The 70,766-nt window shown below is 42.6% G+C and overlaps 3 protein-coding genes and 1 non-coding gene across 4 annotated transcripts in view; 3 read left to right on the forward strand and 1 right to left on the reverse strand.

Annotated features, from left to right (window-relative positions):
- The first annotated feature begins 2,296 nt into the window (after positions 1-2,296).
- On the forward strand, positions 2,297-2,404 carry LOC121102978. Its single transcript, XR_005835133.1, has one exon. It is a non-coding gene; the product is annotated as a U6 spliceosomal RNA (small nuclear RNA).
- A 6,922-nt stretch (positions 2,405-9,326) lies between these two features.
- On the reverse strand, positions 9,327-10,242 carry CLDN25 (claudin 25). Its single transcript, XM_008690208.1, has one exon. The coding sequence runs from the start codon at positions 10,011-10,013 to the stop codon at positions 9,327-9,329; it is 687 nt and encodes a 228-aa protein (XP_008688430.1). The 5' UTR covers positions 10,014-10,242.
- Positions 10,243-14,189: 3,947 nt separating this feature from the next.
- On the forward strand, positions 14,190-45,379 carry ZW10 (zw10 kinetochore protein). The gene is made up of 16 exons (XM_008690059.2): positions 14,190-14,359; positions 16,184-16,318; positions 20,309-20,410; positions 20,600-20,677; positions 20,831-20,990; positions 22,250-22,402; positions 22,846-23,037; positions 31,881-32,044; positions 32,621-32,803; positions 36,490-36,728; positions 38,760-38,831; positions 39,472-39,641; positions 40,488-40,618; positions 41,313-41,444; positions 42,246-42,448; positions 44,778-45,379. The coding sequence occupies exons 1-16, from the start codon at positions 14,255-14,257 to the stop codon at positions 44,896-44,898; spliced, it is 2,340 nt and encodes a 779-aa protein (XP_008688281.1). The 5' UTR covers positions 14,190-14,254; the 3' UTR covers positions 44,899-45,379.
- Positions 45,380-63,597: 18,218 nt separating this feature from the next.
- TMPRSS5 (transmembrane serine protease 5) overlaps positions 63,598-70,766 on the forward strand; it is an 18,025-nt gene continuing 10,856 nt past the window's right edge. Inside the window, exons 1-8 of the mRNA XM_040631211.1 lie at positions 63,598-63,718; positions 65,785-65,908; positions 66,246-66,344; positions 66,847-66,969; positions 68,061-68,196; positions 68,554-68,667; positions 69,410-69,453; positions 70,174-70,336. Of these exons, the coding sequence (XP_040487145.1) occupies positions 63,716-63,718; positions 65,785-65,908; positions 66,246-66,344; positions 66,847-66,969; positions 68,061-68,196; positions 68,554-68,667; positions 69,410-69,453; positions 70,174-70,336 (806 nt within the window). The 5' untranslated portion in view covers positions 63,598-63,715. The remainder of the gene's footprint in view (positions 63,719-65,784; positions 65,909-66,245; positions 66,345-66,846; positions 66,970-68,060; positions 68,197-68,553; positions 68,668-69,409; positions 69,454-70,173; positions 70,337-70,766) is intronic.

A 70,766-nucleotide genomic window follows, 5' to 3' on the forward strand; every position in this document is an offset into this window, starting at 1 on the left:
CCGTTGATTTGCTTTACTGCGTAAGCTTCTGAGTACCACCCTTTGCTGTTTCCTTTTTAATCTCTGTCATTATTGAGTACTACGCACAGCTATATTATTTCACTTATTGTAACAGCCCAGGGATGATGGTGGGGACTGGTTTGTCCAAGGTCCTAGATGTTTTAAGTAGTGAAGCCAGGATGCTAACTCTTGGGGTAGTCTCCCTTCATAGCCTTTTAACAACTGCTCAACTGCCCTTGGTAGTCTTGCAAAATCTTTCGCTTCGTGCCTTTCCGCATTCGTTACTTCCTGGTCAGCTGTTGGGAATCTACAGTTGACCAAGAATGGAGCAGATGGACATTTGTATGTGTGGTGTTGGGTACTTTCTGTCCTTTGGATCCACTCAGACCACCAGGTGGAGTGCTGAGAAGTCATTTCTTTTTCCTCACGTTTGCTGGCTGTTTTAGATACAGCCTGGTTTCTTAAGGGGTCCACAAACTCAGGCTAAGCATGTTTTTTACGTGTTTCAAAGATTGTGAAAAAGAAGGATGAGGGCTGGGGTGAGGGAGCTGGGGGAAGAAACCTACGTGACTCTTAACCTAAAATGTTTCAAGGGTTTGCTCAGGGCACTTGACCTCAGCATAAATTCCCTTGACACTGGTTTGGACTTTCTGTGGTTCGCCTGAATCACAACCTGCTTCTGTTAGGGTTTGTTAGCTCCTTTAAGAACTCTAAGCCGTTTAAACTCTTTTTTACCCTACTTGCTTAAAGAAAGAAGTGTGAAGTAGACGCAACAGTTTAAATAATGAATGAACAGGAGGCAGGGCCCAACGAAGCAGAGGTTGGATAGAAGGGGCAATTCACTGTAGCATAGTTTAGCCATTTTCATTGCTTGGTTTACTGTTCTTTCTTTGTATAACTATACCTTACAATTTATTCTGCTAATTGTCATTTGAATTGTTTCCAGTTTTTGGCTACTACCCATAATGCTGCTGGGAGCATTCATGTGCATGTGTTTCAATGCCCATATGAATGCATTTCCGTTGGCGTGGAACTGTGAGCAGAACTCCTGGGTCATAGGGTATATGGGTCACAGGGACAGAGGGCCGTGTCTTTACTAGGTACTGCTTAAGTTTCCCAAAGCAGTTATACCAACTGAAAACCCCTCTCCCCGCAGTTTACGAGCTCCAGTTGCCCCATATCCTTGATAAAATTTAGTTTTGTCAGTATTTTTGATTTTAGCCATTATAGCTGGTGCGTGATATTGTTTTAATTTGGACTTGCACGCTAACAACGTTGAGCATCTCTTTATATGCTTATTGGCTTGGGCTATTCTCTTTCGTGAAATACCTAGTTAAGTCTTTTGCCAACTTTTTTTGTTGGATTTACTGTCTTGCTACATATTGATTTGTAGGAGTTTTAAAAAATAGCCAGTTATGAAAAATTTTTTGGTTATATGCATTGCATAGATCTTCTCACACTCTGGCTTTCTGCTCCTGATGGCTTGATGAAAACAGCTGTTTAATATTAATGTAGCCCAATTTACCCATTCTTCTCCTTCACGGGTAGTGCTTGTTGTGCCCTGTTGAGGAAATCATTATCCAAGGTCATAAAGACATTCTGTGTTATCTCCCGGAAGTTTTGCTTTTTGACCCTTCCTGTTTAGCTGATGGACCCAGCACCATTTACTGTCTTTTTCCCAGTGCTATGCCTTTGGCATAAATCAAGTGTCTATGTAGGGGTCTACTTCTGGGCTCTTTTGTTTGTTCCATTAGTATGTTTGCTCGTACCAAAATCACATTGTCTTAATTTGCGTAGCTTATCAGTCTTGATTTCCAGTACAATAAATCGTCCAGTTGTGAACGTCCTCAAGATCATCTTGTCTATTCTTAATTTTTTGTATTGCATATAAATTTTGGAATCAGTTTGTCAGTTTCCCACACAGATTTCCAGGGATTTTGATTAGGTTTCCAGTGACTATAGATAATTTGGAGGGACTTGACATCTTCTAATCTATGAATACAATATATCCTGTTTATGTAGGTTTTCTCTAATTCCTTCTTTTTTATTATGTTCAGTTAGCCTCTGTGCAGTATATTAGTTTTTGATGTAGTGTTCCATGATTCATCAGTCATGCGTAATACCCAGCGTTCATCCCAACACATGCCCCCCCCTTAATACCCATTAGTTCTTCCACATCTTTCATATATTGATTCCTAGATTTTTGAGGTTTTTCAAGCTATTGTAAATGTTGTCATTTTGGGAATTACATTTTTAATTGTTTGTTGCTGGTATCTAGATACAAAGTGATGTTTTTGTGCTCACTTCGGCAGCACATATACTAAAATTGGAACAATACAGAGAAGATTATCATGACCCCTTTGCAAGGATGAGCCCAAATTTGAGACAGAAATTGATGTTTGTATATCAACTCTGTATCCAATGACATTGATAAATTCACTTACTAATTCTAATAGTTGATCAGTAGTTTTTTTAAGATTTTCTCTGTGCATAATTATGTTACCTGTGAATGATGACTTTTATTTCTTTATTGCAAGCCCTTACAACATTTTTTTTTTCTTGCCTGATCACACCTACTCGAGGGCCTCTGGTACAATGCTGAATAGAAGTGGTGATAATGGGCATCTTTGTCCCCTAATATTGGGGGAAAGTTTTCAATATCTCACCAATAAGTATGCTGTAGGCTTTTTGTAAATTCCATTGATTATATAAATAAAGATTCCTTCTATTGCTATCCTGCCAAGAGTTTTTAAAAAATTATGAATGGATGTTGAAATTTATCAAATGATTTTTCTAAACCTATTAGAATGATTATATGGGTCTTCCCTTTTTTCTGTTCATGTGTGAATTACATTTATTAATTCTAAATGTTAAACCAACCATGTGTCGCCAATATACACTGTTCATGATATTTTTATGTGTACCTGGAATTTTTCATATTTTGTTTAGGATTTTTGCATGTATATTTATGATACATGTGGCCTTTTCTTATAATGTCCTTGTCAGGGTTTTGGTGTTAAGGTTATTCTGGCCTTAATGAATGAATTGGAAAATATTCTCTAATTTTCTGTGCTCTGAAAGAGTTTGGAGAAGATAGGATTATTTCTTCCTTAATGTCTGGAAGAATTCATTTTTGAAATTGCCTGAGCTTAGAATTGTGTGTTTTGCAGGCATGCTTTTCATTATGGATGCAGTTTCTTTCATACATACAGCATTTTCATATTTGGAGGGTTACTTATGTGAATTTTGGAAATTATTAGAAATTTGTCCATTTCATTAAAATTTAAATTTTACTAGCAGACAGTTCATAATACCTCGTGATTTTTCTTTCTTTTTTTAATGACCTTAGTATCTATGATGTCCTAGTGATGTCTCTTTTCATTACTGATACTGGGTGACATGTATCTTTTTTCTGGTTAGTATTATTAGGGGTTTATTAGTCTTTTCAAAGAACTATATTTTGCTTTTGTTTGTGTTTCTCTTTTGTAAGATTTTGTGGGTTTCTTTTCCTGCTTTTTTAACCCAAAGCTCTCAGGCAGTGTTTCTTAACCTCGACTGCCAATCCAGAGTCAGCTGTGTCACTTAAAGAAAGGGAAAAAAAAAAAAAAACCCAGCAGCTGGGCTTCAACCCTGCAGATACCGACTTGTTAGATTTGGGCTGGACCCCTGTTGTTCATGCGTAGAGGGCCTCCCAGGTGATTTTGATGTACAGTCACAGCTGAAGGCTAGTCCTGCAAAGACTACATCTGAAACGTGATGTACTGTATGTTGGCTAATTGAATTTAAATTTAAAAAAAAAAAGTGTTCCATGGAAAGAATATTGACATCAGAATCCAACACGTCTGAGTTCAAATGCTGGCTGAACCTGTTTTCCTGGTCTATAAAACAGGAAAACACGTACCTCGTAGTTATATTTTAAGAGTCAAGGAAAAAAGAGAAGTAGCAATGACTCAGTGTGAGTAGAGCTAGGGATGCGGTTCTTATGGGGAAATTTGTCACAGGGTGAGAATTTTAAGGGTTGGCCTGACCTGTGCAGGGCCCACAGGTGGGTTCTAAATACCTGATATCTAGAGGGTTATGGGCCTCTGGCAAATTGAAGTGTTTGTATTGGCCAGTCTGACTGGGAGAGAGAAACGTTGAAGGGATCAGAGCTTATGCTGGATAGAAGAACCATGGAATCTTCTATCTGCTTCTCCTGTTTTAGATACATTTTTTTCTTTATGTTATTGAAAGCTTGAACTCAAGAAGGTACAGCAAGTCAATAACTTTCTTTTTGTTTCCACTGCCACTTTCCAATATGATCCTGTGGGTCTTCTTCTTCCCTGCCCCTGACAGCATCTCAGGAAGACAGCATAGCTTTCTTGTCATGTGGGAGTATTAAAACAATGATTTTCCTGTATTGCAGAACCAGACCAATCTAGATCAAAAGTTTACTCATTCGTTTCGCCTCTCCTCTCACCTGAGTTCAGGCCGAGACCTGTAGGTCAGGGACTAGCGTTAAGGAAGGAGCGGTGGGATGTCCTCCCACTCGCCCAGCTCCATGCCCCTCCTCACCCCCAACTCCTGCCTCCTCTAGAGCCTGGGGGAGGAGGCTTTGTAAGAGAAGGCAAAGGATGTTGTCTAGTTTTTAAGTAAAAACAGTAATACCTTCTTGGTTCTCAAATGTCCTTTTTTATGTCAGGAATGCGGTTATTAGCTCTTGTGTGGGATATTTTATGGGTTCTCCAGAGAACCCCGTAGAAAACCTCTGCACTGTCCTTTGATGTGGCTTTTGGACTTCCTGGCTGACCTCTTCCAGACCTTCTAAGCTCCTAGTTAAGTCATTCACCCCTCCAGCAGTGCTCTGGGACAGTGTCACCCAGACTGCATCCACTCGGGCTGTGCAAAGCCCCACAAGGCCCAGGGCAGCTGCTGCCAGCATGCCCCCCCTCCGGCCAGCCTCCTGCCGCAGACCGCCTTGGTGGGCATCAGGCACCCTTCTCTCTGCCTCCACAGCTCAGATCAGGTTTTCTCAAAGACTTTCTTGGGCACCATCCTGCGGGCAGCAGCCACGGGCCCACACACAGAGTTTCTGGAGCTCAGCAGGTGTGCTATGGGTGTGTTTCAGATACCATCTTCCCTCTTAGAAAGAACTCCCATCTCTGCGTGGTTCTCTTGAGGTCCATCTGCACCCTATTCCTCACATGGAAGGGTAGGGAACATCACCATACCCACCAACTGCTATGAATTCCCTTCCAAGAATCCTCCCTAATGAATCTGGGTGCTTCTCGGATGTAGGCTGTTGGATATGGGGTTGGCCAGCTTGGCCCCTTCTTAGAAGCTGTGTGTTGAGCCTCTCTCTTTAGAATAGGGGGCACATTGCTCCCATGGGCCTTAGCTTTGAGATTTTATGGAAAATTCTGAGCAACAGAGAAGTCCATTCTATAAACTGGATGAAATAGCAAGAAGAATGGCTTAAAAAATAAATCCAATCGGAGTGGAAAGTGACCTCTGAGGTCTTCCGTTCTATGTTCGAGGCCAGTAACTACAAACATTTTTCTAACTCTGTCTTATTGTCTTACTCCTAGCTGCTAAGACACATCTCTTGTCCAGAAGCTCATGAAACTATTTCTGACTTCTCTCCCATCCCAAAATGTGTCTAACCCACATTGGCTTCCCTTAGGACCTTTTCTCTAGATCTAGTCTCAAAGGCTCACAAGGGTAACAGATGAGTATTTCAATATGGGCCTTCTGGAATGCCTTAGCTGCTACTGGTGAAGGTTTCAGACCCAAGGCAGGCTGTTGGAGAAGACGGCACTGAGGCACATCCAATTCCAACGACATCAAATTTGGTGAGTCCCTGAGTTATTTTCTCACAATGCTTTGCACATAATAAAAGCTTTTGACTTGGAATTCTGATTGACTGGTATCCTTTGCTGTTTCTAATACACATGACAACACACAGCTCTCCATGGGCAACCGCAATAAAGAAATGTTCCTAATGTTAGGATGATTTGCTGCAAGTCTTTAGGAGAAAAGGCTGAGTTGAAGCTAAGATTTAATTAGCTCTATTTTTATTTCTCATTATTTTCCCNNCAAAGCAGGTAGATGAAAACAGTGGTGGTTTTAAGTGAAACACATCTCCTTCCTCAGACTCTTTCTCTAAACGTGGATTCACATTCCCTTCTGGGAGTGACATGCTGTTGATTACTTGGGAATCAATCAACGATCCCCATCCCATCCCCATTTTTTAAAAAAGTGCTTTTGTGTCCTTTATAAAAAGAATTAGGAAGACAAAATATTTTCTTAACAAATCTTTAGTTTTGTAGTTTGTGTTCTTTTTCTTTTCTTTTCTTTTCTTTTCTTTTCTTTTCTTTCTTTTCTTTTCTTTTCTTTTTTTTTTTTTGGCAGTGGAAGCCACGATCACATGCTGATGATAAATATGCCATTAGCACCTGCAAACATGGGATTAGGATGAGCGCTGTGAGCCACCAGCAGGAACAGGTGAGCCACCTGGCAACAAAAACCCTATTGAAGCATCAACAAAAGCACAAAGGACAAGATTTTTCTTTGCAGGTCTTTGATTTTTTCTTCTGCTTCTGTGCCGGTTTTTCCTTTGGTCTGGTAGATTGGCTCAGCACCCTGTCTTCATGAAGCAACAGGATGGGGTGAAGGAAGATTGCCCTGGCATTGCAGGCCCAGATTCTAGTCCCAAGCAGCTAATGACTCACCGTGGGCATGTTGCCCAAAGCTTCTGAATCTCAAGTTCCTCATTAGCAAAACAAAGAATATCAGCTCTCCCAACCTCAAAAAAAAAACCCTCTCAAGATGTGTTAAGTAAAAGTACCAAAATTCGTGGAGGTGTTTTGTAAACTGAAACCCTGCACAACTGTGTCAGTGGGGATGAGGTGTGAGAGGAGGGGGAGCAGGTATGGCTGTGGTCACCTGGGGGCTGAGTTCCTACTCCTGGCCACATGCTCAGCCTCCTGTGGTCCTGAAGACAGAGCCAGTGCTCCATAAGGGGACAGAGAGTCTCTGCAAGATCCGGCTTCTTCCTGCCTCACTGGCCTTACCTTCTACACTTTTCTCTCTTCATCCAGAACAGCTCTCCAGCCTTCAGTTTTTAGCCAGTTATCACTTCCTTAGGGTATCTGTCCACGACTCCCTGACTGGGTTACAATTTCTCCTATCACGGGATCTTGTAGAAGCATATACTTTCTGAATCTGTCAAGTTTGTCATGGTTACAATTTCCCTTTATCTAAGGATTTCACATTACTATTTCTCTCCCCTATCTGCCTCTATGAGGGGCAGGGATAAATTGTGTCTTTTACCATGTCATTCCCGGTTCCCAGCGCAGTGCCGGGCGTATGGCAGGTGCTCAGTGCGTATTTGTTAAATGAATGAATAAATGACCAGATGGATGAATGATGAGATGGGTCCATCTGGGAGATCCTGTGGGATCCAGGGATAACTCTTGGATATCTGAGCCTCATTCCTGAGAAGGAGTTGACGAAATTGAACCATAGAAAGCCAGAATATGACCTTGGTGCAAACTGTTCTTTTATGCTCAGAACTTTACTTGCCTAAGGTCATTTGGTTTTGTGGACATACAGGGGACATACGCAAAGGACATACATAAATGGGAAAGGTGCTTTCTGGAGAAAGCATGGCTCCCAGAGAGAAGCCCACTCTGGGTAAGAAGGTAAACGTTGCTGGAGATGAAGTTGCCCCTGGGCAGACTCGTTTCCTCAGGAAAACAAACCCAAAACCCATGTTATTTCTCTAAGGAGGGAATTGGCCTGGGCTACGCTGGCAGACTTGTTTATACTCGTGTTGAAGTGTGCACTCCTGCTTGAGCAGCGGCTGTCTGCAGATGCCAGGGCCACTTGATGGAGGAGCTCAAGGCAAGGGAGCACGAGCAGGTGAGGCCTTGGAGCTCAGCAGGCGAAGCGCAGCACCAGCGGTGGTTTAGGGGGGTGTGCGGGGCGGGGGGGGGATGACTCCTCAGTTCTGCAAGCCATCGGGCCTGCCTCTGAGCTTGGCAAGTGACCCGCCTGGGGACATTGGGAGCCAGCACCTTTATTCTCCTGCAGGAATTGTCGACTCTGTCGACTGATTAAGGGAGTGGGGGACAGTTGGCAGTGAGAGGAACGGGGTGGGTAACGCGTAGTGATTTCAGCTGACACACGTCTGTGAGTAATGAGGCTCCTCGTTGAGGGCTCGCACAGATGCCTGAGGAAGACCTGGGGGCAGGGTAGTCAGGCCGCGGGCCCGCCAGGGCAGGTGGGACAAGCGAAGGAACCGGGGTCATTGTTGTGAAGGGGACCTTATTTATAGCCACAACCTGGGTAGATCTGCTGACACTGGGGTTCCATTTTAAAGGATTTATAACGTGATTCTGCCTGTGGCAGAAGACAGTTCTGAGAAGCTGCGAATTCTCCCTACATCCATGCCCACCCACACCGGGCAGTTCCTGGCACAGGCACTCTGTGGTGATCACTTTGTGCCAGTGTGCCTGGAACTCTCCTAGCATTAGCACCGAAAGTGCCCAGTACTGGGCAAACCAGGACGGCTGCTCACCCTACGACTCATTCACACTATTTCTTAACTTCACGCTGGAAAGACAGAGCCAACCACTTACAGCCTCACAATATAGCAGAAACAAGAACATGTCTTCCCTCTGGGCTATTACGAATCCACAGAACCACACAGGTCTTGTGAAGCTCCCCTTCGAATTGCGTACCTGAGAAGGAGAACGAACACGAGGAAGCTTCCTACGTTAAGGTTCTATACAGGGCCGATAATTCAGTTGCATTTGCAAGGCATATTCTCCAGCATTTTTTTTTAACATTTTATTTATTGAGAGAGAGAGAGCCCGCACACGAGCAGGGCGTGTGGGAGGGGCAGAAGGAGAGGGAGCCTGACACAGGCTCGATCCCAGGACCCTGAGATCATGACCTGAGCCGAAGGTAGATGCTTAACCCAGTGAGCCACCCAGGCACCCCCACAGCATTTCTATTTTTATCTACAGTGACTATTCACACTAGATTTTCTATGAAAGATGTACTTTTGCAATATATTTAGTAATGAATCAGGTATATAATTAATGAGTTTAAAAGCATTTTAAACAAGTAAAATCTAAATCAGAAAAACATGTTTGTTAGAAATTCTGCCTTGATTTTTCATTCTGAAATACTGGATCACCAAGATAGTCAAATCCTTAACAAATGGGACAGTGACTACCACCCCCATATAGGCAAATAAATATAGAGTATTGAAGGATAAGGAAGAGAAAGGATTCTACTGACATTTCTTTATTCCAGAGATTCCTTGGCAGTAGCAGTTCCTAGATGAATAGGTTCTTAGGTCTTGGTGTTAGATAGAAGGAGTCATTGGACTCGTCTGCTGGGGCATAGAATGGTGGGGCTGTAGGGCCAGCCATCTGGAGAGAGGGCACATCTTCTTTTCCCAAGCAAGCTGAGAAGATGAGGAATAACCCGCCGAGGGCCAAGAAAATCCCAGCAGCCCAGCCCAGGTAGAGGGCATCTCCAAATTCCCAGCGAGGCACGATCTCAGGGATGCTGTTATCCCAGAAGTCTTGGATTGTGGCATAGGCCACCCAAGAGACTGGAAAGAGGGTAGTGGCTGAAGCTGATGCTTCCAAAGTCCCTCCCAGAAGGCAAAGCCGCCTCTTAAATACCCATCTGATTCTGCGAAACTGGAAGCATTCAGACCCAAAGCCAGAGAGCAGAAGTCCCAGTAGCCCCAGCCCATGGGAGGCTACCATGAGGATGCGTGATACCTGGAGCTCCTGGGGCAGAGACAAGAAGGACTCAAAGGCCTTGCACACAGCAACATCCTCCTGATTCACGCAGACCTCCCAAAGCCCCATGATCCAGGTCTCCATTTCATTCAGTTCCAGATTGAGAGTCTTCCACTGGGGCAGGATGGTGGTGACACAGGAGCAGACCCAGCCGAGGAGGGAGAGGAGCAGTCCTCCAAGCTGGGCTTTCCCGCGGAAACTCCAGGCCATGCTCTTCCCACTACAGAGGCAGAAAGCAAAGGACAGGTGGCTCGGTGACTGGTCAGCGGGGAGTACTTTTGGGGAGGCCCAGTGGAAGGTCTTTCACTTTTGGGGAGGGCTCTCGTTTCAGTTTTTAGGCAGCACCTGAAGCAGGTGCCGGGAACTTGGCAACGTTGGGTTTAGGGGGTGTGCCCGAGATCGGATGTGGGCGTGGGTTCTGAGGGAGGGCCTCATGAGAGGCAAAATCGGTATCTACTGGGTGAGTAAATTCATAAATTGGAGGTAAAATCACTCCCCAGTTCCAAGATGATAATGATGTTCTGGGAATATACAATGATGTAATCTTTCTGGAGGGCAACATGACTTCATATTTCATACTTTTTTTTAAGATTTTTTAAAAATATTTATTTATTTATCTGAGAAAGAGAGAAAGAAACAGAGAGAGGAGGGGCAGAGGGAGAGGGAAAGAAATCCTCAAGCAGACTCCCCACTGAGCACGGAGCCTGACACGGGCCCTGAGATCATGACCTGCCGAAACCAAGAGTTGGATGCTTAACCCAGTGAGCCACCCAGGTATCCCTTACATTTCATACTTTTAAATATGCACTTACTTTGACCCAGCACCTTACCTCCAGGAACTTACCCTACTTTATTGTGAATATATACAGAGATTATGAAATGTCCATTGAAATATTGGTTAGTACTGGACAGCCATTGTAAAGTGTTGTAGAAGAAATTTCAATGACATGAACAATATTTTTGATTCACCGTTAAGTGAGACAGGCCAGCGGCCAGTCAGTGTATAGAGCATGGGTAGTACAAGCTCACTTTTAAATAAGAGTGTATTATCTATATCTACATGTGTACATATTATATACCACAAAATGTTAACCATGGTTATTTTAGTGGAAGGATTATGGATAGTTTTTATTTCCTTATTTGTGATTATCTAAGTATTTTATACATTGTATAAGTGTATCAGTTAATATTTTGGTAAGCAGGAAGAAAATGGGAAATATCCCATCCAAGGAAGCTATCCAGACCCTGAACCCGCCAGGAGGGAAGGGCTGCCTGCCCAAGCTCCTGCCGCCGTAGGACGGTAGCTGTAAGAGGCGGTGCTCATGCTAGCTGTCATTCCTATGTGTTGCTGCTCCGAGAGGCAGGTTTTGACAGCAGAGGAAATAATTTGCATTTATTGAGTATGGCTAAACGCCAGACTTCTGACCAGATACTTCATCCTTATTGAATTTTCATACCACCACTGTGAGATGCATGTTAGGGAACGTGCCAGGGTCCCCCAGCTGGTAAGCAACAGATCTAGCTCCTGAGCAAGGCGTTTTCAGGCCGTGTCACTTCATGTCCCTGTCTCCAGGCCGCCACAGTGACCCCCCCTGCACTGCGCTGACACTGCACGTGGGCGCGGTTCATCTTTACTGCAAAACACTGAAGAAAATGGGGATTTCTTATAATGAAGACATACATGTTGCCCAAAGTATTCCCCTATTCATATTTTAAGCTACTGATTGTCCTGTGGTGCACTAGGAAGGGGAGGGAGGAAGGATCTAAGAAAACAGTACCTTGACTTTATCTGAATGATGCCTCAATACAGTCTGATCAGATTATCAGTGGTGTGTGGGTGCAGGGAGGTGATCAGAACCATCTCAAAGGCCCTCTTTCTCTTTTATGTTTTAATATAGGAAGTTTCAAATACATACACAAGTAGAGCAAATGGAAAAAGAAATTTCATGTCCTACCACCCAGCTTCAGAAGTTATCCACTCATACCGATCTCGTTTCACGTTTGCCCACATCCACCATCCGCATCCCGCCCTTCACACTGTTCTGAAGCAAATGGGGTGCTCTCTCAAACTGTAGGCTCCTTCTGCTGCTTTTGTAACAACCGCATGTTCTAATCAACACAATGGCAGAATACTATGCATCGCCCCTTTCAGAGTCTTTTCTTGACGATTTGTGAAAATCTGTGAGTTGGGAGACATGTAAACCAGGAGAAGTGTGAACTACGAAGGAGGTCAGGTTAGTGAGGGAAAACGGAACCCATTCATTTTATTAATTTCTTTTTATCTATTCAAATATTCATTCAGGCCTGCATATACTGTCTGTGTATAGCAATCCCACTCCATTCCTTCTTTGTTCTCCTTCCTCAGTCTAACTCTGGCTCTACCCGGCCTTTCCCTGCAAACTTGAGGGGCAGTCTGCAGCTTATCCAGTGGCCTCTCTGCCCAGGGAGAGGCGGAGCTCTGCAGTTGCATCTGTGGGTCTGATTCATGGATTAGTTTCCTGCAGAAGATTCCAGAACCTCAACCTCAAAGTGGCGCCTCCTTCCATCCTCAGCTCAGATTCCTTCTTACTGTGAGACTTTTCTGGTTCAATCAGAGACTGGGTGCTCCTCCTCCATTATTTCCTCTGCCCTTTGTATCTTCCTCACAGGTGGATTTAGCTTCAGGGCCCGATACTTGTACAGGCCCCTTCTTAGGCCTGCACCTAATTTTGTATTTTCTATTCTTTTCCTTAAAGAGTCCTCCCATTCCCAGCAACTGGATAAGATTTAGGCCCCACAAAATCTGGATTGATCTCTCGTTTACCTTCAAGATGGCAATGATCATATTTCCTGGGATTATTTATTCATACATTTTGGATTTCCAGCCTAGCCCAGTGTCTGTCTTACAGCAGTTGCTCAATAAATATATGTTTTCAGGAATGTCCCCTGCAGGTCCTTCTTTCTCACTGGGCATTTAGAAGTAGTAGCATTTAGAACTCAAAGTGAGGTTGACAAATCTACTGAACAGAAGTTGATTTCGTTTTTAGGGAGAGACGCCTTCCCAGCACGGTTATGGCCATTCTTTGTGCTTCCTGGCTCACCCCAGTTTCATTTCCTTTGCTCATGTCACAGAAAGCTGACCTTGCCTCGCTGGGATAAGCAGATAGTCCTACAGACACTTTAAATTGACAAGGACTTTAGCGGCAGCATCTACCTGGGGTCAACCCTCACCAGACACCTTTTAAAAAATTAAAGATGACATTTTAATCAAAGCAATACACGTTTATGACAGAAAAATAGGAAAACAGGACAAAAAAGAGAAAAAAAATACCTTAAGTCTGCCACTCAGATAATTTGGTGTACATCCTTTATCTCCATATATGTATCTGTATCTATTTATTTAAAAAAAAAATCATCGTGTACATAGTATATTGTGAACATCTTTCAGTATATAATATATGTAAATAATGAAACAATTTTTTAAAACTTTTGGTAAACTTGATTTGTAACCTCTGATAGAAAGTGTTAAGTATCTTGTTCTACTCTACACAGTACTAATGTTATTTATGCTTAGGTAATATAAATAATATAAACAATATAAATATGTAATGGGGGCACCTGGGTGGCTCAGTTGGTTAAGCGTTTGCCTTCAGCTCAGGTCATGATCTCAGGGTCCTGGGGTTGAGCCCCAAGTCAGGCTCTGTGCTCAGCAAGGAGTCTGCTTCTCCTCTCCCTCTGGGCTCACGTATGCGCGCTCTCTCTCTCCCTCATAATTAAATAATAATTAAATAATAAATAAATAAATAAAATCTTAAAAAAATATAAACATGTAATGTGCTACATAGAAGGAATACATGTGCATTTGTTGCACAGATGTAGTCTATATGTAATATATGCACATAGGTATGTAATGTATGTACATAGATTACATTGTAAACCATGCAACATAAAGGAGTGCAATTTAGTCAGATTTTTTTATGAGGTGGGCCACTTCGTTTGCACAACTCCAGAGGGCACTATTCATATAGACTCTGATGGCCACTGCAGCCCGTGAGGGTGAATATTTAACGAAAAAAGATCAAGGTGGGTTCCTCGGGTATTCCAGCTCGATAAATTTCACAGTTAAGCCTTTTGAAGTTGAGAAAGTTTCGTTTAGGAACTGGTTTTTAAGTACAAAGATTTCATTTCTTCTAGCGAAAAACAGGCGGGAGGAAACAAGCTATTTGAAAACAGCCAGGGAGGGAAACGCGTCTTCCCCAGTTTGCCAGCTACCGGACACCGTGGAAATTCCACCCTAGGACAGTCGCGGTGCCTGCTGGGAGTTGTAGTGCGGCCTCGCCTTCAGAGCCACTGTCTGGACCCCGCGAGACTCAGTTTCCCGGCAGGCCGCGCTCCAACCCCGCCGGCGGGACTGGGGCTGCCGCGCTGGCCGCAGGAGAGTGACCCTGTTCGTGTTGGTTCCAGTCGTGGCGATGGCTTCGTTCGTGACGGAGGTTCTGGCACACTCGGGGAGGCTGGAGAAGGAGGATCTGGGCACTCGGATCAGCCGCCTGACCCGGCGGGTGGAGGAGATCAAGGTGAAGGCCCTGCAGCCGGGGGCTGACTGAAAAGGGACGCCGGGTCGTTTGTGGAGGGACAGGGAAAGGAGTGGGGGCTAAGGGCAGAGAGACGGGGTATAAGCAGTCAGGTGTAGGGGCTGAGTGGGAGGAATGCGAAGTGGGAGGGCTGAGAAGTGTGTACATTGAGGAGCGGCCCGGAGGGGAGCCCAGACAGGGGTTGGGGAGTAAGGAGATGCGAAGGCCTGGCGCGTAGGGGGAGGAGGAGGCGGTGGCCGGGTAGTGCCGGGCCGCGGAGTTAGGGTGGGGAACGGAGGGGTCGGGAGCTTTGGAGGAAGACTGAGGGAACCAGCTGGAGAGGTGGGTCTGGAAGCCCCGAGGTGTCTAGGGAGGGAGCATGTGAGAAGTGAGGACAGGACCACCTCCCTGATTTGTGTTTATCTCCTCTGCCCATTCCTTCTTATGCCATTTGCTGATGAATAAAATAGCTTTGGGAGAATTGTACTATTCTCCTCTCTGAAATTTTTGTCGTTCCAGTCTGTCAAGCTGTTAATGGAACTCTGGTCTTCATCTCTAAGTCCTTTGAGGCTGGTCTGAGTGTTGTAAAACATATAAAGAATGCTTCAGTGGACCCTGCTGTCTTGATATTGATAGAAACCCAAAAAGCATATCGCCATTCACAGTTTCACTCTGTATTTGTATCTTTACCTTGCGAATATTTGCCCACATCTTTTTTGCTTTCATTTAAAGTTGTGTGCACCCGCATTAAGTCTGGATTTCAGGGAGCAAGTTTGGCACCCTATCATAAAGGCACAAGAAGTAGGTCTTCCTCACAGCCCTTGATTTCACAAAAATCGATTCTTGACTTGTAAGTATTCATGTTACGGGGGCCATCTCTTCCTCAACACAGCTTTAGAGTTTTTCACCATTTTTTACGTGGGGGAAAGACTATTAAGCTACCTTAGCATGGCACTCAAGGCTTCTACTGTTCCAGACCTAACTTTCCTTTCACTGGGTTTCCTTCACCAACTTGGAACTTCAGCCAACTGACTATTACTTTCCATGCTCCAAGCAGACTCAGTATTTTTCCTGGTTCCCAAATTTTGCTTATGTGGCCATTTTTTCATCTTTACCTATAGTATTTCTACCCACTTTTCATGTCTAATCTCCAATCTAGTTTCATGCATGAAAAGTATCTCCAAGCAGAGGTGTTTGTGTTTCTGGAAGACATTAACTCTTTTCCTATATTACATTTTTATATTCTGGTTACTTAAGTGTATAGTATTTTTCCTACTTAAAAATAACTTATTTGTGGGCAGACATAATTTTTTTCTGGTATTTTCCAAAGCATTCAGTGCAGAGTATTCAATAATTTGTTTATTGATGAAGCTCAAGTTAAGTTAAAATTTTAAGATTAGGCCTTAAAATTTTATAAGCAAGAGGATAGAATTTCATAGATTGAAGTATGCAGATTGTGGATTTAATTTATCCACTTGCTTTTTCTAGTAGGTATATGATTAAAGTTGGTGGCTGTAGTCTGAGCTAATCTAGTTTAATATGAGAACTTCTGGCTCCCCCTTTTCTTTTGCAGGATTTGTACAACTTTTGGGCAATCCTGGAATTTGGTGATTATTTTCTTCTTGCATCCTAATAATGTTATAGGATCCTTAAGGGTGGAAAGAACGTGATTTTCAAAGAAACCCATTGACTTGGAGGAAAAGTGATGGGGTGTGGGTAACCGGCAAGAAGGCTCCGATGTGGAGGATTCCTTAAGAAAGACGAGCTGTATATTTTTAATAGAGTTTTGTACTCATCCCACTGTAATTCTTCTGTCTTATTTTATAGGGTGAGGTGTGCACTATGATCAGCAAGAAGTATAGTGAATTCCTGCCTAGCATGCAAAGCGCACAGGACCTCGTTACCCAAGTGGATAAGCTATCTGAGGACATTGACCTGCTGAAATCCAGGATAGAGAGTGAGGTAAAAATGGTTCATTCTATTGGTTAGGTTTGTAGGGTAGTAGTTCAGAGGCCTGATTCCTCAGACAATTCAATATTGTGTAAAAGTTTTCAAGACCTCACTTTCCTTATTGGTCAATGGAAGTTGCATTAGATAATTTTAGACTAACTTCCAATTTTAAAATAGAAATATTTTCCAAAACTATAAACAATTTTCATAGTAAATTTTTAAAGCTATAATAATAATAATGTCTTGCATTTGAATAACACTTTATAAATTAAAAAAATAATCTCAGAATTTTATTGTCTTCAAAATAAAGCTGGATCATTTGGCCTTTCCTCGTCTCTTAGTTTAAAATGCTTGCATCTCTTAATGACCAGCATTCTGTTATGGCCTCCACACATTCCAGCCTCAGCATAATCTTGGTCATTTGGCCTTCTCCTGAAAAATTGGCTTGATTTGCCAATTACAACCACTCTGCTTCCTGTCATAAAGCCACTTTATCTGGACACACAAAGAATCCTTGCCTGTCTGGTGACAGGTCACTGTGTTGGGTCAGTGCTTGCTGTGCTTCTTATAGAAGGTCTGGTGGGGTTTAGAAATACTTAAGATGTTTGCCGGAGTGCAGTCATCACAAAAAGAAGTAAGCCAGTCTGGAAACAAAAATAACCACTTTATAATTTTAAAAACATTTTTCACATATATTATTTCACCAGGATTTTTTCCTGTATTTTACTTTTAGGAAACATAGTCATTTGAAGCAAGGAAAGCTGATACTAAAGGTTTAAACAAGTGTAATCTTAGAGGCCTTCTGTACCTATTGCTAAATTACTGGGCAGGGCTCATTGACATCCCAGATCAGGATGGTGAAATGTTTTCAAAGTCCTCAAGGAAAGATGCCCAAGTCTTTTCTCTATGTGATAGTCACTAAAGAAAGAAAGTGAGCAGTTGTGTTTTTCAGAAGTTTGTTACAAAACTTCAATCACAGATGGGGATTTCTAGTTACCTGGAAAATCTATTTAACAGCCAGTTCATCAATCATTCTGATTAGAGGCTTTAATAAAAATAAATCTGTTACTCTACAATTCTGGCACAGTTCAAATAATATTTTCAAGGTGTATTTGTCATTAGTTGATTGTTTAATCTGTGAGGCAATAGTGCAATCTTAGACTGTACTATTAGAAATGCAGTGTCTGGAATAAGAGAATCATGGGCTGTCTGTACCTTTAGCTGACCAGATTACGGTTGGTGAAATTTATTCAGTTCTGGTTGGTGTGTTTTGAAAGGTCTGGTCTAAATGAGAAGGTCCATACCTGAACACTGTGTCATTGGAAGAACAGTGAAAGAAACTGAGGATGATTAGCCCTAGTAAGATTCAAACTATGGCTGGGGAAGGAGCATGAGATTTAGTAGATAGATATTGTGAAGAGATTTACTCAGTCATTTGGTATACTTATTGAGCGTCTACAAGGTGCTGAATACTGTGTTAGTTACTGAACATGACAGTTTTTTATTTCAATATATGAATCTCATGCCAAATGTAGATGACTAAATAATATGATACACATTAAATAGGAATAATTGAAATAGAGGGAAAATATAGCTAAGCTTGGCTTCCTGTACGGAATAGTATCAGACCAAAACCTGAAGTGATAGGTAGTTAGGCAAAGAGGAAGGGTGTTTTAGGTGGACACTGGGGACAGCATTGCAGAGACATAGATGGAATGGAGAGATGTCACTTTCGGAGAGCTGCAGAAATTCCACGTGACTCATGTTTAGAGAGCATGTGGTAAGGGACACAAGATGAGAATAGAAAGGTGAACAGGGATCTTGTCTATCAGGTTAAGCAGTGCGGACAGTATCTCGATGGCATCAGGTTTGAATTTTAGGAATCCCATTCTGCTTGCAGTTTGAAGAAAAGACTTGAGGAGAATGAGACAGGGAAATGAGCTGCAGTTAAACGGTTAAACGAGGCGGTTAAACGAATCAGGGAAGAAAGGATGGGGGCCTGCTCCAAAGTCAGTGGCACTGAGGGTGGAGTAGAGGATGAGGATGAATCCTAGTGACATTTAAGAGATGGGATCTTTGGGACTTGATGTGGGGAGTGAAAGATGGAGGAGTCAAGGATCATGGAGAATGAGGCCACTGATGTGCCATTCACTGAAAAGAGAATCCAGAGAAGGAGTAGGTTTTTGTGGGGTGCCTGTGGGATATGCAAATGGAGCTGCACAATTGGAGTGTATTAAGATGAAGGCCAGACTTCAAAAAGAAATGAAAAGAGGGCGGGGGGAGAGACAGACCTGAAATGCAGTGGCTCAAATGGCATTTTGACTGTAGTAGTCCAGGCTGCCAGGCTGATTCTACACAGTCAAGAATGTGAGGGGATCTGAGATTTTAATCTACTTGCAAGTTAGCTAGTTAGCCTGCCACAATTTCATGGATGCTACTAGAAGACGTGAAACTCCTTGGGTGAGAGATGAAGGACAATTTATTACAGCAGTGGGCAGACTGAGCATTTTGTACAGAGGTTAAGAGCAAAGAGAGGGCGCAGAGGAGGCACATCTGTTTTCTTGACTCAGACTTGGAAATGGTGCATATCACTTCTGCTTGTATTTCATTGGTGAGATCTTAGACACATGGTCACACTCCACTGAGAGAGGCTACAGTCAGGTAACCGTGTGCTGTTACTGTGGGGCAACAGAAAAATGGCTTTTAGTTGACAGTTTACACATCACCCATCCATATACGTGTTTGGAGCTTAGGAAAGTGATGTGGATAGGAGTCTTTAGAAATGGAAGCCACGAGCCTTGATTATCCAAAGAGACTGTATAGAGCAGGGTTTCTCAACCTCGGCACTGTTGATTTTTGGGGCTGGATAGTTCTTTGGTGTGGTGGGCTATCCTGTGCATTGTGGGATATTCAGCAGTATCTCTGGCCTCTACTCACTAGATGCCAATAGAACTCCCTCAGTTGTGACGACTAGTCTCCAGACACTGCCAGATGTCCCTAGATGCGAGTGGGTGGAAAATACTATTGTTTTTTGAGAACCACTGGTTCAGAGTAGGAAAAGGGCCAGGGAGAGAGGACTATCAATCTGTATGAAGTGGTCAGAGGGAAGATGAAGTTCCCCAAAGAAAATGAATGGCCAGAGAGCTAGGAGGAAAATCAGTGGAGAATAATTTCTGGGAACTAAGGGAAGGAAAGTAACTGTACTAATAAACAGTTAAATGCTGATGATGTTTGCTTTGGATTTAGCAACAAGGAGTTGATTGGTGTTTGGGGCACTGTTTTGGAATAGTTTTGATGGAATGGTGGGGGTAGAAACCAGATCTCAGTGAGTTGTAGAATGAATGAGAAGGAAGAAAGTAAAGACAGTGAGCATGGATCACTCTTGCAAGAAGCTTGTTTGTGAGAGGGAGGAGAGAAATAAGGTAGCCACTGAGAAATAGGGGTTGCTGAGGTGGAGGGAATTTTTTTTCAAAGATGGGGGATACTCTAGTGGGTATTCAATCAGTATATATTTCATGAATGAAGAATGAATTAGGAAGAGGTAAAGATATGGAAAAGAAGAATGGATAGTGCAAAGTCCTTGAAAAGGCGGGACAGAATGGGAGGTGGATTCTGACTCAGCATAAAATCTTTCTAGTAGTTAGAGCTATCAGCTGTAGAATGAGTTGTCACATGGCAGTGGGGATGCCCCTGTAGTCATCTAGGTGGATGAGCTCTCTGATGAAAAATACTGCTTAAATTAAAGCTGGGTGGTGACATGGCCCTGTTATGTTGGTGGCAGTGGGTACTGCTGCATAGGGTAATGGTTTGGACTAAGTGAACTGCTGAAGATCTCTTCTAATACATTCTGTGATTTTTTGTTGTTGTTATTCCAATCTTAACCAGCATTTAAATTTCAGCATGAATTATGTTCACCTAATAAATCTTACTGATTAGTTATAAATGTTTTATTTCTTAGATGTAGTATAGCTTAAAAGTACTTACCTTTGATGTGTGGATTAGGTTCGCCGGGATCTTCATGTATCAACTGCTGAATTTACAGACTTGAAGCAACAGTTGGAAAGAGACTCAGTAGTCCTAAGTTTGCTTAAGCAGCTGCAGCAGGTCAGTAAACTCAACTCAAACTTTAGTGTTTTGCTGGTGAGAAAGTCATTTTTTTCCATTTGGTCTTATTATTAAATGTGTATCCCCCTGACTCTAAGGTATTTTTTCGTATGTTAAAAACAAGCAGACAGACTTGAAATAATAGGATGTATAAAACAAAATACTTAATAACTATGCTTATCGTTTTAGTTTTCTACTGCTATTGAAGAATATAATTGTGCATTAACGGAGAAGAAGTATGTCACTGCTGCTCAGTGTCTGGAAGAGGTACTAAACACTTTCTCCACAATATAAGCAATTAGTACTGTTTTTGTTTTTAGTAAATTTTGTGTTCCATGTATTCCTTATCATTATACCAGTATATTCTCATTGCTCTGAGTCCAGATGGAATGTCTAATGGTGATTCCATTTCACTTCTAGGCACAGAAATGCTTGAAGTTACTGAAATCCAGAAAATGCTTTGATTTAAAAATGTTGAAATCTCTCAGCATGGAGCTCACAATACAGAAACAAAACATCCTCTATCACCTTGGAGAAGAGTGGCAGAAGCTGATTGTGTGGAAGTGCCCACCATCAAAAGGTGCTGCTGACCTCAGGTGGACTGCTTTGCTTCATCTGCCTGAACCAGTGTGGCCTCTGAATCTATTCTAAATATTTTTTACTGGTGGATAAGGAGGTTTTGTTTATCAGTCTCCACTGCACTGAGTTCTGTTATGCAGAATGCATGTTAGGACCAGCTCCTCACTTTACTTCCCTTGCATCTCTCTGTCCTCTTCACGAGGAAGGAGCACAGTGGGGGACGGTGACTGGGTGGGTGGGTTCACGTGATCAGGGTGCAGCGGAGGAGGCAGTTAAGACCGCACAGAGTCTCCACTGCGTTGTAGGTACACCCATTCCCAACAGCCCTTATCCCAACAGTTTACCTTGGCTAGAAAGCTTTGAAAAGCTGTTCAACAATTTTCTTTCTTGGTGAGGAAAGAAGACAGGGGGGTCAGTGGGACAGGGCTTTGGCTCCGTTTTTTTCAGTCCTCGGGGAAAAAGTCGTGGCAAAATCATGAGGTAGGGGGTGCTTTGCAAGATGAAGAAATAGGATTACTTTGGCCCTGGCTTTGCTTTATGCTGCTTGGCTCTCAGGCTCTCTGCTCACTTGTAGGTGCAAGCCTTCTTTGATGTCTTGTTTACAGTAAAACCTCTGAAAATATATGTAAAGGACATGCCATTACACCTTGTATATTTTCTAGTATTGAATCTTGAAATTTAATTTGTTTCAGTGTCCCCCAACCCCTTTCCCATATCCACTTGGGCCTCCGAATTCACTAAATATGTATGTGTGTATATAGACACGCACGTGTATGTATTTCAGATATTTTGAAGGAAGTAACCTAGAAAATTTTGGGCTATATTTGCAGGCAGACTAAAATTAAGAGAAGCTAACAGGCATGTTAATTCTTTGTTATTATTATACACCCTTCTTGTTAAACTTACTAGGCAGGCTAGTCTCTATACTCAGTAAGAAAGAACATTAAAGAGATCTTAAGTAAAACTAGGACCCCACTTGTCATTCCTTACCTTCTCTCGATACACATTTAATAAGCATTTATTAGGCATATCATCTTGCTTTTGCATTTAGTTTGATTCTTTGAATATACCAAAAACAGTCATTTCCTGTTTTAAAGTGATGCCAAGGACACATATGTCATAATTAAAATTTGGTTACATTAGAAGTATATTGTAATAAAACCCAAATTTCGGAATCTCAGTAGAAAATGAGCTCTGGGGAATAGAAGTGGGAATATCTTGTATTGCTGAGACAGCTGATGTTTTCCCCCTTTTTCTTAGATACCAGCAACTTGGAATCTTGCCTGCAAACAGAACTTCATTTATGCATTGAACAGTCTCAGAAAGAAGAGAAGACCCCTGTGCCACCAATCAGTTCTGTCCTCTTGGCATTTTCTATTCTTGGGGAGCTACAAATGAAGCTGAAATCGTTTGGTAAGGCATACTACTTTGTTTCATTTTCATGAAATCTCAGAATGGTGTTAAAGGAGTGACAGAGAAGTTTATAAAATATTCTCTAGATAATATTGATGATGGATCCTAGGCTTTGGCCTTATGAGTCATCAAATGGAATTCTCATAAATACTACCCTTTTTATTAAGGTCTTGGATCCTTCCTTGACTTTTCTTTTTTCCTTTTTTTAAACCAGCTGCTGCTATTTATTTGATTTGACTTGAGTGATTTAAATAAAAATCTGTAGACAGTCTGGGGAACTTCAGTGGGAAAACCTGCAGTGCATAATGAGTGGTGTGTGATGTCACAGGATATGTATTTTTATTGTTAGGTTCAAAGATCTTTTTTGGTGGTGGTGGGGGGCATGCTTGCTTTTTTAAAGTTTGTTCCAGTGATTTCTGATGAATGTTCATATAATTTTTCAGGTCAGATGCTGCTGAAGTATATCCTTAGGCCTCTGGCATCTTGCCCATCGCTTTATGCTATTATAGAAAGCCAGCCTAACATCATTATTATTCGTTTTGAGTCTGTAATGACTGACTTGGAACATCCGTCACCGTCTGAAGTTTTCGCAAAAATCAGACTGGTACTGGAAGTGCTCCAGAAACAACTTCTAGGTCTGTATCCCCAATGGAGTGCTTTTATATTTTTGTATTTAGGAAAAGTCAATATTGTTTTTAAAAGTAAATGTTATTTTAAAGTAGATAAAAATGCCCCCAATCTGAATGTATAGAGAATTGGAAGTGAGTAAATTATGCCGTAGGAGTAAAGTTATCACCTGCTTGTTTCCTGCTCTGCTTTATATTTGTTCTCCTATACTGAAAATAGGGTCACCAGTGCTACCCCAGATTCTGTATTTGTAATATTTAGTTGAATTCTAGGATATACTTCTCTCACTGGACTTCTACTAACATCACATTTTGGGATTCTTGCTTTAATTATGGGAGAAGCAGAGATGAATTTAAGTACTCTTTTTTATTTTTTTTAGAGAGCGAGACAGAGAGGTGGGGAGAGGGGCAGAGAGAGAGAGAGAGGGAATCTTAAGCATGCTCCACCCCCAGCACAGGGCTCAGTCTTACAACCCTGGGATCATGACCTGAGCCAAAATCAAGAGTTGGACGCTTAACCGGCTGAGCCCCTCCCAGGCGCCCTGAACCAAGGTCTACATATTTCTCCATTAATCTGATAGAAACAAACTAGATTTAGCATAAGAAATAAATTACATTCTTAGCCTATTGTTTAGATCTTTATATATTCATAATTGAAATAGCCAGTTTCTGTATTGCTTGAATAATTTTTTTGGTTGTCATACTATTAAAAATAAAGTTTTTCTGGGGTTTTAATACTGTTCTTTTGTTATTTGACTTAAAAAAAATTTTTTTTTTATTGGCTTATTTTGACTTACCTTCTTTATACTTTTCAGTTGTCTTACTGAATAGTCGAACGTTCTTGATGTAGAAAAAATAAAAAACTGCTGGTGTTGTTTGTATGCCTTCCTGGCAGTCATTTAGTTTATTTATATAAAATAATTTCTGTGTAAAGGAAGGAATTGGTTCTAGTTTTAACAGTAGCAGAGAAGAAAAAAAGTCTTCAGACTTATATAAACTGCAGAAATCCAAGGTAGTTTTCTTGTTCCTTCACTTAGGGAAATAATACATAGGTATAAACAAAGTATCCAAGGATTGGAAAGAACCAGAGATCTCTGATGCTTGAGTCTCCTCTCTAACACTCCCATCCATGGGTCACATAATCAGCCTGAGCATTGTTAGTGAGGGGGAGGTAACTTCCTTTTGATGCATTCTGTCCTGCCTCTGGGCAACTCTGAGTTTTACAGAGTTTTTGTTTGTTTGCTTGTTTTTTAAAAATCATGTCTCCTTTATCTATAGTAAATACTACTAGCAAAACCTCCATTTTGCAAATTAAATCTTCAAGGTAGTTTAAAAAATTTGTTCGAAATACATTGCTCTGTAATGCCTGTTTTATTGATGCTATTTCTACTGTGTGTAGTATATAGAACATGTCTAATTCCTTTTACACATTATGGACTTTCAAATTCTTTACAATAGCTGTTACTTCCTCTGTATCTTACCACCAATATAAACGTCCTTAGATTTTTTTGAATGATGTAGTTTAAGTTCTTATTTTCATTGCTTTTCTGTGAATATATTCCATTTCTTCTATAGTCTTTTTTTTTTTTTTTTAAGATTTTATTTATTTGAGAGAGAGAGAGTGAGAACACGAGTGGGGGGGGTGCAGGGAGAGGGAAAAGCAGACTCCCTGCTGAGCACGGAGCCCCATATGGGGCTCCATCCCAGGACCCTGAGATCATGACCTGAGCCGAAGGCAGACGCTTAACCACCTGAGTCACCCAGGCACCCCTATTTCTTCTATAGTTTTATTAAAGTATGGTATTCAAAACAGAACAAAGTATTATAGGTATAGTGTGAACTAATTCAGAGTAGTTTGGGAGCACTCATGCCCTCATTCTCAGTTCCAGGCTTCTGTGACTATAGCCAAAGCCTTTTTATTTATTACACAGTTAACTCACTGAGCTTAATCTAAATGAAAATCCTATGTCACACTTAATGCAATGCAAACTGCTGCTCTCCCATCTTATACTTGACTTTTTGGAATTAACACTAATCTTTGTTAAATTTTACTTGATAACATTTTGTAGTGTTTACTGTCCTCTCCCCTTCATGTCGCATGCATAATTGATACCCATGCTTTCATGTAGTTTAATCTGAGTCAGTGATGATATTGTTGTCTGGGATAGGGTTACAGTCAGAGGGTGCTCTGGGGAGTTCTGGTACAGACAGACCTCTTTACAGTTTTACTTTGCTCCATTAAATTAATCAGTACTATACTTGTTGATCTATTTATAAGTTATCTTCTATCTAGGATATTCAGAGCAGAAGACAGCTCATCTCTTTATGCATTTTAGGCTCTAGTTTCTCTTTTACCATTTATTCTTTTCCTTCTGGTTTAGAGATCACTGTCTTTGACAAAGAAGAGGATAACAGAACGAGTTCAGGAATTTTGTGTTCTCTTTGATATCCGTCAGTGTGCATTCATTCCGTTCCTTCATCTTCTTGATCTAAATATAACCTGAAATCATATTTTGAGTCCTTAGTTCTTTTTGGAATCCTCTATTTTCTTTGGATTTTAGTTATTCTGAAACTTCCTAAGGGCTTTTGCCCTTCCTTTTATGTTTGCCTTTGGTTATATGCTCTTCTTTTCACCTTTTAAATCTGTATTTTTCCTCAAAATTTTCTTTATTAGAAAGCATTGTTATACCAACAACAAAGGAGCTTTTATTTTTTTATATTTTATTTATTTAGTTTCATTTTAATTCCAGTATAGTTAACCTACAATGTTATATTAGTTTCAGGTGTACACAAAGGAGCTTTTATTTAATCTATTTATTTTTTTAAAAAGCTTTTATTTATTTATTTGACAGAGAGAGAGTGTGTGTGCTCATGAGCAGGGGGAGGGGCAGAAGGAGAGGGAGAAGCAGGCTCCTGGCTGAGCAAGAAGCCCAGTGCAGGGCTTGATCCCAGGACCCTGGGATCGTGACCTGAGCTGAAGGCAGACGCTTAATCAACTGAGCCACCCAGGCACCCCTAACAAAGGAATTTTTAAAAGAGGAAAAAGAAAAGTCGTTTGGAAAGAATTTGGCAAAATATATAAAAAGCCTTGATAGTAAGTTCAGATCCTTTGAACCAAGATTTCAACTTATAGGAGTCTGCCCTACAGAAAACTATGTATAACGATGTTCATCATAATGTTACTTATAATACTGAAATACTGGAAAGTAATGAAATTTTGAAGAATAGGGAATTAAGTAAATTATATAGCTATGTAATAGATCACTTTGCGTAATTATGTTATACTTTATTGTATTGAATTTTTAAAAAGTAATGATTGGTTTTTAAAACTAATTGCTTCCAAAAAGCCAACAACGAGCATTCTATTAAAGGATTAAAAACTATTTCTATTAAAATCAGTTATAAGTTGGGAATGCATGCTACCATTAATATTCTTTGGTATTGTTTTAGGGGTTGTGCTAATGCAAAGAAGAGAAAATAAAATAAGTAGGAATATTAAAATAAAGAGAAGAAATTATCTTTATATATAAATGATATAATTGCATACCTAGGAAACCAAAAGACTCTACTACAACTTTTATAATTTATACTATTATAAATCATATTAAATTTATAATTTAATTTAAATTATATTTTATATTTATATTTAATGTAAATTTATCATATAAAAATTTAATTGTTTAGATACAGTATGAAGATATAAAAATCAGTAACATACTTTGTGCAGTAATAATATATTAAAATATAAAGATATTTATTATGCTAACAATCTATAAAATTCTTAAAGATAAGTTTAATAACAAAGAAGAGGGGAGGACACATGTGAAGAAAACCACAAAACCTTGAAGCATGTAAAGTAAAACTTGAATAAAAGGAAGCTTTTGTGGATTAGAAGACAGTGTCATAAAATTGTCAGTTCATTCCAAATCAGTGTATAAATTTAATACATTTCCAATCAAATACCCATTGTATATGTTCAAACTCAATAAATTACTCTAAAGCTTACATCAAAAATAGATTTGGAGAATTGCCAATAAAGATTTAAGAAATGGGACAATTTAAAAATTAAAACTATGATCTTGGTACAAGGAAATAAGTGGAATGAGAAAGAGTAGAGCAGAAGTAGAGCCAGGATAAATGAGAACTTGATGTTTGATCAAAGTCACATTTCAGTTTAGTGGGACAGATAGTTCGTTTAGTAATGGTGCTAGCAAAATTGGCTGTCTGTGCGATAAAACAAAGTTAGATTCCTGTTTCATACTTCATACCGAAGTAAATTCGAGATGAATTACAGCCCTCTGTGTGGAACAATGACAACAACAAAAATGTTAGAAGAAAATTTAGGAGATGTGAATAGTCTGAGGAAGCTCAGAATGCATAAAGGGAAGGACTGACAAATTTGTCTACGTATAAATGTTAAGTTCTGCGTGGCAAACAATACTGTAAACAAAGTCAAAAGATAGGGAACTGGGAGAAAAGTCTTGTAAGACGTTTGACAAACAAGACGTTATTATAAGGACTTTTTTTCCAAAGGAAAAGAGAACACTAATAATAGAAAAATAGGAAAAAATTTGAACAGGCAATACATGGAGAGAAAGTGCAATTTGTTAATAACATAAAAATGTGTTGCTTAACCTCTCTAGTAGGGGAATGGAAATCACACCATCGCGGTGAACTTTCATCCTTAGGGCTAACATTAAAAGATCTGTGTGAGACACTTCTGGTAAGAAAGTGGAAAGGTAGTCTTCTTCATTGCTTTTTGTGAGTGCTTTGTAGAAAATAATATGAAGTTCTATAGTGTATGTAGAGTAAAATCTAAAATGTGCATCCCTTTGACCTAGGGATTCCACTTTTTAATCCTTTACCGAAGTGATACCAGTAGGTTATATGTGTGTGTGAGTAGTGTTGTATCCTTGCACACTGGACTGTGCACCATTTGAGAAATGGTTATAAAACTTATGTTTGAGCCATACTGTGGTACATTTTGCAGCTCTGGAAAAGAAATGAAGTAGAGCTGGATATATTGACTTAAGAGATGGCCATGATCTGTTTTTAAGTGATAAAAAAAAGTTCAATGTAAAATATATGGCATGAACCCGTTTTTATAAAAAAGAAAGCTGTCCCTTATATGAGTATTGTATTGGTTTGCTGGGGCCACCTTAACAAAATGCCATAGGCTGTGTGACTTAACAGAAATGTATTTTCTCACAGTTTTGGCGGCTGGGAGTCCCAGATCAAGGTATTAGCAGATTTGTTTTCTCCTGAGCCCTCTCATTGCCTTGTGGACAGCCTTCTCACTGGTCTGTCCTCTGTAAGAGTGTATTCCTGGTGTTTCTTCTTCTTCTTATAAGGACACTAGTCATATTGGATTAGGACCTCTCCCTAGTGACCTCGTTTAACCTTTATTACCTCCTTTTTAAAAAGATTTTATTTATTTATTTGAAAGAGTGAGAGAGAGAGCATGAGCAGGGGGAAGGGAAGAAGCAGACTCCCCGCTGAGCAGGGAGCCCAACATGGGGCTCCATCTCAGGACCCTGGGATCATGACCTGAGCTGAAGGCAGATGCTTAACGACTGAGCCACCCAGGCGCCCCCCCCCCCTTAATTACCTCTTTAAAGGCCAGGCAGTATCTCCAAACCCAGTCACATTGGGGGTTAAGGCTTCAACGTATAAATTATGGGGGAGAGTGTACAATTCAGTCCAGATCAAGTAGGTGTGTATTTGGCAATTCATGTATATATATATATATATATGGCCTCTGTGTGTGTGTGTGTGTGTGTGTGTGTGTAGTATGAATGTAAAGGAAGAAGAATACAAACCAAACTCATTGCATTGGTCACTTGGGCATGGAGAGAGAAGCTTGTGGGTATGGAGAGGGAAATTTTTGGCTTTTTGTTTATTTCTTTACAAATCTTAGTGGTTTGGGACTTGTCATAACAAGCAAGTTTTGCTTTTGCCATGAATGATTTTCTAGGAAATATCAATTACAGATTTTTATCAAGGAGCAGAAACTCTGAACATACAAATGATTGTAAAAGAAATTTGAAAAGTTGTTAAAGACTTACCGCTAAAAAGGTCACCATCAGGCACAGAAAGTTTATAGTTAAATTCTGTGTATACTTCAAATTATAGATAATCCCAGTGTTAATCAGACTCTTTGGGTCAGTAGAAACAAAGATGAACATGTCCTACTTAAGTTTTTAAAAACCAACATAGGGGCACCTGGGTGGCTCAGTCAGTTAAGTGTCTGCGTTTGGCTCAGGTCACGATCTCAGGGTCCTGGGATCCAGCCCCTTGTCAGGCTCCCTGGGAGCCTGCTTCTCCCTCTCCCTCTGCCCACCCTCTCCCGCTTATGCTCTCTCTCACACACTCTCTCTCAAATAAATAAAATCTTAAAAAAAAATAAAAATAAAAGCCAGCATAAACTTAATACCAAAATGTAATAATGATAGCTTACAGACAGAGAAAATACTGTAGAACAATTTTACCTTTGGCTTATAAATGCTAACATTTACAAAATATAGTAATTTAAATCCAACAGTACCTTTAAAAAGGAGACATTGTTTATTCTAGGAGTACAGAGGTGTTTAGCATAAGAAAGCTATCAACCAGTTTATTATGTCAGTATATTAAAAGGGGTTACATCATTAGATATGGAAAACATTGATAAAATTCAGTACCCTTTCTTAATAGAAAACTAAAATAAGAATAGAGTACTTTTTAATAGTATGGTGAAAGGTTTATGGTATTAGCTGAAAATGTCTCTTAGTATTGTTTATTATCTTTTAAAAAACAGGTTTTTTTGTTTTGCTCTGTGTTAGTAAATGGCAGCTGCCATTTATTGTGAAATTTGTGACATATTTTCTTCTGGTCTCTCTTTTATTCCTTTACTGTCCCCATGATTCTCCTTGCTTTTGCATCTTCACTTAATTCTGCATCAGTAGTGTACCTTGTCCATAGTTATTTTTCTTAAACTTAGAAAAATAATTATATCGTAATTAAGGTATTTCAATTTAATTGCCGTTTACAGTTTATATAGGTACCATTGTAGCTTGTGCTGTATGCATAAATATTCAAGTAAATGCATTACAGTGTTATATTGATGCATAGAAAACAAATAATTCGAATGGAATGAATCTGTTTACACTCACAGGATTGGTGATGTGTTCGTGGGACGTACTGGAAATGATAGGTGTGCCTGACATATGAGCAGTACAGACAGCATAATTGCTTACGCGGTACAGTGGTTCAAGTGACATTGAAGTCTTTTTGAAACAACAAAGTTGTTGTGCTTAACAGAAGACTACTTTACCCTACTTCCCTTTTTTTCTTTTACTTAAAAATTTTTATTCAGTGGGTGCCTGGGTGGCTCAGTTGGTTAAGTGTCTGCTTTCGGCTCGGGTCATGATCCCAGGGTCCTGGGATCGAGTCTTGCATTGGGTTCCCTGCCCGTTTCTCCCTTTCCTCCTCCCTCTGTGTGCTCTCTCGGGTAAATAAATAAAATCTTAAAAAAAATTTTTTTATTCAAAAAATATGCAGTGGTCCCATGTACCCTTCCGCTGTTTTCCTCAGTGTTAACATCTCGTGTACCCATAGTGCAATATCAAACCCAGCAAACTGACGATAGTCCAATTCACAGAGCTTACTCAGATTTCACTGGTTTTACCTGCAGTCGTGTGTGTGTGTGTGTGTGTGTGTGTGTGTGTGTGTGTGTAGTTCTGTGTAGTTTTATAGTAGATCCATGTAGCACCACCTTAAGCAAGATATGGAACTATTCTAGTACCACAAGCTGCTCTGTGCTACCTCTTTATAATCACACAGCCTTGCTTCCATTTTTTAAAAGATTTTGTTTATTTGTTTGTTTGTTTAGAGAGAGAGCGTGGCAGAGGGGGCAGAGGGAGAGGGAGAGAGATGCAGAGCTCCATCTCACAACCCTGAGATCGTGACCTGAGTGGAAATCAAAAGTTGATGCTTAACCGACTGAGCCACTCAGGTGCCCCCCCGCCCCCCGTTTCCATTTTTAAATTGAAATTGATTAAAAATTTTAAAAATTCAGTTCCTCAGTCACACTAACCACATTTCAAGTGCTCAGCAGCAAAATGTGGCTGGCGGCTATGCAGGTCTAGACTTTAGACATTGTAAGGTTCTCAAGGCTCTGAGATAATATGCTTCACTTTGTTTTAAGGTTCTTAAAGGTCCTCCTTGGTCAATCAGGACTAGGTTAAAAATAGCTTATCTCTTTTATGGTTCCGTTTCCCTTTACATTGGTCACTGATTCTTAACTATTATTTATTAATTAATATTGTATTTTAAACAACTCCATTAAAATGTGTTGGGGTAAAAAACCACCATACGATATCCTATAGAGAGGCATTGAAGTATTCTGTTTGCTAGATTAGGTATTATGCTCTCATGTAAGGTGTTTATTGATATTTTACTTAGGATAAACACGCAGATCCTAGGCAGAGATGACAGAGAATGTTTATTCATTATTAAAAAACTGGGATTTTGTTCTAAATGAGTTTCAACTTGGTATTCAGAATTTCTGAATGCTTGTCACATAATTGGATCAGTAGATTAGCAGGTGATTACTGTATAATGTAGATGGCTTAAGACTTTATTGTTGTAAAGTACAGGCAGTAATACAGTGCAGACTCTTCAGTTGAGCAATGAAAATAAAGTAATAATTGTATGTCATACTTTGTCCCACGCAGGCACTTGAGATAGCTGTGGAATTATCCGTGCTGTTTTCTTCCCCATCCTAAAATTAAAGAATTTTAGAAAACTAGGGAACTTGAACATAATCTGAACTGTGAATGGCTTCTTGTTTAAAACTTTTTCTTTTGATTCAGATTTACCTCTTGATACTGACCTAGAAAATGAAAAAACATCTAAGATCGTATTGGCTGAGATGCTTGGTGACATGATCTGGGAGGACTTGTCTGAGTGCCTCATTAAAAACTGTTTGGTTTATTCTATCCCAACTAATAGCAGCAAATTACAGCAGTATGAAGAGGTGAGTGCAGAGATACCACAGAAGGCTGTGAGAAACTGTAGGTGCCTCTTGGTGTCTTTTGTTTTTCCTTGGAGACCTTTTGCTCTTTAGTGACATCTTTAAGGAAATTATTAATAGGGAGTGGAAGCAAATTCCCTATTACTTCATTTCTCTCCTTGCTTTCTACCTTTTGATTGGAAAGTATGTTTTCTTTTTAAGTATATTTTCGTTAGTGAGACAACTTTGAAAAACAATTGTTCTTTTATACTCGTATCAACTATAGTAGCTACTATGTGACATTTTACTTTTTTGCTTCTTTTTAGCATTTCCTTGAACATTAAAATAAGTGTAATTATTTTAGAGATCTTCGCACTTTTGCTGAGAATCAGAAGTTTATATTGAAGGTACTATTCCTAATGAACTTAGGGCTGGAAGAATGTCTAATACATGTATACCTGCTAACTGCTGGTCTGTTGTAAGACTGAAATGACACAGTTGGTCCTTGTTATTTTTTGTACCTTGGATATGAAAGTTCAATACTGGAAGGGACTATGTGTATATAATTCTTTTTTTTTTCCCTTTGTCTTTCTTTCTCAGATCATACAGTCCACTGAAGAATTTGAAAATGCCCTCAAGGAGATGAGGTTTTTAAAAGGAGATACTACCGATTTGCTGAAATATGCCCGTAACATCAATTCTCATTTTGCTAACAAGAAATGTCAGGATGTGATTGTGGCAGCTAGAAACCTAATGACCTCTGAAATTCATAACACTGTGAAGGTATTGGGGGTTATCATGTATTATGTTGTATTTAGGAAGCGATGTGCATTTTTGAGACAAATATGGTAGAGTGGAAGAGAGCATAACAGTTGCTGAGCCCACTGAGAGAAGTTGCTCATCTTCCAACGGTTAGTTCTCTCATCTTTCAGGTGGTCCTGATTTCTGCGTCTTTCCTAGGATACTGGGAGGCCCGGATGAGATAGGGCACATGAAAGTGTTGTGTACCTTGAAAAGCCCATGTAAATATCCTGTTGTTGGAATTAGACCGTATATCAACCTATGTAGATTTTTCTCAACTTCATTACTTGAGTTTTTTAGTACTCAATTTTGTGACAGATGTATGTTGGGCTTTGTTATGTCCAGAGATTATAGTCTGTTGTGAAAATGTTGACTTCATGTCTTAGGCTAACAGAGGCGCTAATTTTGAAGCCAAAGTCATAAACAAAAAAGATGTAATCTTTGTAGGGTATCTACAATTATCTGCGAAGTCAGTGGGCTCTTTAATTTGCGTGAAGAGTAATTTACTCCTTTGACCTTAGATAAGCTTGTATATTTTCTTTTCTGTTTTTTTTTCACATTTTACATATATAATATAATATTTGGTAAATGTAAGGTATACTTAGATTAAAGTAAAACATAGACTAAGTTAGTCCCTTACTAAGGTAATTCCTCAGCCATTTTTCTCCTGTCACAGTGATAGGGACTAGACTCTTCTTCCCTCTATCCCGTCTTTTGCTATCTTCCCTCTTCCTTGGGGGTACCTTGTAACTGTGTCCACTCAGCAAAATAGTTCATTAGCCCTTTGAGGTGCACAGATTTTAACACATTTTGAGGTATTTTGGATTGTTACGGAGCTGTAATCCACTCAGTACCAGCAGCTGTGCTGTGGAGTTTTATTTATTTTTACATAAATATTACTCGATTATGTAATTCTCCTGTACAAAATCTAGTGGCTTCCCGTCTCATTTAGAAAAAGACCCAGTAGCCTGACAGTAGCCCATAAGGCCTTGTAGGATTTGTCCCGCCATTGCCTCTCTGACCCCATCTCCTGTCGCATTCTTCTTCGGTTACTTTGCTGCAGACACGCTGGACTCATGCCGTTCCCTGGATTTGCTAGGCCCACTTGGTTGCAGAACCTTTGAGTCTCTTGTTCCCTTTGCTTGGAATGTTTTTACCACAGCTGACTTGTTTCCTTTCCTGGCAACTCTTTTAAAATTGGGACCTCCTCCTCTTCCTGCACCCTTTTCTCCCTGCTTTATTTTTCTTCGTATCTCTTATTAGCAACAAACATACCGTATAAATTATTTATTGTTTCTTTCTCTCTAGAAAATAAGCTCCATGTGGGCTTTTTTTTTTTCTCTTCGCCACCCTTTTGTCTACTGTTGTATCTGTAGCACCAAGAAAATATTGGTACACAGTACTGTGTATTTAGTGCTCAGTAAATATTTGGTAAAGAGTTAATATATGTCCCACTTTCCTGTCCCGTAACTCCTTGATGTAAATAGGATTGTTACTGGATTGCTCTGTGACCCTGGGCTAAATCTTTTAACCTTGTTGGACCTCATTTTCTTCTTCTGTAATGTGACAGAATTTTTTTTTTTTTTTTAAGATTTTATTTATTTATTCGACAGGATAGAGACAGCCAGCGAGAGAGGGAACACAAGCAGGGGGAGTGGGAGAGGAAGAAGCAGGCTCATAGCGGAGGAGCCCGATGTGGGGCTCGATCCCGTAATGCCGGGATCACGCCCTGAGCCGAAGGCAGACGTCCAACCGCTGTGCCACCCAGGCGCCCCTGTAATGTGACAGAATTGAACTAGATAATCTCTGAGCTCCCTACTCAGCTCGTTCTGACATTCTATAAGACTACATTTTCCTCAGGACTCAAACCCTAATAGTAGCTTTCTCTAGGTCAGGGTTTCTCCGTAGTGGCACTGTTGACATTTGGGACCAGGTAATTCTTTGCTGTTGGGGGCTCTTTTGTAGGATGCTTATCATATCTCCTAACCTTTACCCACTAGATGCCAGTAGCACCTCTCCCAGTTGTGACAACCAAAAATGTCTGCAGACATTGCCACATGTCCTCCAGAGGGCAAAATTATCCCTAGTTGAGAATCTACAGAGTCCCACTGGTCTAGATTTGATCCTGGTTCTTTCTCTTTGCATTTAGGCCCTGAGATTAGATCTTCTAAACTGCTCAACTTTGAAAAGATCCTCTTCCTTTTTCTAAAAGCCATTTTCAACTTAATTGCCTTTAATGGTTTTCATCTAAATTCTCTCTAAACAATTCTCTATATGTACCCACTATTTTCCATAAAGATCTAAAGCTACTTTTTGTTGGTGGTGGTTTTCTTTTGGCATTTTAACCTCACAGACGCCAGACTAGATCTTATATTCTTCCATCATGGGTTCCCCCACCTTCCTCAAGAAGTCACTTGATTGGGTCATGTATATTTTGGGCCCACTGTTTTTCAGACAAACATTAGCATTTTTTAATCATCTCTATAATTATATTTTTTGTTCTACTCTCTATCTTTGCCATAAATTTGACTGCTGGCTCCCAGACATTTGTATTCTCATTTAAACTTCTTAATAGCCCTTTGAAATAGGTATTATTATACCATTTTGTCGATCAGGAAAGCAGATTTGATGACGTACACATTTTTATTAGACTTGGAGCTTTTTCCGTTAGAGACTTTGTAGAGAAGTCCGGCATGTGCAGAGCAGGACTGCTGCTCTTGCCCTGGAGCCCGCTGCTCCCACCTGCTTCATCTCTGGAAAACAAGGTTTGAAGACCATGATTGTAGTACAATTTCTTCATTTTACAATGAGAAAATTGAGGTCCAGAGAGGTTAAATGACTTTGTTAAAAGTCAGCATAAAAAATATCACTGATGTTTCCAGACTAACAGCCTAGTGTTCTTTCAGTTGGTTTTGATACCCAAGAATTTGCTTTGCTTTGCTTTTTTTTTTTTTTTTTTTTTTTTAAAGATTTTATTTATTTGACAGAGAGAGAGAGAGCACACATAAGCAGGGGGAGCAGCAGGCAAAGGGAGAAGCAGGCTCCTGGCTGAGCAAAGAGCCCAATGTGGGGCTCAATCCCAGGACTCTGGGATCATGACCTGAGCTGAAGGCAGATGCTTAACCGACTGAGCCACCCAGGAGCCCTGGAATTTTCATTCTGTATAAGTGTTAGGGAAGCTTTTTGGTTTTGGTTTGAAGTTTTGTTTTGTTGAGTGGAGGATTTGCTAGCTGAATGGGTTATTTCTTAGGCCAAGCCAACACATGTTGCTTGTGGGAAATAATTTGTTTAATGACAACAGAACACAAAATTATACTGGTCTGGAATAATTTAGTGGTCTAGTCTGAGAAAGATGATTTTGAAGGTCCTTTCATTTACCTGAAATCTTGGGCCAGTTTCACAGCTTTGCTCTTTCCATCAATATGAAGAGTACACAGAAGAAATGGAAGAATGGCACAGTAAAGGGGGTTCTTTATTTCTTATGACATGCTCTCACCCCAGTTTGAGCAGTCATTAAAATAATTTCCATATTTACTCAGATCTTTTGATCACTCTCAGAGCCACAACTTGATCATCATGGAGTCCACCAGTATCTTACTGCTGTCTGTGTGCTTGCATTTGAATTATTCTGAGGACAATACATATTCTGTTTTATGTTTGAATCTTAGATTACTCCTGATTCTAAGATAAGTGTGCCGGACTTAGCCCATCCTGAGAAGGATGAAAAGCTAGAAGTACAGAAAATGTGCACAACTCAGTACAACGAGGTGGTGAATTTAGAGCCTGAAAATACATTGGACCAACATTCCTTTTCTTTGCCCACGTGCCGCATCAGTGAATCTGTGAAGCAGTTAATGGAACTTGCCTATCAGACTTTGCTAGAGGCAACAACCAGCAGTGATCAGTGGTAAGAGTTCTGAAAATGGCAGTGATGTGGTTACATGCGTATCTAAGCATTTATTGAGAAAATTAGCTGGAAGTCTTTGGGTTTTCTTATCCCATTAGTTAGTACTTTTTTTTCCCTAGAAAAACAGTGCAGCACACAGATATATATCAGTAATTCACTTTTATTTTCAATAACATGTACTTCTTGCAGGGTGTATTAGAAATGGAAGCATGTGTATGGGTGAATGAATGGAGTTTCTTTGACATTAAAGTCGTTAATCACTTTTTTACAAGAAGCTCTTTTAATTTTTAATTTCTATTTTTTATATAATTTTTATATAATTTATATATGTTTTCTCATATGTTATATGAGAAAGCACATGTAAAGAACTTAGAATACTACCTGGAAAATGCTCAGTACTCAGATGTTTATTTTATTATTACTAGTGGCCATGGTAATAGTGGTCGTTATACCATCTGCTCCAGCCTGCCCTGGCCTTTTAGCTTAACATTCATTTTACCTTTTGAAATCCAGTCCCTAATATAATTAATTTCATTTTTGTTTTTAATGCAATAATAGTTGGTTGGAAGGCCAAAGGTAGAAGGAAAAGCATGGAATTTCTGAAGATCTGATTTTATCCTTTCAAGATGATTTCTCTAAATCTACACTGTATTCAGGGTACCTCCAACTCTAGTCCACATCCAATTCTGAATCACTCTTTGCTTCATGATCTCCTCTCCTACTCCTGGACAAAATTAAGGGGAAGATTGCAGGCTGGAGCCCAAGCTGTAGAACGGACTGACATAAACAGTTTGAATCTGTGGATGGAGGTTCTTTACTTCTCATCCCCAGAGGACAGAACAGTCCCAGTTAGGGCCTGACTCAACCACATTGCCTCACAGGTGGGCTTCCAGAGTTTTTGTTCTTATCTCCACATGCAGACAAACTCCTTTATTTTATTCTGCTCTAGAAAGAACATGTTTACCAGGATATTTCCATGACTGCAGTGAATTGTTGTGTTCACAAGTCCATCAGTTTTAAATATAAGTAAGAAGAAAAATACATGTAAAAAGTATATACTCCTTTGGAAAATAAATTTAGAAGTAGCTGTTATTTCACCTGAAATATACTAGACCAGAAGTTAGAGATGCAAGGCAGTATTTCCTTAATTTTTTGATAACACAGAACACTAAACAGTAGTTTTGTATGCTGCATATCTATACGCGTTCTTTCCTCTGAAAGCAATAGTTTTAAACAGGGCAAACAGAAACACAACTACGTTATGACTCACTTCCCCATTACCAAACCTTGAATAGAAACACGTGCAGCAAGAATAAAATGAAATAATTTCATCAGGTATCCTAGTAATCAAGTAGTAACAGTGTTTTGGGATATAGTAACCATGACTTGTTTTTCTAAATATTTGTGGAATTCCTGTAACTTATTCAAGGTACATGGTTTAAGATATTCTTATGTGGAAGTAAGCTGTACAAACCTTATATTTGCTCTGAGTGTATTTTAATAATAATCTTCAGGTGTTCTAAGGCCAGATTTAAAGGGCAAAAAATTTTGAGGTTAGATTCTATCCTAGAAATGTTGATTCATCTCCTTGCATCAGGGTAAGGAGGAGAAAAGGTGAAAGCTGAAAGTCAGACTGATTCTAAAAGAACCAAATGAATGCCTTTATTGATACCTTGCCCTTTGCAGAGTGCGCCAGTGAGTAGGTGACATTTGCTTGAGGCTTAGCTCCATTTGTTACTGAAGGGATACTCTGGGTACTGGCAGAACACAAATTGATCATGGGAAAGAGGCTTTGGGTTAATGCTGCTATTCTTAAAATATTAATAGATCCAGGTTTTTAGAACTGCAATCTAGTTTGTAAATACTGGTTGAGAATATATTTCCATCTAGATGTAGGGTGTTTTCAACAGTGACCAAGGCAGGTGTTCTCTCGAACTGTAGTTTAGTTGACGACTAATGTGCACTTAGTTTGACCTTTTTTCTCATTGCCAGTATCCTTATGCATTTCTGTTGAAACTTTTTCTTCTTCAGTGCTGTTCAACTTTTCTACTCAGTGAGGAATATCTTCCATTTGTTCCATGATGTCGTGCCAACATATCACAAGTAAGTGCCACTGTGTCTGATTTCTCTATGATACTCTATATCTAAAGTGTAAGTTGGGTTAAAACCAGTAATTTTATATTCCCACCAAAAATATTTTGGTTACTAAAATTCACAATGAAATGCAATAAACCATTTAAAAAAAACATGCTGAAAGAATATTGGTTATTTATTCAAGTCTAAACATCTATATAATTTAAAATTTCCCAGGTGACTCTGATCTGTAGCCAATTTGGAAACTAGTGAATTGGAAGAGTCCAGTGCTTCATTGTCTAAGTGAGAAAGGAATTTAAAGAAGAAGGACAAGAAAGTCCCGACTCACACAGACTGGTCAGGGTTAGGTTTGAAGGGGATGAGTGGGTACAGCTCTGCTAGGTTTATGTGCAGAGTTGACGCAGGTCAACATCTGGGTTCCCTTGCTCTTTCTTTTCTGTTAAGCCCTGGGATAGGATTACAGGATCAGGCAGAATAGTCTCACTCTGATTGACTGGGGTGGGAGTGATGAGACCGGATCGTGTTATGTATTTCTACAGGAGACTGTTCTTAAAGCCTAGAAGTACATCAAAAAAGAAGTAACTGTTCATCCACTTCAGCTTCACTCGCTTGTGATTTCTTTCTCTTTCTGCCCCTCTTCCTGGCCTAGGGAGAATCTTCAAAAGCTGCCCCAGCTGGCTGCCATTCACCACAACAACTGTATGTATATTGCTCACCACCTGCTGACGCTCGGACACCAGTTCAGACTGCGTCTTGCCCCCATTCTTTGTGATGGCACCACAACGTTTGTGGATCTCGTACCTGGCTTCAGGAGACTTGGTAACGGATACCTTAAATTTAGGAAAGCGTGTGAATTACGCAGCTTCTCAGCCTAGCATCTTTGTAACTTATGAATGAGGCAGCTAGAAATTAAGGTGGTGGTCTTGAGCTATATTGGAAAGTGGGAGAGCATTTAGTTTGCAACTGTTCCCAGTTATTTGATTTTATAAAGTGAATGCAGTCTTTGTGGAAGTATTACTTTTTCATGACATGATTTCATGGTACATTAGAGATCCAAGCTGCATGGCTGGTGTGCAGTGAAGTCACCAAATCAGAGTCATGTCGGTAGAATGACACATAATGAGATTTGTATTGTGATGATTCTGTTAGCATTGTCGGTAAGAGCTTACTAATGTCACTGCTTGTTCTTTTGCAAAACCTCAAGATAGCTTTCTGCTCTCCTACCTAGCTCTACTTGGAATTATTAAAAATCAAAAGAAATGAAATGTAGGATAAATCAATATGTTTACTACAGTGATATCCTAAGAAAAGCAGAGCACCTGTATGATTCACTTAGCTTTTTACTTCCTGACTTTTCCCTTAGGTGCTATAGATACATCAGAAAAATAAGTACCTGCTGCTGCTGAATAAGTAATGTTTCTTATGTGACCCTGGACAGACTAGTGGGAAAGACTTATCCTGAGAGTGGGTTTGGAGGGACTGGCTAATGTATTAGAAATTATTTCTAGTAACCTTACAGCAGCTTTACGATGTCATCTGGCAAGCAGTTGTTTTCAAATAAGCAGAACAATGTATGATTCATGCTTGTCTCTCTTCCTCTACCCTGGAGTTGCAGTGTGCAGTTGAACAACTTTTAGAATTCTTTATTCTGTTTTCCCACCATAGGGACAGAGTGTTTTTTGGCCCAAATGAGGGCACAGAAAGGAGAACTTCTGGAAAGATTATCAAGTGCTAGAAACTTTTCCAGCGTGGACGATGAAGAGAATTACTCTGCAGCAAGTAAAGCAGTCCGGCAGGTGGGCAGCTGCTGTTAGCTCTGGAATTCATACTCTTCCTCTAGATAATTCCCCCTTGTATTTTAAGTAGCAAAGAATATGTAGCAGGTAGCTCAGTTGATTCTCTACAACCCCCATTGGAAAATATGGGTACCTTTTACACGTTTACAACCTTTCCCTTTCCTTATCTCACCAAGCCAACAGGAAGCTATCTTTCTTTCTATCCACCCAATAATGCGACTAGTTATTAATGTGTCTGTCATAGCAAGTTTTTGATTTATGAACTTGAGTTTGGGAAATCTGGAATATTAGCTTTTACCTCAGTGTCCCTCTTTCTCCGACATTATTTGTTGTCTTTTTTTTTTTTAATGAGCACATGGTTTTTATTTATTTATTTTTTTATTGAAGTGAAAACTAATATGCAGTATTTATTATATTGGTTTCAGGTGTACAACATAGTAAGTCCACAATTCTATAGTTCTCAGTGCTCGTGATTTATCTTCTTGCAGTGGTTTTCCCATCCTCGGGATAAGTCTGCTTTTCGTCTAGCAGGGGGATCACGGGGTGACACACTCAAGAAGCTCATATGTTTGATGACTTTACCTCACCTTCCTGTAATGCCTCTTTCCCCAAACCCATGTGATAAATGTGAATGTGCAAAATCAGAGTTGGCAACAGTCTCCCTTTCACATCAGCAGCTGTATTCTCCTGACAGGTACTACACCAGCTGAAGAGACTTGGAATTGTGTGGCAGGATGTCCTGCCAGTGAATATATATTGCAAGGCTATGGGGACTTTACTCAATACAGCAATTTCTGAGATCATTGGCAGAATCACTGCTCTAGAGGTAAGAGCCATTAGATGCCTCACCAGACTTGAGATGGCAGTTCTTGTCTCAGATTGTCGCTTTACTAAGAAAATGATGTTGAAATCTCATTTCTAGTCAACACAGATGGTAGAAGAAATTGCTCATGTTTTATGTCTAACTCATTATACTGTTATTTTTTTCAGTTCCGTCTTAATTCTGTTTTGCTGGAGACTTGCTAATTTCTATCTTTTATACTTATATAAGAAACTAGGGATTATATTGCTTCTCCCTTTAGCATCCATGTGAATTATGAATGAGAAGGCTGAAAACTGGGTAGTCCGTAGATGTATTGTAGAGTATGAAGTCATATATTTATTTAATTTGCAAGTGAACTAAATAATTTGGTACAGTAAAATGCAGCCTGGTGCAGGAACCACTTTTCCAGCACTCTGTTGCAGTTGGGATTGTATATGTGAGCCTATATGCAGGTTGCCTGGACTCTGCCCGCTGATGTCTCTAAAGTATAGATTGGCTAAATCCTTGTTTATAAAAATATCCCCCGCTTTGCAGCAAGCAGTGCAGCATTCTACTGGAGAAATGGGCTCTTTCACGCAGGCAAACTAAATTATAGACAATCTGTTGAAATATATTTTGTGTCATTCTAGCTTGAGGAGTATTGTCAGAGAGCTGATGATACCTCATGTCTGTTAAGGTGTGCTAAGTTGGTTGGAAAACGTTGCTGTAGCTGACCCCTCGGACAGCATGCACCGAAGATCTGAATTTCCTGACTGCTAAGCTGGCCCATTTCTGTTCTTTTGTGTTCCCTCTCTGCAAAACCAGGACATTTCTACTGAAGATGGTGACAGATTGTATTCCTTATGCAAAACAGTGATGGACGAAGGACCCCAAGTATTTGCACCTCTGTCTGAAGAAAGCAAGAACAAGAAATACCAAGAAGAGGTTCCAGTCTATGTGCCAAAGTGGATGCCATTCAAGGAATTGATGATGATGTTACAAGCCAGCCTGCAGGAAATTGGGGATCGGTGGGTATAACCCTTTTATAGAGGGTTATCTCTCCCTCTCTCTGTCTTTCCAAAGATAGCTAGAAACTGTTAGTGCCATTGATAGCAAGGCTTTTCTCAGTTTCTTAATTTTGCTCAGGAAAGAGTCCCATATTGAGTTGCAGTAGTTGGGGCCTTTGCATGTTCTGTCATAGTGTAGATCTCATTACCACTTTCTCCTATTTGATAACTTAAAGACTTCTTGTTTTCATATTAATTTGATCTCGAACATGTCGTTCTGGCAGTCTGTGCCAATGATCTTACGTTTGTAAGAAGTACAACCTTCTGACAGCTGGATGGAAAGTGTTGCCAGTTTTAACCAACAGTGGATACATTTTAAGATTGGCTTTGATTTGTTAACAGAGAAGTGACTTTTATTTTATGGAATATTCAGCATCAAACCACTGTTTGATCGAACAGCAATTCTTCTGCAGGGAGTACAGTGGCTTTAGAGATTAAGCATCATACACATAGAGAGGATTCATCTTTTCTTAAATAAAGTGGTTGATGTTTTTCCCCGACACCAGAGGCCATCAGTTAACATTGCCGTGTGCAGTGCATGTATGCTTTATTGGATCATACTTAGTGTGCAGAGGTCAGTGATGCTGCACAAAAGAGAATAGATACGGGTTAGTTACATATTCGTGGATGCTTTTATTATTGTCTTGGTAAGTTATCGATGAGTATGCATGCTTTGCATGGGGAACTCCCTGAGTAGGCCTTAGGGTCCATCTCCATCCTTATAGCTACTTGTCTGCCTGGTTTAGCTTGGCTTATTGGTTGATCACAGATACTCCAGTGTATTAGCCAGCCATCCCGGATGTGTCTGAGGTGTTCTCAGCATATATTGTCCATCCGAAAACAATGGAAATGTGATTTCTGTTTGAAAAAAATCACATCAAAATACTTCCAACTACATTAGTACAAAATTTGATTTATTTGTTATTTACAAGTCCTTAGTGTGTGATAAGATGTCTTTAGGTAAGACTCCAGAGGGCAGCAGATAAGAAATTTTCTTTCTGCTATTAAAGGACCCTGCTGCAGCCTAATAATCACTAATTCTTTGTTGTGAGAACAATTAACAGTACTGGTGTAGCTTAGTTTCTTCTTTTCTGCCTAGGAAGAATTTTTCTCCTAGAGATTTCAGTAAACCTAAGGATGGTAACTAATTGGGAATTTTTTTACTGAAGAAACTACCTCTAGTCATGTAGTTTAAATGTTTTAACATTATAAAATACACATATGAAGGAATCCAGTGTGTGTGTGTGTGTGTGTGTGTGTGTGGATATATATCTATATATCTATATCTATGCATATATATATAAATATGACATATTTATAATTTAAAGAAAACAAGTAAAATATTTATGTACTTATTACCTAATTTAAGAAAAATATTACCAGTACTGTGAACATCTCCAGATGTTTGTCATCACAGGCAGCCACTATCTTGAATTTTGTGTTATTGATTTCCTTTCTTTATAGTTTTGCCACATTTGCACATATCCCTGAACAATATAGTTTAGACTTGCTTGTGTTTGAACTTTCTATAAATGGAGTCTTCTATAATTTGCTTCTTGTGTTCAATATTCTATTTTTGAAATTCACTCATGATAGTATGCAGAGCTGTACTTTGTTTTCAGTGCTGTATCATCTTTTGTTGTACAAATATTTCATTGTTTATCCTGTTGCTTCATAGTTCAGTGGTATTTGGTAGTATCCGACTCTAAAATTTTTGCTAGTTAGTATGAAACGGTAGTTCATTGTCATTGTAGTTTATATTTCCCTAAGTTCTAATGCTGTTGAGAATCTTTTTATTGATAATTTATTTTTCTTCTATTATGAAATGCCTGTTCATGGTTTTTGCCCTTTATTCTATGGGGTTGTTTGTGATTTCATTATTGATTCATAGGAGTTCACTGTGTATTTTTTATACCAGTCTTTTGTTGGTTAATGTTTGTTGCCTGTGGCTCATTTTTTAAAAATAGTTACCAATCCCAAGCTCCATATAACCATATGAGAATGTGGCCATAATTCTCAAGTTCAAACAGGACGTAGTGAGTATAGAATAAGGGGGAACAGTCTTATCTTCCTAACCTGGTCTATTCATCTGACTGCTGATAACCAAAATGCCTCAGAGAAGTAGAAGTTAAAGAGATTGAGTGGTAGAGCCAACAAGAGGGGGAAGGATGCCAGGATTTGTTTTACTTCCATTTAAGACAAATAAGCATTTGGGAACAAATAAGCAGTTTTAAAATCTTGCTTATACAGAGACATAAGAGGAAATAGAATTTTATTTTTTATTTTGCAGGTGGGCAGATGGAAAAGGGCCCTTGGCAGCTGCATTCTCTTCCAGTGAAGTAAAAGCTTTAATTCGTGCCTTGTTCCAGAACACAGAAAGAAGAGCAGCTGCCCTTGCTAAGATTAAATAGCTGTGTCTTCCTAAGAAAGCCATGTCTTGACTGTGTGGATTCCTCTCTTGGCATAATTACTGCTTTAAAGACTTCTTGGAGTCATCCATTAGTTTCGGTGAACCAGGATATCATGGAAGCTTGATTTCACCTAAGAACGCCTTACCTTCTGGCTTGTATGAGGCTTTGTTGAAGAACTGGATGTTGAGATAAGCTGTCAAGTGAAGCACCTCAATTTGTTGACTTTCTAGCCATCCTCCCTTGATAAACTGTAGGGTAGCATTATTTCATGTCGCTTCTGGGCCTTCTGGGAACTGTATCCGTTGTAGATGTAGGCCCTGGCCTCGGATTAAGGAATCCAGGGGATTCCAAGAGTCAGGGTGAAGAATTTGTGAGCAAATGGAAGATATATTTTGGGGGATAAGGGAACCGAATTTGTCCTTGCCGGAATTAAGACTTCCTTTAATATTTCTTTCCAATAAATAATGCTTTTCAGAGTTAAGGGTGAGTGTCTTTAATAACAGGGGAGCTTTGACAAAAGACACCAATGAGTTTTCTTGTCTTCTCTGCCATTCTCCTTATTGACATTTATGATCCTGACAGAGGACTCACTCATCATCTTCTTTTTTCGTAACTACCTGATAATTTCTAGGAGTCCTAGGACTTCCTTTCAGTGTACATTTTTGGCACTTGGTGCAATTTCAACTAAATTCTGTTTTCTTGGTTGGAATTTTTTTTCATCTTCTTAAGTTCCACTGTTTCTGTACCTTATCAAACAGCAAGGGTTTTGAATTGATCATGTTCCTTCAGCACGTGTATGTGCCCTGAGATGCTAACTCTGGGCTCTGTAGCCTAATCCTTTATTTGCTGGACACGGGTAGTTCTTCAGCTCAACTTAATCTGTTTTTAACTCTTTCCAACCATCAGGGGTATGCATTATGTCTAGGTTATCCTGGACCTCTGTAGGACTCTTCATACTGAAATACAGTTTCCTCTCATGAGAAGAGGGCAAAGGGTGTGATTTTTAGGTGCTGTCCAGGCAGACGTGGCCTAGGAGGAGTTTTCAGTACAGCGGGCATGCTTCCCTAGGCTTACCTCCTTGATTCCTGGCACACAAGAACAATTATTTTTCCTCCTGTCTTCAAGCGTTCTGCCTTCCCCCTCAGTTCGGGTTCAGCCCCTACTCATTTCGGTTGCTTAGTGTTTCTTTTACCTACTACAGGGGTCGTAGAAAAACGAATAGGGGAAAAGGCCATTTTTGTTTTTAATAACAGAAGTCAGCCGTGGTTAACGATAAGCCGTTTGTCTATACTGAGCATGTCGTACGTGAGAACTCACAGAAAAAAGAACTGCCTGAACCAACTTAAGTTTTTTGAGAACAAAGGAGTTGTCTCTCCTGAGAGAGGAAGGAGCCATTTTCATGGGTGAAGAAAACATCTGTTTTTGAAAATTCGCACAATTTCAGGTAGCATTCTTCTCTCAGCAATTGAGAGAATGGGGAACTAAGGAGAGACCTGAAATAAGTGCATCACAGGACTATTACACCGAATAGCACATTTCTTTTGTTCGTAGAAGCTATTCCTGTTGCTTGACAGGTACAGCAATTTGGGGGTGGGATCTCTTGTAACTGAAAAGCACACTTTGCATTCTTTCCCTCCCCTCAGTAGCACAGAACATTGCATTACAGTCCTTCTGAGGCTGTGTCGACTCTGTCTCTCAGGACTGTTTCCCCTAATGAACAGTTTGAACACCGTGGCGCATGGAGCAGGCACGCTGCATCTGCTTCCCTGGCCAGGGCAGTGGATAGCTGATGAGCAAGTGGATGTTCATTCCGGTCAGAGATGAGCCATCCGATTGAGCACGTGGGACTTGGGTTTGTCTGGAGGCTCTTACAGGGACCTTGAAGTTACCTGTTGTGATTGGGAAGCTGAGTTCGAATGGGAGGGGAACCTGCTTTTAGAGAGAGCATGCAGATTATGGGAGGAAGGGAACTTTCAGAAGACTCATTTAGTGGCTCTGTGGGCCAACTAGAAGAAACCTCTTTCCAAATAACCAGAACTATACGAATGACTCTAAGAACGAAATTCAAGAAGGTTCCTCAAGGTTTTAGGACAAACAACTTGAATCTACTTGATAGTGACTTCTGGCACTATGTGGATCCTGGATTGTTGGTAATTTTCCTCTTGATTTTCCATGGTCAGTTTTGCACGAGGATTTCTCTCTAAAATGGAGATCCTCCAGATGGCACTCTTACCTCAAGCCTGGGAGCATCACAAGGCATGTAGGTCTGGTCTGTGGAAATTTTGCCCTGAGTGTATATGCTGGCCTGGGTCAGCCCACGAACATCGTTCAGACTCTGAACAGCATCCTTACTAACTGTAACCTGCGAAACGTAGCCGATCACTTGTGAATAGATCAAACGATACTTACTTTGATGAATAACATTGTTAAAGAAAATGTGGATAGTCTGTTTCCCATGCTTGCAAATACTTATGCTATCACTTAAGGCAATGATTCCTGGCCTTTTGTGGGGTTTTGTTCTATTGTTTATTTGATTTCTCAAGATTTTGTCTATCTTCTGAAAGTTCTGAGTGGTACGTGTACACACACACACACACACACACACACACACACACACACACACACACACACACACACGATAGTTTTGTTATAAGAAAACTGGCCCAAAGAAGTTTGCCCAAGTTCCACAGCTAGTTTGTAGCATGGATAAATGAAGCTGTGTATAGGAGTAATTTCCTGGCGAAGGGAGGTAACTATAAATGCCAGAAGGGATAAAGCTATTGGAAATTGCCTCACATACAAAAAGTCTTGGCACAAAGTAGTCTTTTAAAATAGGGTTTTGGTGCCTACATTCGTCCTAATCATAGACTTGATTTTGAACGTTTGTTTTGTGATGACTTCTTCCTAAAAATATGCATTATGCTAAAGCCTAACATTTCCTGAAAGCAGCGAGGCCCCCATTTTTGAGTTTTTCAGTTATCATATGGTTTAGACTTTGTCTAAATTCCTCCCTTTGTCACAAGGAGTTTGGTTTAAGAATTTTGTGATGTCACATGACATAACTGGGGATAGCCTTAGATGTCTCAAAACCAAGTTATGAAATCTCTGCCTAGAGGTTGGGAGGAGGGCAGTGATTCTGACGAGCTATGTATAAGTTCTTCACTCCTCCTCAGAAATCAGGTGCCCTAGATTTCTTGTTTAGTGTGAAAGACTGGGGTGGGAGAAAACCGGTACCAAGACCACAGACACCTACCCCCTGCCTTATCTCAGCCTTCCATGCGGTTCTAAAACTTCCTGCATTCATCCCGCTTAGATTTATTGGGTGCCGAGCCTTGCCCTAGACGTTGAACACTTCTCCCCAACCAGAACAAAAATTTCCTGTCCCTCTGGTGATTTAAATTCTAGTGACAATGACAGGTAATAAACATAAAGTAAGTAAATTAGTATATTTGAAGATTTTAAACTTCACTATGGGAAAAATAAATGTAGAGTGATAAATGTGAACTCCACCAGAGTTCCGGAGAAAGGGGAAAAGGGGAGGGAGCTGTCATTCTAAATAGGACCGTCAGAGTATATCTCCTTGAGAAGGTGAGCAAGCTGTGTGGCTACCTGGGTGCCGATAATTCTGAGCAGAGAGACCAGGACTTGCAAAGCCCTAGGGTGGGGGGAGTGTGCCTGGTGAACTCAAGGAATAGCAGAGAGTGAGGGAGAGAGTAGGAGGAAGGGAGGTTAGCGAAGTAACAGGAGAAGGTATGACCCTGTAGGCCATTATAAGGATTTTGTTTTGTTTCTTTTTAACTCTGAGTAAATGGGAAAGTTTTAGTAGCTTCAAAAGAAAGGGTAGGGGGAAGCGTGAATAAAAGTATAGAAAATAGTATGGTGAACCCCTAGGTACCCAACACCCATCTTCAACAATTATGATCATACAGGCAATATAACAGCTATGATCATCTGTTACACACCCCCCCCCGCCCCCCATCCTCCTTGCTCCCACAAACACACTGGATGTTGAAGCAAATGCCAGACAGCATATCATTTCAAACCCAGGGTTCATTCCTGTGTAAAGTCTGAATTTTGTTTCCTTTGAAGCTTTGTCTGTTTGCATCCTTCTTTCAGCTCTCATCATTCCCCTTCTCTCTGCTGGCAGGAGTGTCCTCTAGCTGCCTGCCTCCCTCCCTGTTTCCCCATCCTTATTTCTTCACGCAGGCTCATCCTGTTCTACTCAACTCCTGTTCCCTGAACACCGGGTGTGGGCTAACAAACACAGAACCACACTTGACAGTTGGACTCATGCCACCGCTTCCCCTTCGACTCCTCTCTGCCCCAGTCGCTTGATCCAGCTAAACCAATCCCATAGTTTCTGGGTGTTCTGAAGGTGCCCAGTAAAGACTTTCTTCTTGCTGATCATTTCATCAGAGGATATCCTCTGCCCTCTTAAAACCAGGTTTTCCTGGGTTTCTTTCACAGAGAACCCAGTACACATGGTGACTCAGCTCCAGCTGGTGGGTCCAAGGAGTCTGGGACTGGCTTAGTTTAAGGCCTGGCAGCCCCCTTTCCTGTCTGGGGGGAGTGGTATGGTGTGTGAAGCAGCCACTACCTGGCTTCTGTCTCCCATTCCCATTTCTCTGACTTTAGAAATGCTGCTTTAAAAAAATAATAATTGTTTTCGTTTGCATGAAGGGCTCCATTTATGCTTGATTAACATGCAGTATGATAAAAATGATGCATAACATTAGGTATGTCAGATTAACCCTGTTACCAATTTCATCGCATTTCAATACCCAGCTCTGTTCCTAAATGCAAAGTCTAGGTAGTTTGCGTGTCTGTATCTACGTTATTATTAGTGAAAACTAAAAAATTAGGACTTCTTGTTCACCCACTATCACCTAACGTGTCCTAGCATCTTTTGTGAAATTAACTTCGATTGCACTGGTCTGAAGCCCCAATAGATCTTTTGCCCCTTTTCCAAAGTCGGGGCACCTGCTCACGCTCACAGATAGCATGGTTTGTGATTGCGCGTGCGGTTTCTGATTATCAAGTCCTGTGGGACAGAATTCATCTGAGGCTAGACTTGTGAGCTGATTTCAAGCCCGGTGTTTCTTTTTCTATCTTTTCACCTACCTCGGGCTTCATTTTCCTCCTGACTATGTTTTTATTCTATCCTTTCCAGGCCAAAGAGAATTCTCCTTGCTCGGGAATCTCGAAGCACATGGTGTTGGAGCTGTTCAGCTTGCTTTCTGTTGGTTTTTAACATCACCCTGTCGGCTCCCAGCAGAGCCGAGCTCTTTCTGCTGCTTTCCTTTCACTGACTATACTCCCTCTCTACGCCCCACCCCCCAAATTCCTTGAAATAATATTTTTCATGAACTTGCAGCACATTCTGGGCTTTGAACTTGCTGGTACTATTTTCCTCTGTCCAGGCCATTCTGCTATTTTTGCACATGAAGGACACGTTTGGTTTGTGTTGTTTTTGTTGTTGTTTTGTAGAATCACTGGTGTTCATCTGCAGCCGCACTGCTGTTTTTGTATGATAGCAGCATAGTTTTAGATCATCGTATTTTATTATAGTGTCAGATTTTCAGTTTTGAGTCCCCCCCTTCATTCATAGTGTGATGTCTTTCTTTTCAAGTCTACGGCCATGAAATATGCTTCTGTGGTCTTTGAAATATGCTTTCCTAAAGCCAGGGCCTGTGTCTAGGCCACACCATTTCTTCCTTGCCTGTTGTGAAATTCACAATTGTCCTCTAACGGATGTTTTGGATAAAATGTTCCCCTGTTTGCTTCTTTGACTTTCTGAAAGCAATTATTAGCAAGGCTACTAGTTAAAGAACACATGGGACAGTCAGGTTTTTGGCAGAGTGGGACTTCCAGCGGGCTTACGGAGGGTTGAAATCCCTTCCAGCCCTGTATCAGCTTCTTCATTTTAGAAAAATACCAGCTGCCTCGTCCACCTCGCTGGGAGCGCTGTAGCACACGCACACGGTGGTATTCTCTTCTTTTTTAAAGATTTTATTTATTTGACGAAGAGCCAGCAGAAGCAGGCGGAGCGGCAGGCAGAGAAGCAAGCTCTCCGCCCAGCAGGGAGCTCGACTCGGGGCTCGATTCCAGGACCCTGGGATCATGACCTGAGCCAAAGGCAGATGCTTAACCGACTGAGCCACCCAGGCACTCCATACTTCTTTTTTTTTTTTTTTTTTAAAGATTTTATTTATTTATTTGACACAGATAGAGACAACCAGCGAGAGAGGGAACACAAGCAGGGGGAGTGGGAGAGGAAGAAGCAGGCTCATAGCGGAGGAGCCTGATGTGGGGCTCGAACCCAGAACGCTGGGATCACGCCCTGAGCCAAAGGCAGACGCTTAACCGCTGTGCCACCCAGGCGCCCCCAGGCACTCCATACTTCTAATATTTTTTCTGTTTCCTTTTACCTCCTGTGCCTGGTTGCTTCACATTCACTTTATCAACCTATGATCATTTCACTCGAGGTCCTGAGAACTCCACAGAATCTTAACTTTGTCTTTTGTTTGTCTCTTAGTAATTACTGCTGGCAAAGCAGTAAGAGGGAAAGAGTGGTTCGGTTAGAGGAGAAGCAGACCTATATGACAGTTTTCTTTTCATAAAGGCAAACTTGCAGTCTCATTAAGAAAGCAATATTATTCTTCCATGAAGCGAAGACAGTAAACACCGTTTTAAATTTGCACTGAAGTATATTTTGCCTTGGAGTTTGCTTTAGAGTAGAAGAAAGGAGCTCCCGAGAAAGCCTCTAGTCTTAGTTTTCTGGTTTTTTGTTTCATCTTACCTTGGGGAAGATTAGGAGAACTGTGGGTGAGTACACGGGGATAAAAGAGAAGGGAAGAAAAGACTGAAAGGGCCTTCGTTCTGGTCCTTTGGCAGATCTTCTCAGTGGCCAGCTGGTCCGGCTAGACTGGGGAGGAAGGAAGGGCAGAAGAGGCACGGTGGGAGGGTGGCTGTGGGGTCACACTGACCTGGTTAAACCCCATTCTGCATTTCCTTAGCTCTGTGACCTTGCACAACCTGTTGATTCTCTCTGACTCAGAGTCTTCATTTTAAAGGGGATAATAAAGTGACTGAGCTCATGGGCTCGCTAAGAAGATTGGATGAGATAATCTATGTCCCCCACAGCGCAGGGATCACAGACCCGTTCATGCCAGTGTTCGGTGCTTGAGCTCACACACGAGTTACAGTTTAATTGTGTAGGCAGTTCCCCGACTAAACTGGAACTCCTCTGAGGGGAGGAATGGGGTCTAAGGCCTTTCTTGATAGGGAGCCAGGCAGAGGAAGCTGAATGGATAATCATGGAGTGCTTTGACTCCAGCCCCACACAATGTGTGATATGGCAGCCCTCATAAGAGAGAAGGGGGCACCTTTGCCACGTGAGCTGGAGTGTCCTCCTAAGTAACCCGCGAGGCCTCGAACATGCGAAAGGTTGATTTTGGGCTCCCAGGGGGGCTTCTTCCCTAGGCTGTGTGTGGGTATTCGTATTCACGTACAGATTTAAAAACCAGGTTGTTTAGAATTTATACCACCTAGAGACACAGATTCCTTCAGTTCTTGTTATCAGGAGTCCTCAGCACTAACTGAAGCCCTGACAGGGTCCCTGAAGCATGGCCGAATTCTGCAACGCTTCCGGACTGGCGAAGATCAAAGCATCCTAGTGCACTTGGGGTTTAGCATGTGTGATTTACATTCCAGTTCTTTGAAAGTTGGTCTTCAGCTGTGATTGGACAACTTTTAAATAGAATAGGCAGTTAACCCAAAGACTCAGTTTGCCAACTATTCTGGACAAATAGGGCTTTATTATATGAGCTTATTATTATTACTACTACTGGAAGTGGTTTTCCATTTGGTTTTATTACAATGATGATTATCTTTGAGTGGAGGTGGGAGGATTTAAGTAACAAGGTTTTGGTTTCTGTTTGTTTTGTTTTGTTTTTTAAACCAGGCAACAACAACAAAAATTTTTTTTCGAAGTCTATTTGGCTGTCTCCAGAAATGAACATGAGAGGGAGGTGCTGAGGGAGAGAGGCTTTGGAGGCTGCCGAGCAAACTTCCCTTCTGTTCCAAGTCTGGCAGGAGAAATGAAAGAGGGGGACTAAAGAGTAGAAAGCTGAAGTCTTTAGTCATAGGGACAGAGAGAAAGAGCAAGTGTGAGATAAATTCAGTGGGGCAGAAGGAACTGAGATGAGAAGCATTCATCATAACGTTCACAGAATCCTGTAGGGGGCGTGATAATAATCAGGGTCATGTGCACTTTGTAGTTATTTTACAAAAGTGACTCGTGATCGTTACCATCAGTATTTGCTGGGTGGTCAGAATTTACGTTGGCAACTGTGCCTAATTGCTCAGGGGCTGTGTGCAACCTGGGTCTGTATAAGCCAAAGACTGTGTTTTCACATTTCATCCTAAAAACGCTCGTTTGAGGAAGATAGTATTATCCCTATTTTACAGACGAGGAATCAAGGCACAGAGAGGTTGAGTGTCTTGCCTAAGGACATACAGTGGGTAACACAAAGTCAGGGTCCCAGCCCAGGTTTGTTTGAGTCAAGAGCTGGTGTTCTTTTTAGTGTTCTCATATAAAGTCCTTCTTACCCAGGGGTTTTCCTGCCTCCCAGATGTCTCCAGATGTGTTAGTTGGCCAGAGCTGCTATAACAGATACCAGAAACTGGGTGGCTTAAACAGCAGAAATGTATTATCTCAGTTCTGGAGGCTAGAAATCTAAAATCAAGGTGTTGGCCGGCTGGTAGCTACTGAGGGCTGTGAGGGCCGGATCTATCACAGCCCTCTCTCCTTAATTTGTAGATGGCCATCTTCTGTCTGTGTCTCTTTGTATCGTCTTCCCTCTATGTGTCTGTGTCCAAATGTCCCCCGTTTTTAAGGACACCAGTCATATTGGAATAGGGCCCATCTTAGTGACCTTTTTTTAACTTGATTACCTCTGTAAAGACCCCATGTCTAAATAAGGTCACATTCTGAGTTAAGACTTCAACATATGTATTTGGGTAAGGGGGACCCACAGTTCATCCCCTAGCATGAGACTCATCTACAGGTCACACGCTCTGGCAGCTGTGCTTCTCACACTTTGTTTACAGTAACAGGACTTTTCCTATTGCCCATCACTGTCTGTGTCTGTTTTATTTAATCTGTTAACTAACATCCACGAACATAGTCACCTTTTCAGTGGGCCTGCTCACTGGAGTGAGTTTCAGGTCAATAAGGCATTCAGTGGGCTCTAATTTAATTAGTCAAGTTACTGTGACAGCTGCTTTGTGACCCTGGTTCACAGACTGGCAGAGGACAGAGACAAGACTGGCAGAGCTCACTGTTGATTCCAGGCATCCCCGATGCAGCCCCGGGCCCTAGGAACTTTGTTCCTGTTCTGGCAGGAAAAGAGAGGGATGCTGAAGGGGCATTTGGGCATCTCTCCCCTAGATCTTTTAAAACTAAATGGGAGCCAGAATAAAAAGGGGAAACCCTGCAGTTTCATTCCCCTCTTTCCTCATCTTGCTACATAGCAAGTCAGTTTTCCCATAATTTAAAGGCTTTCTGAAAATCTCCTTCACTGTAGAACCTTCACGGACTGATGCTGGATTTGTCGGTTGCTTCCATCCTTCTCCCCCCATCCAAGCTGACATGATTCCTCAAACCTCTCCCTGTCTCCCCACCTCAACCCCAGCCTTAGGCTTGCCTCTTGCTCCAAGGGGCCCTGACCTTGTCAGTCTCTCACTGGCCTTCCCAGATCCTTGGGGGGTAGGGGTGGGGCAGCCCTGGAGACAGGTAGAGAACTCTGGACGTAAAATCAGAAGACACGATTTTCTTCTTGCTCCCAGCACTTGGCCCAGTAGTGTGAACTTGGGCAAACCATTTAACTCCTCTGCTCTCTAAGTGTGGTCGCTTACCAAATGGAGATAGAAGTCCCTGTCTTGCCCACCTTCCAGAATGGTCGCAAAGGGGGAATAAACTTCAAAGGAACTGCCCCTACACAAGCCAATGTGAAAAACCAAGAAGACTCTCACTTTGCTTATGTTGTATTTACTGCACCACGTATTTCCGAGGTCTTGATGTGGCCTCTGTGTTCTGCATGTGTTGTATCTGAGCTGGACTGAATGCCAAGATAGCAAACTCTGCGCGTGCCCCACCCTGCACGTTGTGCAGTCAGGCAGGAATGGGCTTCGGATGATTGATGAAGGCCAGTCCTGGAGAAGAAAGGAAAGACCAGTGGGTGACAAAGTGGGTGTCCGAGAAGGTTGCAGACGGAGAGAGGGACTTATTTTCTCTGAGTCACGAAGGTTTTACAGTCTGATCACTTGTTAAACATTGATTTAAAGTGTCAGATGGCAATTGCTGAACTAGAGCAGATGTTTGGGAAGTTATTTTTAATCAACCCCATGATTGATATTTTTCGCTACTCCTTTTTGTCTCAATTAAAGCAGATGAAAAATGCCCTTTGTGTTCAGTAGTGACACCACTGACTCACCGTGTGGGGAATTCTTCTCACGGTCCAGATCCGGCTGAGTATTCCACAAGTCTAAGTCTTCTGATAGAAATTTGAAGGGCTCCCAAAGTAAATGGCTTTTAAACAAAGCTTTTAAAAAAGTGGTTGCTTAACAAAATAAGCAAGTTGGGAGGAGGTACTTTTATTTATAGTATGTAAATTACAAACTTCCTGTTTGATCTCCGAGCTTGAGCAATCATCCAGAAACAATGGGTGGATCTTTGTAGGCTTAGAAATCATTTCCTGGAATACAACTTGGGTAATTTTGTGTCTGAATATTTGAACAAGGGAGGCCTTGTTTCTCTAGCCTCTTGGGAATGCATGCTCCTGCGTGGGGAGGAGAGAGCCACTTTTTCTGTCCTTCCCACTTTCTTACGGCTGCCACAGTGGCTGATGCAGGGGGAATGCAGTGCGGGACAGAAGGGGGCTGTTTTATTTATTTTTTTTTAATTTGAGGACTATGCCATGCTGGTTACTAGGTAAAGTGCTAGGAATAACTCTATACAGGCGTACCTTGTTTTATTGCACTTTGCTTTATTGTGATTTGCAGATAGCGTGGTTTGTTTTTTTACAAATTAAAGGTTTGCGGTGATCCCGCATCAAGCAAGTCTATGATGCCATTTTTCCAATGGCGTTCGCTCACTTAGTGTTTCGGTGTCACATTTTGGTAATGCTTGCAATATTTCAAACTACTTCATTATTATTGTATTTGTTAGGGTGATCTGTGATCAGTGATTACAGCTTGCTGAAAGCTCAGTTGATAGCATTTTTTAGCAATATTTTTTAATTAAGGTTTGTGCATTGTTTTTTTAGACAAAATGCTATCATCGCACACTTAATGGACTACACTATAGTGTGAACATAACTTTTATGTGCACCGGGAACCCAAAAAATTCATTTGACTAACTTTATTGTGATATGCTTTATCACAGCTTTATTGCTGTGGCATAGACCTGAACCAGCAATATCTCCAAGGCACGCCTGTATGAAAAGAAGCCACTAATTCTGGATTTGGGGGATTAGGCAAGAAGTTTGGTGATGGGTTGGCAGTTGGGCTATATCTTGAAGCACCTACAGTTTTCTCCTTATGAAAACTGAGTGAAGGACATTCTACGTGCGATCTCAGTCTAAGTGAAGAGTGGGAGTGGAAGTGGGAGTCTACTTGAGGAATATTCTAGGACTTTGTAGTTGGAATATAGGGTACAGGAGGAGAAAGGATGCAATACAACACGAGGCCAAAAAGATTAGTTTGAGATTAGATCATGAAGTGCATTGAATAATTACACTAAAGAATTTGAATTTAACCCTGAGGAGAATGGGGAGTCAGTGAAGGCTTATATATATAAGGAGCAGAGTGGCCTGGCTTGACCTTTGTTTAGGGAGGAACCCTGGTAGCCACATGAAGGATGCGTTGTGTGGGGTTGAGAAGGAAGGCAGGGAGATTGTTAAGAAAGCAAGAGATGAAAGGAGTCTGAACTAAGGCAGGGAGTGGGGAGTGGCGGGTAAAACTTTCCTGGCTGGACAGGATGGTGGAGGAGAGGTAATAAAACAGACTGGCAACTGCATGTGTTGGTTGGTTGCTTCAGCAAAACTTTACTGAGAACTTACCACGTGCCAGACACTGTGTGCAGCTGAAAGGACAAAGATGAAGAGACCGTGTCCCTGGTCTTAGCCCTCAACCATGTCCCACATGCATGTGATTCATAAGCTACTAGTGTGGGGGCTGTTGGGGGAGTTAGAGGAACATTTAACTTGGGTCTTATAGGATGGTGGCAAGCTGATTATGTCCCTGGGCTGCTTTTTAAAAATGGTTGTCATGGGGCGCCTGGGTGGCTCAGTCAGTTAAGTGTCTGCCTTCGGCTCAGGTCATGATCTCTGGATCTTGGGATCAGCCCTGTGCTGGGCTTCCTGTTCAGTGGGGAGTCTGCTTCTCCCTCTCCCTCTGCGCTCCTCCACCCCCTGGCTCGTGCTCTCTCTCTCAAATAAATAAGTAAAATCTTTAAAAATGGTTGTAATGGTTCTGGGGATAAGGACGGACCTTTACCTTAGCTCTAAAGGCTCTGCCTAATCTGGTCCACGCACTGCCCCAGCTTCTACTTATATCATCTCCTTTCTGCTGTCTGGCTTCCATTTCTTTTAGACCCTTGGTGTCAGCAGACTGTCTCCTGTCACAGGGATTTGCCTGTTGTCTTTGCCTGGAGCACTCGCACCTCTCCCAGATCCCATCTGAATCATGTCTTCCTTGGAGATGTCTTTCCTGAGTCTTCAGAATCAGTCGCGTCTCTGTTACATGCTTTCATTAGTACCTTGTACCTCTCTCTTATAGCACTTTGTCAGAGCTGTAAGTGTGCAAGTTTTATGGTTCTTTGGTACATATGTGTCTCCTCCCACTAAATGGTAAGCTCTTTAGGACAGGAGTTGTGTCTGGTTTTGCTCAGCATTGTTATCTTCAGTATTTGCACAGTGCCTGGCACATAGTACTTTCTCAAAGAATGCATATTGGCTAACTAATGGACTAAAATAATTAATTAGTTAAAGGAGGAAGAGCATTTCAGGAATGGGAAGCAGCATGAACAAAGGTGCAATGGCCTATTCTGGGGCTTTTCCAGAAACAACTAGTGTCTGGCTTATGGGAAGGAGGTTAAAGGGGAGGAAAAACAATGAGGCTAAAAAAGTATGTTGCGTAAACTTGGGAAAAAACCTGTACCATGCTAAGGACACCGTGGGTGCAAGTTGGGTGCACCCATTACACCCTGTTCTTCCCCCATCAGAGATTGCATTCTAATTGTTGGCTCGACAGAACAAGCCTATGAGCTCCTCGAGGGCAGAGGCTATGCCTGACTTACTCATTGATGTAACTCCAGAATCTAGGAAAGTGCCTAGAATTTGGTAGGAACCTACAAAACACTTGCTGAATGAATGAATGAGCAAATGAATCAATAATGCTTTTATCATGGGAGCTATGGTGAGCTATGGAGGTTTTTAAAATATTTTTAGTTTTGCTCTAGAAAATGTTACTTTGGCAGCAGGGTAGAAGAGAGGAGGGTCGATTTTTATAGTTGAGCATCTGGATTTGCTCAAAAGGAGTGAAAGTACACAGACTGATTAGAATGGAATAGACTAGAGGCAGGAGATCATTTGGGCACCAGTTACAGTAATTCTGGGGAAGATGCTGGTGGATGCTTAGGGTGGTAGCTGTGGAGCTGGAAGAAGGGGTAGACTTGAGAGCTGTCCAATTAGAATGACTGGATGGAAGGTCAGGAGTTGGGAGCAGGCAAAGATGACCCCAAGATACTCAAGATTTCTATTTGCCAAGGAAGAGTCAAACTTCTTGCCAGTGGGGTCTTGTTGGGGAGAGGAAGGGGGAGTGAGGGGAGAAGATGGAGTGGGGACCATCTCCAGGCCCTTCAGGACCCTTCTGAGGAGGCTGCCCTCCACACCTGCTAAGGCATCCCCTATTTTAGATTTTGGTCAGAATAAGACAGAAGAGAGTACTCAGAAAACAGTATGCTAATGAATAAGCAACTGATTACCATATGAGACCACACAGCCATTCTTTTCCTTCTAAATACACTTTTATCCATTTCTTTGTATTCCAAGCAAGCAAAATGGCAACAGACGGTCAGGGATTCTACACTGCCTATAACGGCTCAGTAATGGTCTGGAATAAGTTAACTGGATCTCACATTTTCCCAATTTTCACTCATTAAAGCTTCTCTTTTATTAGACTTAGGAATCATTAATTTCTTCATTGAGAAAACCACTCTCCAGAGAGCTGGATAGAAGGAGGTATGTGGTTGGGCCTCATTAGGCTGTGGGATGGCATTAGAGGGTCTGGTGGCTTGAATTAACCCCAGCGGTCTGATCCAAACTCAACTGCGGGAAGGGCTGGGACTTGTTTGAGGGGACCTGGCGATATGATACATACAGAAGGACTATGCAACAGATAGAGGCTAGGTGAGAGCGAGAGATGCGTTCTTGGTAGAAATGAAGCTAAAGAGGGGACTGGATGGCACTGAGGGGATGTACAAAGCTGTTCAGAATCTCGATCCTGCGTCTCATCCCACGCATGCTTTCACGACCTTCACCGAGAACACCAAACTCCCTTTCTCTGGGAGAGAAAGAGTGAGTGATTATGGGGGCTATCTAAGCAAGTCTGAAATCTGTAGGGCAGGCAGTCAGGAAGGGAAGATCATGGGCAGGCTTAAATCCACAAAGAAGAGCTGAAGCTGTCATCTACTGGCAGACAGGTAGGGGGCATCATGAGCAGGACGGAGCTCCATAGGCACTGACTAGAGCAGTGGTCCATAGGTGGAACTTCTCCTCTCTGAGCCTGCATGTTCTGTGAATACATGACTTGTGGGGTGTGTATGTGTGGTAGGAGTGGGAGACATCTCCGGACTAGATGTTGGGAGACCTGGGTTTGGATGGCCTCCAATTCCTGCGGCATAAATGGTAGATTCTTTCAACAAACTTTATAAGTCTGAGAATTCTGTATAATTTGAACTCAGGTATTTCCATTTGGATAGAGGAGAAATACAACAGTGTGAGAAAGGCCCTTGTTGTTTTTGAGAATAGTGACTAAAGGAGGAGAGAAAGCAAAATTTCGAGGTTCATAAGTTGGGGCTTATCTGTAGACTTGGTCCTGGGAGTCAGGGAGTTGTCAGGTGGAAGAAAGTAGGGGAATAGGGCCAAGACTAGGATGAGGCTACATATAAATCACCATGGTAAAAATAGAGATCCCAGGGCCTTCATGCAGAGGGGTCATGCTTCAGCTGGTGTCAGATAGTGCCCCCTACGGCACAGAAGTTAAGGAGGCATCACTCTTCGGGTATCCAGGTACTGACACTCCACTTGCTAGTGATTGCCTCCTTCAAGTTTGCACTATAGGCCCCTGCTGCCTTACCCTGGAGGTGGGTATTCTCTTCCAACCAGGGAAATGGCCAGGGTACTCAGAATAGCTCACCTGGAATGGAAGCAGTAGAGAGAGAAAGAGAAGGGAGCATTCTTAGGTAGCAAAGCAGAGAAGGATGGTCAGAAAGAGGCCAGTCCCAGTTTAATCTAAAACACACTCTTTTTTTTTTTTTCAGACAAAATTGTGATTGTAAAATTAAAGTGTACATATTAATGATTTGATCTTTACGTGTGTTGTGAAAGGGCTCTTCTCATCTAGTTCATTAACACATCTATTACCCCACATATTTATTTACTTACTTTTTGGTGAGAACATTTAAGTTAAATACTCTTAGCAGATTTTAGTTTTGCTTTGCAGTGTTATAAACTATAGTCACCATGTTATAACTTCTATGAATTATAGGATGAATAACGTGTTTAGCCTTATAGTGGTTATCATGCATGCATGCTCCATTCACTTTCAGAACTAGTTGTTTGGGGAGCCTGTCCTTCAGGTGGAAGTCTGAAAAGTTGGAGTGCTAGATGTGGGTTCCAAACACTTCCCTCCTCAGGGAGAATTTGAGAATTGTGAGTTTCCTTCTGATTATATGTTGCTGTGCCAGGGGTGGAGTTTATGGCAAGAATGTGTCTCAAACTTTCCTGCCAGATTTGATGTGGATATTTCCTTGTTTGGCCTATTGTAGGAGTCACTCAGCTAGTTTCTAGATTCCTTTCAGAGAGAATTGCTCTGTGTGTAACTGTAGATTTGGTGTGTCTGTGGAAAGAATTGAATTCAGGAGCCTTGTATGTCATCATCTTGAACCAGAACGCTTTATTGATTTCTTTTTCCCCCTTCTTATTTTTTGTGTGTGCCTCACAATTTCTTATTGAAAACTGGGTTTTAAATAATATAATACATCAACTCTGGAAATCAGATTTTCCCCATTCCCTAGTGTTTATTGTTGTTGCTGTTTGTTTATTCTGTGATGTCTATATTCTTTGTCACGTGTGGCCACCGATGTCTCTGCTCAGTTAGTGGTCAGCTAAAGATTGGACAGAGATTTGCCTTTGATGCCTAGAACCAATAAGTCTCTCAGTCTTTGCAGGGGGGCTCTAGGGGAATGTTGGAGCATGCCTTCAACACTCAGCCAGGAAGTTTACAACTCTGCCCTAGCCTTCACTTCTTGCTTTTTCAGAGCATCAAGGTTAGCCAGAGATGAAAGCTTAGGACCTTCCTGAAGTCTTTTCTAAGTATGTACACAGCCCTGTGTATGTTCACATTCCTAAGCACATGCCTGCTTTCTAGATTCTCTGGAATATTTCAGAGCCTTTCAAAGCCCCTGTGGATACCTCATTCCCCAGCTTTTTATTTTAAGGTTTTTGATTAGCTGATTGTTTGTCCCAACTGTTACCCATTGCCTTAGGCTGCCATAAAGTCCAACAACTGTCTTTAATTGTTTTCAACAAACCTCCTTAAAGAAAAAGTCCCACAAAAGGGATCTTCCAGAGAGTTCAAATAATGACAGCTCTCTGGAAATGAGGCTTTGAAGGAACTCCAACTCTGTTCTACCTGTGGCTGCCAGGCTGCTGGTTTTCCTTGTGATTGTGGGATGTTGGTTTCTAAGACGACTTCAGAACTGAAGAGAGGGTGATAGAATTACAACAAATTAAAATGCCACAAAGCTCACTGTTCTTACCAAGATTGTGTCGTTTTTCTTGAATAAACACTTTCCATATTGCTGTAAGCCTCTGGTTAATTTCCAGGCTTTAAAAAAGTTGATTCTGATAAATTTTTGTCAGTTTTCTCCTTGCTTTAATGGAGAAGAGAATTTGCGGAGGTCTTTACTCTGTCATTTTCACTGCCATCACCTGTAGTATATTTGGAATGCCCTTCTACGTGATCGCCTTCTCATTTCTCAAAACACAGCTCAAATGTCTCCTCTCCTGTGAAGCTTTTTCTGTGTCCTCTGGGCAAAGGAGTCAGCTTTTTTTTAATCTTCCTATACCTCTGTGTTTATGCCCCTATTATTTCACTTTTTACAAGTAACAGTTATTGATATCTGTTCCTGTGTCTTCTGTCAGCCTGCAGTTTCCTAGCTGGTGACTTAGCCATTCTCCATGCCCAGACTAGTTCTGGACACACAGTAAGTATGCATATTTGTAGGTTGAGGGGTATTTGTTTTAGGAGAACTCAGAGCCTAGCCAGGGGATTCTCAGCTCCAGCTACCAGTTCTCTCCTCCTGCTCCTGTGATTCATATCTGCCCTCGGTGTCTTCATTGTATTAGAAGTGTGGGGAGCTCTGTGTGATTACTGTAAGCTCTGAGTTGACTGAGTGTATGAGGGAAGTAGAGGGGAAAAATAAAGCCTGTGTGGATGAGGTTTTACAGTAATAATAATGATAGCAGCCAATGTTTACTGAGTAGATGCTATGCTAGATACCAGGCTAGAAGCTTTATATTCAAATCTCATTCATTTCCAGCATCAATCCTATGAGGTGGGTACTGTTATCCTCATTTTACACGTGAGGCTAAGTAAGGGAAGTGGCAGAAGTGGGGTTAGATGAAGTCCTGACTTCTAAAGCCCATATTCTTAACTGTTCCATCTGAGGGATCCGGGAGAAGCATTTGGATGAGGGGAGACCACACAAGCCTTTTTCTTTCCCTGGCACCTGTTCTGCATCCTGGAAGAGATGTGGTTCCCAGGTGTGTTCAGCCCACTCTGGGCTCAGCTGGGCCGCCTTCTGCTCTGAAGCAAGATAGCGCTGAGGGCTCCGATAGTAACTGGCCCCCAGGAAAGCTGGGTGGAGAGGCCCCATTTCCCCAGCATTGGGGTGACAGGTGTAGCCCTGAGGAGAGAGGCGGCAAAGATTCCTCATTATCATCCCAATTCCAACATGGTGACAGCCCCAGAGTGCTGGGAAAGCCAACCCACACAGAGAAGAGATGTAATCCAGAGGGCTCAGAAACATTTCCACAAATACTAATATCAGTCCTTCCAGTACAGCCCTGTCAGCAGGAAGGGGGAATTGTGCTAGCATGCATGGGGCACACTGTTTGGCACAAGGGACCTGGTTGCTAAGCAACAGTAGTTGGCCTCCCCTCCTCCCTGTAACCTTTTTCTCTGTTTCTAAGCTTCTAGTTAGCAGATGGGAGGGGCTGAGGCTGCCCAGCCCAGCCTTTGGCCCCCTTTCCTGCAACAAGGGGTCTATTCATGGTTTCTGAGCAGATTTATTGTCTCTCTGGCACATGTCTGTGTGTGTGTGTGTAGGGGGGAGGATAAAGGGAGGGGCCATATGTGAACTAGGGAGACCTCACCCTCTGACCAAGCTGACTGGGCTATTCAATCAATGCTGGTCCAAGAACAGGAGCAGGATCCTGCCTAGAGTCCCCGAGGGTTTCCGCTGACCCAAATGGTAAGGCCGTGCATACATCTGTGCCACCCCTGACCTGGCCTCTCTCTCTTTCTCTCTCCCCGCCCCCACGTTGGGTTTCTAGGCAGGTGGAAAGAGCCCCCTCTGGCAGCTCCGGCACAGGGGCTAGAGCCTAGAGGGGGCCCTGTGTGGCCCACCTCCTATTTTTTTCCCCAGGGACTGACTTTTCTTCTCCCCTCTATCCCCCATAGGCCTGTCCAAGTGCTCTGCACATAGACAGTGCTAACAAATCATTATTACATTGAACTCCTACTCAAAAGGAGGAGCGGGAGATCCTGCGCCATTGCAGACCATTGTTGCAGGCGACTGCGCGAGCTCAAACACGTGGGTTTGGAGGTAGAGCAACTCCTCGGGTGAGGCCAGTTAGTCGGAAGCTGAACTAAAAGCCAAGTCTCATTGTTTGTGCCCTTGAGCCTCATCTCTAGACCCAGGAAGGAGTGTATATGGTAAGGGGCAAGCCAAGACCCCATGTTTCTTGTGGAGAAACAAGCCCTATTGTTGGTGGGAGGACCAGCCCTACAGATCCTGGGCTGTAACTGGTGTAGGGGATGGGAAGTAGGGGTGATGTCTTGCTTCATATGGAAGTGTGGGCTGCTGCCCTACTTGTGAGGTGAACTGGCAAGTGTGTTCACGGGTCCAACAGAATGATTTCCAGGGTGAAATCTGGGAGCCTAGACCAATGAGGAAGGGCAGAGAGAAAGAGAAGTAAATGAGCGCAATATAGGGCCACAACAGGTGCCTTATAGATTGAAGAAAGCTTCTTGGAGAAGTGACATCTAAGCTGGGTCTTGGGAGTCAGCTACGTTGGGAAAAGGATGGCAGATGCAAAGTCTCTGTGGTACGAGGGCACGTGAAGGCCCAGAGGACTGGCGTGTGTGTTACCATGACCCTGAGTTCCACTGTGGAGGGAGTCATGCTGGCAGGTGGGGATGGAGAGGTGAGGAAGGGTGAAAGCACAGAGGATTTTGTGGGCTGTACCGTAGGACTTTGGATTTTTCTTAGAGTGCAGGAAGATTCATTGGGTGCTTTAAAGATGTTTGAATTATAGGAGTATTGCTCTGGCTTGGACAGTGGGTGGAGATAAGATACTAGAGGAGGGAGATTACTTGTTGGGTAGTAGTGGTTATCTCTCTTATTTTCCAAATGAGAAAATTGAAGTTTGGAGAGGTGTTGAGTTAAGTTCACACAGTAGGCTGCAGACCTAGCTTTAAACTGCTGGTCTGATATTTCTTCCAAGATCTTATTTTCCATTACTCTTCTTCATGGCACATGAATGTCAGGCAAACATATAACTTACTATGCTCTATGCTTTCCCGCCCCCGTGCCTTTGCCTCTTCAACTGCCTGGAATACCCAATGCCCATATATGTCTGTTCAAGCCCTCTTCATCTATGAGCGACCGTCTCAGGCTGCCTTTTCTAGGAAGCCTTTTTCAGTCCCCCGGTGAGAAGTAACCTCTCCTTTCTTCTGTCACTTAACATGTTCTGCCTTTTTTTAATATGTCAGGACTCGACTGAAAATTCTCTGGGGTAGCTGGAGGGTGTTCCATGTTGATTTATTTTGAACTCCCTACAATGTCCCGCACTGTGGCCCACCCTCTCGGGCTAAATCTTATTTACTGGATAAATGAATGGATGGTGCATTGGGCAGGGGAACTTCTTCCTCTGAGACAGGAGGGAATGAAGAAGGCTGGCATCTTGAGGCCTGAGGACAGATGTTAAGAGATTCAGCGGATGCTCTTGATGGTGGTGGGAGGCCAGGGGAGGGAGTGGTGAGGAGTGTGGGCTTCGGAGTCCATACTCCCCCACCCCCTGTCTGGGTTTGAATACCTGCTCTGATGCTTAACTGGCTGTGTGAGAATAAGTTGGATGGGGTAGGGGCTCCAGGAGAGCAGAGAGGGCCTGGAGGGGCATCAGTGGGAATACACAGTCTCCAAGATGAAAAAAAGGCAGTGAGTGCACAGCTGAGATTAGAGAATGGAGTCTTGTCATGGGCTGAGCTTCTCCGCTTGGTGTGGGGATCCTGAGTGACCCACAGTTATTTCCCCAGAGCCTGATGCTGGATGGCCAAGCCCACATGGAGGATCAGGACGCAGAGGAGGGCCCAGGACCTGGGATCTTCAAAGCCAAGCCAAGAGAGCCACTGCAGAGGCCCGAGGCCCGGCAGCAACCCAGTAGGCCAGACTGGGCTATAGGGGAATGACAGGGTGGGGACAGCGAATGGGTAATCTTCCTACATTCCCTAGATCCTTCTTGAGAGAGCCCCCAGGGGCTGATGGCCAGAGGCTGCCTCACTGTTTATCCCAGACCTGCTTTTGCTCTGTTTCCAGTTTGGGGGTTGAGTGGGCTCTGTGGGCCTCAGTGGGGAGGGGGTAAGGGGAGGCGGGCGGGTGCAGTGGGGCAGACTCCTGCCCCAGCCCCGTGGCTGCCTAGCCCCATGGTGGGGCCTCGGGCAGAGTGAGGCTGGCAGGCAGGAGCAGGGCACGCAGACTCCTCTGCCCTCTCCTGCAGGCTCGTGGGCAGGGCGCTGGTGCTCAGGGCGACGCTGCTGTGCCGGGCTGGGAGCCCTGGCGCTGCTGGCTGGTGCAAGCATCGGCTCCTGGCTTCTCGGTCAGTGCTGGGACCCGTCAGTGCTCGGGGAGGGCCAAAGAACAGGGTCTGGGGATCCTTGCGGGAAGAGACAAGCGGATGTAAAGGGCAGCCAGGACCCATCTTTCTCACCTACTCTGAACTGACAGCAGGGGAGAAGGGATGGGACAGCAACAGGAGGGATTTAGGCTCTGCGTCCAGAACGCTTTAGTCCCAACGTGGGAAGTGGAAGGTACTTGAATGGATAACCCAGGGCGGCCCAAGTCCACCTTTCTCTAGACATCTTTCCCAGTTGAGAGAGACAGAGGCAGGGACAGGGAGAGGGTGTGTGCTGTGCCTCTCCTCGCTGTGTTAGGTGGGGACCCGCCCGAGGCTGGGTGGTCGAGGGGGAGTCTCCAGGCAGCTGCTTTTGTCTCCCTGTGTTGCAGGGGTCTTATTCTGCCCCTTGGCCCTCTCATGTGGGAATCCCTCCCTCCTCCTAGCCTCTTCTCTGTGACCCTGTCCCTGTCCTTGTCCTCTGAAGTGCTGTATCTGTGGCCAGCGCCCTCTCAGCCCGCTCCCGGAACCTTGCAGGATGATGAGATACCTTTGAGCTGCTCCGAGGCCAGCGGTGAGGAAGCCCTGCTCCCTGTGCTTCCCAGAGCAGGTGGGCCACACCCCCAAGGCTACAGACTGCCCCCCCCCCTGCCCTGAGCCCCTTCACAGCTCTGGGATCCCCACTTCCGGCCAGGGGCAAGCAGACCAGAATGAAGGGCCGTGACGTCACTGCCAGCATCTGGGTCTCCTCCTCTGGTGGGAAGGGAGCGACATAGTCCAGCCTTGAAAAGTCCATCTCTGATTTGGAGCTCTCAGCACTCCCTGGGGACTATCTTGATCCCTGGCTTGGGCTGGGCCAGGAGCCCAGGCTGGGAGGAGGGATGGCAACTTGCCATTTGGGGCAGAGTGAGCCAGCAGGATGGGGCAGGGGGAACAGGTGCATGTGGGGAGCCAGCGTGTAGCCGGCAGGGGTCCTCACCTACTCCACATTGCACACCCCCGACCCCGCTGCCTTCACATTGTCCCCTCCCTGCCAAGCACGAATTGGGGATCAGAAGATTAGGTGCCCAGGCAGGGGCTGGAATCAGTTATAGAAGTTACGGTCCGCGTGGAGCCTGCCGTTTGCCAGCTGTGCGGCTTTGGGCACATTGCTTCTTGGAACTTCCATTTCCTTCTCTACAAAATGGAGATACAACCATTTACTACATGAATTATGAGAATAATACGAGTTAATATATAAAAGAGCCTAGCACAGAGCCTGGAGAAAGCAGGTGCTCAATGGTACCCATCAGTAGTAGTACCACAAGATTTGAAACAGGGAGACCGGACTTAAGTCCTGGATCCATCACGTGCAGACTCTGTGATCTGGGGCAGGTCAGTTAACCTCCATGCCTTAGTTTTCCCTCTGCAACATGGGAGGATGGTCATACGCACCCCACAGGGTTGCCTTGACAACGAGAGACAGAGCACAGTTAAAAGCACTCGGTTAGACACCAAACTGGAATGCAGCACTATAAATAAGGGTTATGTTGTTCTCAGAACCAGCCTGATGCCCTGGGGGACAGGGAGCCTGACACTAGGTGACCCAGATGCTGTCTTGAGGCCTCTTCAGGTCCCAGCATGGCCAGGTCCAGCCCCCCTGCCCACCTTGCCCCTCCACCCTGCAGCAGGGACGATGTGACTTCCATGCCGTGCCTTCAGTATCTTTCAGGATAAACACTGAGGACTTCTTGCTGGAAGTACAGGTGAGGGCGCGGCCAGACTGGCTCCTGGTCTGCCATGAGGGCTGGAGCGCTGTGCTGGGGGTTCGGATCTGTCAGAGCCTTGGGCGTCTCAGGTAACTGGGGCCAGGCTTGGGGCCTGGAGTAGGTGGAGGGCTGGTGGTGGTGGGGAAAGAAGAGTTGGACACCTTTATCTGCCTGTCCCCATCAAAGTGCTCAGGGACTGGCAAGAGGTCCTTTTGGCCATCTCCTGGCCTCTGGGCATGATGGGGACCCAGCTTTTTTCTCTCCTTTGAGCATCCCTGCTTTTTAACAAATATGAATCCAGGAAGAGGTCACTGTCAAAGTCTTGCTCTGTGACTGTGCCACTGGGGGGATAGTATCTCATGCATGTCTTGGTCATGATTATGTACCGTTTCCCATGCTGCAGTGTAAACCAGTTCCCTCCTGTTCTGTTCCCCTCTTCCGCCAAGACTCACTCACCACAAGGGAGTGAACCTGTCTGACATCAAGCTCAACAGCTCCCAGGGGTTTGCTCAGCTCCCTCCCAGACTGGAAGGCCTCCTGGAGGAGGTGTGGCAGTCCAGGTAGGACTTCTGAGGAGGTTGAGTGAGGTCCCTTACTTCTGGTGAACAGTTCAGCAAAAATTTCCTGTCATGGGAGCCTGGTGGTGAGGACATTGGCCGTGTGAGATAGGACACAGAGGAGCATTTCCCAGTCAGAAATCACAAACTCAGTTCACGTGAGTGGGTACTGACTCTGCCAGGAGAGCCAGAGCCCTGTGGGTTTGGGACATGAGAGGGATCAAGGCATTGGGCCATGCGGCCAAAGATGAGTAGAAGAGAGAAGAGAGCTTTGGTCCAGCAGGAATTGAGGTTTTGCTAGGAAGGAGGAGGGAGAAAGGAGAGCAAGGAAGGGGCTGGAGAGAGAGAGAGAATAGAGTAAGCTCAGGAGGGGCGTGGGGTGAAGTGTGCTTTCTTCCTTCACTCTCTTATCCATCCACCAAACACACGTTTATTCAGAGGCCCTTAGTGGGCACAGCTGGACTTTCCGTCTACAAACACTGGATTTGTAACTTTGGGCCCTGTCCGAGACAACCCTCAAGGGCCACAGCCTCCTGCTGGTGCCCTGGGGTGATGGGGCAGAGTAGCACTGCTGTCCTGGAGACCTGTTAACGAGGAGGGGCCTAGGGTCTTGGATGCAGGCAGGTGCAGATGGGGGACTGCACCAGAGGCCTCCTCCGTCTCCACCTGACAACTGCCTCTGGTCTCCATGCCTGGTCTCGGGTGGGCCCCTGCCCAGCCTCTTACTGCCACCTCTGTTTTGTAGGAACAGTTGTGCTTCCGGCCAGATCGTTTCCCTCAGATGCTCTGGTGAGTCATATCCAGACATATCCAGGAAGGTGGCAGTGGGTGGAGGGAGTCTCCCGTCCTAAGTGTGGAGAGCCCCACAGAGAGGCTCAACTGGGTCTGGGGTGGAGTTCCTAGCCCACCTGCCCCTCTGCCTGCTGGTCCCCTTCTTGCAAACACAGTTCTGCCCCAACAGGGCCCTGTCCAAATCTCTGTTCTGTCCCCCACCAGCCACTGATCTGGGTGGATGATCTCCTTGCTTCACTGCCTGCCAGGACTTCCAAAGCTCCCGCCCCCTTTCATCTGGAAAGCCCCAAAAGGATTACTGTTGGCTGCTAACTGGTTAGCACCTTCAGGAGACCAAGGAAGGGTGCAAACTAGGGGCCACATGGGAGACAGTCTGTGAGCTCCTTTCGTCTGAACCCCCCCAATCATCTATGCATCTCTTCCTCTCTCCTCTTCCATGTATCCGTCCACACCCCAACATTTTGACCCCTTCTGTGGGACAGGCTTTTTGTGAAGTGTTGGGGTTCCACAGACAATGTAGGCATGGTCGTGTCTGTCAGTGAGCTCGCAGCCTGAGGGGGCACACAGGTGTATAATTGACACTTCAACCATCCCGTCCCCCAAATAAAGTAATAAATGAGAGCTGTCCACACTGGGCCACATCCCCGAGGATTAGGACCATGCTGACACCCACCTGTCTTCTAACTCACCATCTTCCCTGTGCTTCTCTGTTTGCAGAGTGTGGGGTGAGGCCCCTGGCCTCCCGGATAGTCGGCGGGCAGGCCGCAGCTCCTGGGCGCTGGCCCTGGCAGGCCAGTGTGGCCCTGGGCTCCCGGCACACGTGCGGGGGCTCTGTGCTGGCGCCGCACTGGGTGGTGACCGCCGCTCACTGCATGCGCAGGCAAGTCTCAGGGGCCGCTCTTGAGGAGAGCGCTTCAGCGGCCTTTTCTGTTTGGCAGTTGGTATGTCCCGTATCACATGTCCACGTCGGACTGTCTCCCTGCGCCCATTCTGAGAGGCATGGATTGCGAAGTTCTCCCCGTTCTGTGCCCAGAACAGCTCTGCACGAATAGCAGCAACAACACAAAGATTGGTTCTTTATATTTGCTCAGTTTTGAAGTTTTTCAAAGGCTTTCCCATTCACAGCACTCCGTGCTGCTTAATGTTTATCACAACTGTAATTAAATCACCTTCCGTGTAATTATTTGTTTAATGTCTTTCTTCCCCTTTAGACTGGAAGCTCCATGGGAACCGAGACTCTCAGTCTTGTTTACCACTGAGTCTCTTTGCTGATTTTCCCACTGCCATGTCCCCCTGGCCTAGAACAGTCC

The sequence above is a fragment of the Ursus maritimus genome, unplaced genomic scaffold (genome assembly GCF_017311325.1).
Source record: "Ursus maritimus isolate PB19 unplaced genomic scaffold, ASM1731132v1 scaffold_16, whole genome shotgun sequence".
Taxonomy (NCBI): domain Eukaryota; kingdom Metazoa; phylum Chordata; class Mammalia; order Carnivora; family Ursidae; genus Ursus; species Ursus maritimus.

Bases quoted from the DNA above. Each gene is read 5' to 3' on its own strand.
- CLDN25 (XM_008690208.1), bottom strand. From the start codon at position 10,013: ATGGCCTGGAGTTTCCGCGGGAAAGCCCAGCTTGGAGGACTGCTCCTC.
- ZW10 (XM_008690059.2), top strand. From the start codon at position 14,255: ATGGCTTCGTTCGTGACGGAGGTTCTGGCACACTCGGGGAGGCTGGAG. The intron at 23,038-31,880 runs GTCTGTATCCCC...CTTTTGATTCAG, and splicing joins GCTCCAGAAACAACTTCTAG to ATTTACCTCTTGATACTGAC. The intron at 40,619-41,312 runs GTGGGCAGCTGC...TTCTCCTGACAG, and splicing joins CAAGTAAAGCAGTCCGGCAG to GTACTACACCAGCTGAAGAG.